The sequence below is a fragment of the Solanum dulcamara genome, chromosome 11 (assembly GCF_947179165.1).
Source record: "Solanum dulcamara chromosome 11, daSolDulc1.2, whole genome shotgun sequence".
Classification (NCBI taxonomy): domain Eukaryota; kingdom Viridiplantae; phylum Streptophyta; class Magnoliopsida; order Solanales; family Solanaceae; genus Solanum; species Solanum dulcamara.
The window spans coordinates 28,893,710-28,965,798 of NC_077247.1; the positions used below are offsets into that span (position 1 = coordinate 28,893,710).

Sequence of the window (72,089 nt, forward strand, 5' to 3'; positions counted from 1 at the left end):
TTCTGTCCAAAGATGGAAGACGACATTGAGGCATATGTGAAGACTTGCCATATCTACCAAGTGGCCAAAATGGAGCATAAGAAGGAGGCAGAGTTGTTGCAACCTTTGCCTATTCCTGAATGTCCATGGTTGTCAATAAGCATGGATTTCATTTCTAGTTTTCCTAAGGTTGAGGGTAAAACATCTATAATGGAGGTAGTATACATCTTGTCAAAGTTATACCTAATTTGTATTCTTCGGAAGTTGTTACTGATCTATTCTATAGAAATGTGGTTAAGTTCTTTTGTGTTCTAGCTGATATTGTGAGTGAAAGATATACTAGGTTCATAGGCAGGTTTTGGACAGCAATGTTAAATATAATAGGGATCAACTTGAAGTTCTCTACTTCAAATCACCCACAAATGGATGGGCAAACAAAAAGGATAAACCACTTGTTGGAGGAACACTTAAGGCATTATGTGACGGAGAGGCAAAGCAATTGGGTGGAATTACTTGATACAATATAGTTTTGTTACAATCTACACAAGTCATAGGCAACCAAAATGAGTCTATTTGAGATTGTGTTGGGCAGGCGTCCTATGACTCCACTAGATGTTGCTAAAACAAATAGCCAAAGAAAGTGTCCAGCAGCATACTAGGTTTCTAGAGACAGACATGAGATGATATTCGAGGCACAAAATAGTTTGCGCAAGACTCAGCGGAGCATGAAGAAATATTCTCACCAACATCATCGCTCACTAGAGTTCAACGTGTGTGACCAAGTGTTGTTGAAACTTACTCCCTAAATTTGAAAATAGATGATGAGTAAGACACGACATAAGGGCTTGATTCCAAAATATGATGGTCCATTTGAAGTAGTGCACCATGTGTGTGAAATCACTTATAAATTGAAGCTTCCAGAAAAGTTAAAGATCCATCACAGTTTCCATGTGAGTTTCTTGAAACCTTATTTTGCAGAAGAAGATAATCCAGGTAGGAACAGAGGCTCCTTCTTCTATACCAATGGAGTTTGATATAGATATAGAAAAGGTGCTTGATCATCGGGTCATTGGAAGGAGCAACAAAAATACTAAGACTGAATTCTTAGTATACTAGAAGGGCAAAGAAAGAGAAAATGTTGTTTGGGAGAAGTAAATGACTTATGGCAGTTTGATGACCGAATCGATGACTACCTTAAAACAGTCTTGATTAGGGCATCGATTTCAAGAGGTAGGGGTGGTTTTTTAGATCCTCAGTCTAGCTAAGCAATGTGGCATGGTAATGACAAGGAATTCTAGATTGGACTTGGAATAGGCATGATAAAACAAGTTAGTTGTGGCGATTAAGTGTTGGTGGGCAGCAATAACCAAGGATGCTAGATTGTTGGCTAGGCAGACTTGGGCACAATGGCAAGGAAAAGCAGTATGGCATCGACAAGACAAGGAAAGGCAGTGTGTTGTCTTGGCAAGGCTAGGCAAGTGTGTTGACTTGACAAAGCAAGGTTGTGAGACTTAACAATGAAAACTCAGAGCTGGATTCAAGTGACACTTGAAGCTTTCAAGAATCAGGATATAAAAACTAACTACAAAAGCAGTCAAGAAATATTCTAAGTGTGGGCTTATGGCAAATTTGGCTTAGGCATGAGAAGACATGTGCGAGGTACATGGCTGATGTACTTTGAATTCAAATTTGCAAAGTTGTTAGAAAATATGATTGTTGTAATGTTAGTTTATTTCATATAAGAATTTTTTTAGGCATGTGCTAGGGAGATGGTTGGTTGTAACTACGTTGTGCAGGGTTTTTAAAAGAGGAAAGAAATTCGGCGAAGGCATTAGAGAGTGTTCTGAACCTTAGTCTAATTCGTGAAGCCTTTTTTTGTTGAATTTTGATATTAATAAAGGTTGGAAAGATTTTTCGTATGTTCTGTGTGTTTGTTTATTAAGTACACTGCCTAAGAATTGAAAACAGTCTAAGTACTTAGGCAAATTCATGTGTGGTTGTGATATATATATACCATCACATTTGATTATAAAAAGAATTAGCAAAAAAATATTTTATAATATTTGCACCAAACACCTCCAAGTTATAAGTGTTTGTTGGTAAGTTGTTAATTCACTATTTGCTTATTTGAATAGAAAAACAAATCCACGAATTTAAGTTATATTATTAATAGAAATGGTAGATTCCTAGTTTTTAATGTATGAGTTTTAAACCATAATTATTTTTTCTTCCAAGATTTTATATAGATTATTTTACATATTAAATATGTTATTTTAACATAAATATAAGATTTGAATCAAAGCTAATGATTATTGTGAAACACGTGGTTATAGTAATGGTTGTGCTTCTCATCCCTACTGCTTTAAACTTTTGACAATACTAATCTTTATTTATATTTATATCTATATATATTAAACATTGATAAATAAATCTCCAAAAATACGTTCTTAATTGTTTTAGTGTAACTCGAAACTTTGTTTTAATAATATTGAAATATATTTTAAAAACTTTATACAACATGGGTGGGGGTATACACATGTAGTGCAAGTGCTAAAAAACCAGTTACCTTAAAAGCATAAACTCCCTAATGGGTATTGGGGAATGGGATAACCTTGCAAACAAAATCAATTTCTGGGCTGACCTTGTCAAGGCCGCCATAGCGGAATTGATCTACTACAGTGGTTCTGCTATGGCAAAAATTTTCCCGCTATAGAGGCAATCACTATAGCGATATGGTAGCTGCTATAGTGAGGAGGGTGAGACAAAATCCCTTCCCTGTTTCGCCTTACATTATTGGAAGGTTTAAAATTGCTAATTCAATATTTAGACCAATGCGAAAATAGTAAATATAAATTAAAAACAACTATAGCATGCATATACGGCGAACAAAAGTCTGTACTCCTCACCAACCAGCGAGTACTGTAACCACCTCATGTCCATTCCCTTCAGTTTATCCTTATATGCATCAGTGGGAACATTTGGTACTCCTAGGACCACATTCACAATACGGGCATTCATGGGGACCTCCACCCCTCGGATACAATATGGTGGGTTGGGTGAATCCCTAAAACCAGTGGAGAGTATGGCATAAAACTAACTTACCCATCCATAACGTGAAGGGGGGAACCTCCACTAGTGAGCCCCAATAAAACTCTTGGAGTCGGTTGTAGATTACACTAGCTTTTTCTGCTACCCATTCATGTTGAAATCCCTATACAAATAGAAATCCTACCTGCGGAAGTCACAGAACCTCTCCTGACTAGCATCATTGAGAAATCATTCATAGGGGTATTTGTTTCATATGTCAGTCATTTAACACGCGAGTAGAGGAATTATAACTATTGTAATTACATAGGAAGAACATTCAGAGAAAAATCTAGCCTCGGGCCGGGCTGGGAGGCTGCTGTCTGTAGCCTTTAGCAGGTTCCACTCTGCTATAATGGGGCCTTCATAGCGGTAACCTTCCCACTACAATGGCCTCAGTTATAGCAGCCTTCATCATCCCCAACCTCCAAGGTGTGCATCAAAAATGTTTGGGTATAATATCTCAGATGGTCAATTAACTGAGGGTTCAACCATCAGAAAGTCACTCAACTTTCTTCTATAACCTTAAACACTCTCAACTAAAGTTTGCAACTCTTCCACAATGTATCATCATTCAACAAAAAAATGTAAATTTAGGTACAAAGGTACTCAGTTTTAAATTATGACCTGCAAACTCAAGCACAAATAATTATTTCGGCTTAGAGAGTCCTCAAAATAACTTCAGTATGTCTACTATATGATCCAAGCCATTTTGTAGAAAATGTTATCATAAGAAAGTCTATTTTTTGGTGTTTCGTTACAATAAAAAATTATCCATCAAAATATTATTATTGAGGTATGTTTTAATACATAGATGATGATAGTTCAGGTAGAAAAAAGGGAAAAATCAATAGTTTTAGGGTGTGAAACTCACAAAAAATAATAGTTAGGATGTGTTTTTGATCATTAATTATTTACACAATCATATACTTCAAACTCAACATACACGTGTGATGCATGTGAGGAGAAACTAGTATAGTATAAATACGTGAACTCAAATTAGGAAACAAAATTCAGTTATATGCACTTTTATCAAATTGAATTATATTCATCATCTAGCTCTTGGATTTGCAATATTATACTAGGGAAGATATTTATTTCACAAAAATATTAAAAGGAGAATCTTGATAGTAGTTGTTGTTTTTGTTGTTGTTGTTGTTGTTGTTGTTGTTGTTGTTGTTTTATTGTGATAATAATAATAATAATATTAATAAAAATAAAAAAATAAAAAAAACTAATATTGCTCATAAACCCTACCCCAAAAAGAGCTTGCAGATCTCACACCAATTTCGAGTATTCCAGCACCAAGCTGCCTTGATTGTCCAAAAGTACCAAGAACTGAACCTAAAGCATGCTTCCCTGTCCAATCTAAGTCGATTGGCCAAACCCACTCATTGTCGGAGCCTGACTCATTGAAGAAGGCTGAAGCTAGGCACCAATTTTTATAGGTGGTGATGGTTGGGGTAGTTGTGTCGATTGAAAACTAAATGATGCTGGTCGAAATAACTCACTGCCGGAAGTTGTACTTGTAAATAAGGAGTTTGCTGTAGAAAAAGCTTTATTCAGTGACATTTCTCCAAATGGATCAAGTTTTGTAGGAACTGAAGTAGTGGCAGTTCCAATACAAAACCCAGCCAGGTTACCCAGTGCATTCTCCGTCATCTAATTATTCTCAGGAGCTTCTTCTTCCATCTCATCCTCATGGGTGACAACATCTGAACAACCACTCTTCACTGATGGTAGAATGGCAGAATCAGAATATGGTTGTACATGTATAGACTTCAAGCCAACATTTGAGACTTGACTTGATTCCCTACAAGGATTGATGTCATGATACAAATCTGGGTGTAATGGCACTTATCCTTTTCCACAGGACAAGTCAGCCTAAAACTCAATAGTAGAGAAAAATAATGCGGAAATAGTTTAAATAGATAGATAAATATACAAAAGTAGAAGTCTTAGTCAATTAAAATACCCTCAAAGGACTGGTTGTCATATATACAAGCCTCTAATATAACAGGAAGGAAAATAAATACAAGTCTCAATATCTTTGTCTCTCGAATAGCATACAGTATAAATAAAGGAAACAAGGAGATTGCCGGCATCGAACAACTACCTCTCTAGTCTCCTCACACTGGCCTTGGATGAAGGAATAGGAACAAAGTCACTATCCGGGATCAGAATCTACACAAGTGTAATAGCAAGGAGTGAGTACCAAACAACATGGTACTTAGCAAGCCAACTAAGAAATCCAAGTAAATCTAACAGATACGAGAACTCCTTTCCTCCCAATCGAACCTCCTCAACTACAACCTACACAAAACTCATCCCAATTTACTCTACACGGTTCATATAGCACATAGGTCAACAATAGCTCAACAGTGTTACTGAATAAGTCATATTAGTTCCAAATATATCAAATCACAAAAATACAAGAGGCATATACACAACTTCACGATGACAAATATGATGCAATACAATGCAATGTGGTGTCATGTATAATGATGCATGTTTGTCCTAATGAAACACATCATTTGTATAATAGACCGAAACCCATACGGGCAGGGGCGGATCCACCTTATGCCGAGGGGGTTCATCCGAACCCCCTTCGGCGAAAAATTATACTAATTATATATGGTTAAAATAATTTTTTATGTATATAAAGTAGATGTCGAACCCCCTTCGACTAGTTCGTATGTCTAGTTATTTAAATTTTGAACCCCCTTATTTAAAATCCTGGGTCCGCCACTGCATACGGGTTACACAAGGACCATGTATCCACCACGGATGTGTTGCCCGATCCCTTCTCTGTCATAGGTAATTCTGCCATGGAATATGGAGTTCATAATAGCCCACAATCATCATTTTAAAAATGGAGTTCATAATAGCCCACAATCATCATTTTAAGAAATTTGAAGTTCTTGAAGAAGATTCCCAAAATTTGGGATCCAAAACCCTTAATTCGAAGTCAAAATCATGATATAATAGATGGGTAATGTAGATATTAGATTAAGAACACTTACCCAATTAAATATCCTCGAAAAATCACTTCTCAAATCGTCTAAACGAGTTCTCAAAGTCTGAAATTGGAGAAATGGACCAAAGCCCCGTCTAAACCCTCTCAGATGTCGTAAAAGCAACACAGGGATCGCTTTTGCAACCCTCTCAGGAATAGTTAGGACTACTGTTAGATTCGAACTGGGAGCTTCCACTAGTTAAGCTTAAAACAAAATGAATGACAAAACCACCACTTGATTATCTAGCCATGAAAATGATAAATACCAAGTATAGTTCTGATGATACCAATTTAAAAGACGCTTAAGTCTAACCTCTTAATTGCACATTCCCAACTACATACTCCACAGTCCACACCAACCTGCATAATGTATTTTTTCACTCTAAATAATACACCCATACTATGCCCCAATTTTTTCTAAAACATAATCACGTAATCATAATTCTTATAATAAATATCTATAATGATTAATAGAAATAGCTGGAGCATGTTTAAGAAAGAATTTTCTATTAAATTATAAAATGTAAAGAAAAATTAATTGAGCTAATTCTTGACTCCTTGAGAGTTGAAGACCGTAATTGAATCAATTGCTAGTCTCTGTGTATTTACACTAAAGTAAATAATTTAACAATAAGTTATATTTGTTAAACATGTCTTTGGCTTCTTTTGATTTTTTTATTTGTTGTTTTTTTTGAAAAAAAAAATAGGTCATGGAATCGATATATTATTTTTGATCGGATAAATTATAAGATAAAAAAATCTAACCGATATAAGTTATAAGGAAAAAAATCTAATGGGGGTAGTTTGTTGTTTCACCCAATAAGAAAATGACAAGTAATAAAAAATATTTTTAAAATAAAATAAAGATGAAGTTGTTAGTTTTGTTTCTGAACTTGGCGAGAAGTATTAGTTTCGTCCCCGAATTATTAATTTATATGGATATTATGATTGAACTTATATATTTTTTTCTTCTATATAAATTTTTTATAGATTAACATTTTTAAAATAGAATTTATTCTTTGTTTTGAAATATGTAAATTAAACTGTACTAAATTAAAAGAAAAAATGATAAATTAGATACACGCTTAAATATCTTTCATCATCTTCTTTTGAAATTACAATAATAGCAAGTAATTTTAGTTTTCTCTAGTAAAGAAAACATTTTTTTAAAATAAAATAAAGGTGCTAGATTTAAAGAAAAAGTGCTTTTAAATAGCTGTTAAAGTAATTTTTTATATCAGTATTCCTCCCATCCATATTATATATGATGTTTTTAGCATAGACATACCCCTTGAATAATTACTCATCCCCAAATAGTAAGAAGCATTTTTATTAAATTATCCTTGATTAAATAGCACCAATTTAACATTATTACTTAGTTATGTAAAACCACTTATTTAAATATAAAAAACTAGTATCTATTTTAGATAAAATATAAAAACTAAAAACAATCATATATAATATGAAATTATGAATCAAAGGGAGTAATAAGGTAGCAAGATTAGTCGATGAACTCAGAAATAAAGTTAAATTTCATCGGTAATTAAGCTTGGGTATCATTTGTTTACCCTTAATGAAGGTTTGAATCTGAATGGTTCACACATTAGACTATTAAGTTCATTTGTTTTTATTAAAATTTAAGCACTTGTGTGTTTTACGAAATATCGGCTTTAGAAACTTTGTGATTGTAGCAATGCCGGAACAATTATGTCTAATTCTTACTGATCATTCAAATCAAACGGTTGCAGTTAACATTCATCATTTGGGGATTTATATATTTAGACAATCCTTCTACTACTGAAGTTAATATGACCATGGGGCTATGCTTTAGCAACTGGATCTTTATGCACAGCAGTGTTAACCTGTTTGGAAAGGTAAGCTTCATAGATTTCTACAACTAGTCTGGGATCCTTGTCCACGAGTTCTTTGTATTCTTCTCGCTTGCTCAGCTTGTCCATGTTTTCCATGATCAATGACAGCGCTGCATCAAGCAACTTCTTTGCATTGTGCTGGTGAGCAAATCCATAGTTAAGAAGTGAGTTCTCCCAGTTTAATTTGGAAATTAGAAACTTCTCACAATATGTCTTCAGATGATTCACTTGGTATTTTTCTGCCAAAACCAGAAGGTCACAAGCCATAAGCTCATCCAGGCAGGCATCAGCAGTGTATAAATAGGTCACAAAGGCACGAAGTGCATCATATGACACGTCACTGATTTTAATTGTGCCGCTGAGGCTTTCTTCCATCTCATTTTCAAGCATAGCTCTGAAAACCGGGGAACGACTGGCCTGCATGGGAATAGCAAAATTTTCTAAAAACTAGAAGTGCAAAAACTATTTCAGACAGATTGGCACTAAACCACTTTAGTGAAAAATAACAATTAAAACAGTAAAGGAATCACATATAAAAGATGTAAAGAAAGAGGAGAGTAATTCCTATGTTTTTCAAATGCTCAGATCATATCTAAGCAGAAAATATAAAGACATAACAATAACAAAAACAGAAAAAATAAAGTAACAATAAGGAAAACTTAGATTTCACGTGGAAGAGAACATAACAAATTGATCATGAAATACAACAACAACAACACCAACAACAACCCAGTGAAATCCCACAACGTGGGGTCTGGGGAGGGTAGAGTGTACGCAGACCTTACTCCTACCAAGGTAGGACGACTGTTTCCTGGAAACCCTCGGCTCAATAAAAGCATAAAAAAATGTCAGATAAGGTTAAGAAATTAAAAGCGATATGGGAAAAACAAAAAACAAATAATGAAAGCTTAGTTATGCTACTGTTCCAGAGCTCCATCATGATGATTGAGTGGAAGATAAAGACTCCAAAGATACCAACATGATCATGCAAAATGTGTCCCCAACAAGTAACATGTGAATAAGCTTTTGGCAATTTGCAAAATTGTTCAATGTGGCATATCTTATAGCTATCATGATATAGATTGAACATATTGCACCAACAGTGTAAAACATTGTGTGTTCTTCTATTTATAGAAGTACAAGTCACAAGCACTTTGCTTCCCCTCTTTCTTAGGGTCAGTTTAACATCACATTCTTTGGTATGCTACAGTGAATCATGCTTGTACACTACAAAATATTTCCATTGTGAGAATAGAAAAGATAAACTGGTAAAGATAAATCTGATGTTTAATATTGCTTACAAAAGCTCCATGTTGAATAACTACCGAGTAACCATGTAGTATGCAGTAGCTTATAAGTTACAAAATAAAGTAATGTTAAAAGAACCAAAGGAGTGAACATGCATCCCACAGGCCACAACTGTCAAGAATGAACCTTACCCACTTTGGAAGTAACCTATATTCTACCCATATTTTACCCACTTTTAAGTAGGCTAAATATGGGTCTAGCCCATATTTACCCATCATACGATACCACTCACACAAACCCATTCAAATATGGGTGGGTAGGGGAAAATGGTTCTTAATTGCCAGCACTAGTCAAAAGTAACCAGCATGAGTCTAGACGGCATTTTATGGCATGATTCACATTGTAGATCATCTATTAAAATATTTCAGAAAGAATATCTAATATGGAGTGAGTTTGAAAATTGAAATGCTGTATAGCTGGAGTGTACTGACGTTTGTGTAGGTAGATACCAAGGCACTAAGGCATGCACCTTGTCTTTCTCGTACTATGACAGTAAGAGGATAGCACTAGAAAATAAACATAGTTGAGGAAGTGATACTAATAGTTAAGAAAATATCATGAATAATTTGTTAGAGATTAGGAATAGATTAAAACAGTGTTGTTCTATCTAAATCAGAAATTTAAAATGGCTCTTGAACTTGATTGAGCCCAAACATTCTGATTGATTGTAGCTTTGTCAATTCAGTTGTCTGAATACTATTGTTTGTTTTTATAGTTATTTTTTTATTGCATCGGCATCTTTACTTGCTATGTCCCACACTTTTAGTTGAGCTTAATTCCCCAGCAGATCTTAGCAGCTTTCTATGTTTTTGCCTTAGACAACTCTGATGGAGAGCAAAGAAACTTACCCATCAACTGCAGCTTTTCATATGCTCTGGCCTTTAACAAGTAAAGCTATAAGTCATAATATGAATTTCTTCACAGACGTACTTGCTCAACTTACAACAACCAATGCACTAGCAATCTTGCAGATTTTGAGCAACTTGAAAACAAAACGCCTAACAGAAAATAACTCCAGATAACTTTAGCCTCCCATCCACTAATAATAGTTATAAATAGTGGGCAACCAAGCCCACAATTTACATTCTAATACATAGAGCCAAGTTGCACTCCAGGTCTAACTTAAACTACCAGCAGTCCTGCACTTTGTTCCTTTCAAAAGCACTTGATCTATGCAATGCCATACCCGAACAACTTGTACAACACTTTCCCCTGATTTTGTTCACAAGGGGCCACAATATGGGGGAAAATCGCCTTTAATAATCCAAAATGAGATTACTATTATAAAGGTTTTAATAGTTGTAAAATACACAGTATGGCTCAGATTTTCCTTTAGTTGTTGACATTCATGATTCCATCAAATCATTTCCTAAGAAAGGAGTAGTTATACTATAGTTTCCTCTCCTATTGATCTCAAAATATCAATCAACTACTCCTTACAAAAACAACATAACCAGTACAAGTGGGTCTGGGGAGTGTAGAGTGTACCACCGCCTCTTGTTCCGAGATGTTGTTTCGGAAAGACCCTCGGCTCAAAGCAATCAATTACTCCTAAATTCAAAAATTAAACAGACTAGTTTTGCATTGATCATTGACCAACCAAACTAACTTCTTTATCCCCCATCTGGAATTAATCTCAATTAATTAAAACTAATTGGACTCAACTACACGGTGAATCTAGCAGAATCCTAAAAAATTGTGGAATCAAAGTAGGTACCAATTATAAATTGATCAAATAATAGGTACTGACTGACCAGGAGAGCGCGATTTGCAGGAACGGGAACAGGGTGAGGGGTGGACTTGCCGGATTCATCATGGGAAGCGACCAAAACGATGTCGGAGAAGAAGGGTACAGTTCGTTGTTGTTGTTGGTGGTGGTGGTGGGATGGCCCCCAGAAACGGAGAAAGTTGACTTTGGCTTTAAGATCTTCGATCTCACGCTTGAGCTCTTCCTCAGTCTCGCTAGCTTCTTCGTAACACTCCCGGCAAGTTCCGGCGTCACGGGAGCTGTAATCCTCCTTGCATGAAACGCACTTCATTTGAGCTTCCGATGATATTTCTTCTTCATCGTCTACACCGAAGTCCACTGACGGCGTCGATGATCGCCGCCGGTGATGCCCCCGTCTCATCTTCTTTTTCCTTTTATTTTTGAGATTTTTACTCACTAGTCTTTTTGCTGCTGCACCACTTTTTAAAGTTTACAGGACAAATGTGTGTGTTTAATTTTGTATAAAGTTAAAAGATTATAGTAGTTGGTTGAAGTTAAGTTTATATATTATGTTATTTAAAAATTATTCTATTTTAAGATTTTCAACAGGATCAATTCGGTTATAGTTATTTAATTTATATTGGATAAATTTTATTTATATATAAAAAAATTCAGAAAAGTAACTTATTTTTCATTTATTGAAAAAATAGCTCAAACGAGTCGTGGGCTCAACAGAGTTCAATCCAAGGTTATTAATCCATTGTTGCTTTCTAAAATAATTCAGCGTTAATTCTTCTTTTAAAAAAATTATTTATTTTGTTTTTTTTCTGCATTTTAAATTTAAAAAAAATCCTTCTTTTTTCAAAACTTTTTTATATATCAATATATGTATAAATAATGTAAAAACAAATATATATGATGTACAAATAATTATGTAATGTATCAATATTTTATAATTATTTATGTACTGTATACATAATATATCGGTATTATATAAATAGAGTAAAAATATGTATCGATATTATATAAATAGTGTATAAACATGTATATATGATGTATAAATAGTTATGTAGTGTATATATGTAATATATCGATATTATATAAATAGGTATATAATGTATCGATATTGTATAAATGATGCATAATCGTGTATCGATATTATATAAACAATTATGTAATGTATCTACATAAATACTTATTTGTCTATCATGCATTTTCACCTTAATAAATAGAAGAATAAATAAAAAATAATAAAATAATATAAATATTTATTTTTTTCACAAAACAAGTAAAACAATAAGAAAAGGACAAACTTTAAAAGGGGCGACAAAAAAATGTAAACAACAAAAAAAATGTTTTTTTAATAGCAAAAAAAATAGAAATAAAAATTTTTTTAAAAAAATTTCATGCATATTGATATTTATTTGACTATCATGCATTTTCACTTTAATAAATATAAAATAAATAAAAAATAATAAAACGACATAAATATTCATCTTTCCATCAAAGAAGTGAAATAATTAGAAAAGGAAAAAAGATTTTAAAAGGGCAAAAAAAAATGTAAACAACAAAAGAGTTTTTCTTTTAAATAGCACAAAAAAACAAAAATAAAAGATTAAAATAAATTAAATAAATGGTCATGCATATTAATATTTATTTGACTAGCATGGATTTCCACCTTAATAAATTTAAAAAATAAAATAAAATAAATGACATAAATATTCATTTTTCCACAAAAGAAGTGAAATAATTAGAAAATGAAAAAAGTTTTTTAAAAAGAGCAACAAAAAATGTAAATAACAAATTATTAATTTTTTTTTTGTATTTTAAGCCCAAAATCTAAGCTCATCTCAGGCTTTTCAAAGAAAAAAAGGATTAATTACATCAAAGATTACCATTTTGTCTGAATTGGGTCATTTTGAATAATTTTATAAAATTATAAATAAATGTTATGGATTGTCAACTGGTGTAATTTTTCCATTTATATTTGTAGGAAACTTGGGCCCACCCATAAGGGGTGTTTAAAGGCTCATTAAGGTAATTAGTTAGCCCTAATAATTTCAATTTAAACACACATACAATGTGTTATTAAAAACAGAGAAAGATTCAACAGATAAAAATAATACAACAATCCTACTCTTTATTTTCTCCTCAATCAATTAGGGTTTAGACTGTGGTATAGGGGTTGCTCCAATATATTATGACAACCACCATCGACCAGTAAAATTCATCATCGGTTCATACTACTCTTCCGCTTTCGCTATGAAAAGAACAAGTAAGTTCTCTCTTATGAATTACGTATGTTGCTAATTAGACTTAGATTGATGATGATGGGTAATCTTACAATATGTTTACAAGTTTCACCATTTTACAGATTAATATTAAAACAAAATGGTGAGATTTATTGAAATTGTAGACTTTAAAAATAGAGATTTCATTAATTCTCAAGCGTCTTTGTACAATCAATTACAGAGGTATTTATGCACAAAACAAATTAAAACCCTAACTAAGAAATATACGATTAAGGAAACAAAATATAATCTCTATAATGTTGGAAACTAAACCAGATAAGCATCTACCTCATTGGATATCACATGGAACAAGCTTAAGGTATCATCTGTCAACTTATCCTTGAGGAAGTGTTGATCAATTTCAATGTGTTTTGTTCAGTCATATTGTACTGAATTATAGGTTATACTAATGGCAGCCTTGTTATCACAGTACAACGATAATTTATCATCTTCAGATAATTTTAGTCCTCCTAGTAGCTTTCGTAGCCACATAAGTTCACTAACACCTTGAGACATAGCTCTATACGTTGATTCAACACTTGATCTAGCAACTACACTTTGCTTCTTGCTTCTCCAAGTGACTATGCTAGCCTTTCTCCCCAAATTCCCAAATATTCTTGGTAAGTTATTTTTGGGTGAAGTGTTGGTGAAGTTTCATCATGCGTTTGGCGATAAATTTTCTCAAGATTATTTGGCTGTTCAAAAAATATTATTTTATACCGGTAAGTTCTAAAAATTATTTAAAATACCCATAAGTTTGTGTTATCATTTTATAATGATCATGTTTCGTTAAAAAAATATTATAATATAATTGATAACAATCAACATTAACAAAATAACAATATGGGCAAGAGCAATACATTAATCGAATTAAAAATAATATGGACATTCTTTATAGACATAGTAGAAAAGAATAGTCTGGTTATTTATTAATAGATAGACATGTTATTTAATGGTATTGGTTTTCCAAGTTAATGGAGTAAGTTGGTAGATAAATATTAGTTGAAATTAATAAATGATGATTTTTTTATAAAATATAAAAGTTTGGATAATTTTTAAATTTTTAAAATTTCCCAAAGATTAGAACTTGGAAACTTGAGATGTTTGTCAAATAATGACAAATTATATGATCAAATACTAGTTTTCAAGTTTTTTCCAAAATTTATTTGGGGCCAAACAACACCTAAGTTCCCTCCCACAAGTGTGCAATAACCGATTGTAGACATCATATCATCTAGAGATCCAACCCAATCAACATTTATAAAAGCTTCTATATGGAGGTGACCATGTTTCTGAAAAGAAGACCTTTTCTAGGAGCAGATTTCAAATATCGCAGAATGTAAAAAAAAAAAGCTTGCATGTGAGAATCACGAGGATCATGCATGAACCAGCTTACCATGCTAACTGCATATGCTATGTTAGGTCTAGTGTGTAAAAGATAAATGAAACTTCCAACCAATCTTTGGTATTTTTGTCAATTAATCGACTCTCATATTCCGATTTATAACTTGTGGTTGTTCTCAATTGGCGATCCTGCTGGTTTATAACCCAGCATACAATTTTCTTCTAGAATATATTTCGCTAAATATTTCTTTTCCTAATCTAGCCACTTCAACTCCCAAAAATACTGCAAATTCCTTATATCCTTGATATCAAACTCCTAAGCCAAGAGCTTCATTAGTCGAGCCGTCTCTTTTTTTTCATCACCTGTCACCATTATGTTATCAACATAAACTATTAGAAGAGTGGTCTTACCTTTGTGATGTCTTATAAAGTTAGTATGATTAGCATTGCTTTGTTGATAACCAAAAGAAAAATAGCTTTGTTGAATTTATCGAACCATGCTCTGGGAGACTGTTTTAGTCTGCATAAAGTTTTACTTAATCTACACACCTTTTCTTAAATTTTTTTAATCAAATCCAGGAGGAATCTATCTATACACTTATTCTTTCAAGTCATTATGTAAGAATGCCTATTTTACATCAAACTATTGTCATTCGCAATCAAGATTGACTGCACAAAATAACATGATTTTGATTGTGTTCATATTTGCAAGGAGCAAATATCTCTTAGTAGTCTACTTCATATGTTTAAGTGAATCCCTCAGCTACAAATCTGTCTTGACCCATTTAATTGAATCGTTGACTTTATGTTTTGAAGTGAATACACTTTCAACCAATCAATTTCATGTCCGGTGGAGGAACGACTAATTACCAAGTCTTATTTTTTGCTAGAGCCTTCCATTCTTCAAGCATATCTTCTTTCTACTTAGGATCTTTCAAAGCTTTCCTCCAATCCTTTAGAATAGACACAAAAAAAATGGACAAGACAAAAGCTCTGTAGTAGGGGGACAAGGAACCATATGGCACAAAGTTAGAAATAGAATGTTTGGTACAAGATCTGACCTATTTTCTTTGAGCAATAGGTATATTTTAATCAGAGTAGTAGGTATATCTAAATCACTAGTTGAAATTGTGGTCCAAATAGTTGCAAACTAGAAATCTGACTCATAATGAAAGCTGGCAAGAAACTAATGGCAAAACACAAGACCATTTTTTGGACCCTAGATCCTTTTGATAGTATGGAACTTATGTTACATAAATTATCGAAGATAGACTAGATACCAAAAGTTTTGGAGAATGCAAAAACACTCGCACAATTTATTTATAGTCATGCTAGTATCCTGAAGCTTCTAAGAGATGCTTGTCCTGATGAACTTGTAATGTCTTCAAGGATAAGGTCAATTATGCCCTTTTTGCTCTAGGAAACATTCTATCACCAAAAAGCTTAATTAGGATGTTCCAATCTTTTAATTTGCATACCTAAATCTTGGATTCTATGGGTGAGGGTAAAAGAATGTCAAAAATGGTTAAACATCAATCCTTTTGGATTGAGTCTTTAGTGGCTAGTTGGATTATGGGTCAAACTGCTTTTCTGTCCAAAAGTCTTGCTTCTATTCCAAACAACCATCAAAGACTCAGTCCAATAGGATTGATCTTTAACCATTTTTGACATTCTTGTATCCTCACTCATAGAAGCCAAGATTGAGGTACGCCAATTAGAAGACTAAAATTGCCTAATTAAGTATTTTTTTTCTATGATACAATGTTTTCTAGAGTCAAAAAGGGCACAAATGACCTTATCTTTGAAGACTTTACATGCTCATCAGGACAAACATCTCTTAGAAGCTTCAGGATAGTAGCATGTCTGTAAATAAATTGTATGAGTGTTTTTGCCTTCTCCAAAACTTCTGGTATTTTGGTCTATATTTGTTAATTTCTGTAACATAAGTCCCATGCAATGAGAAACATCTACAGTCCAAAAAATTTGTCTTGTGTTTTTCCAATATTTTCTTGGCTGCTTTCATCATGTAGTTAGATGTCGAGTATGCAACTATTTAGACCACACTTTCAACTGGTGATTTAGATACACCCTTTTTCTTTGAGCAATAGATATATCTAAATCAGACAATGCTTTATTTCTCAGTCAATATCTCATCAAATTAGGTTAATCCAAAAGTCTAATAGTCTACCCAGAACAAAAGATCCAAACACCTTTGGAGGAACAATATAAACATTATTTCCTCGTAAAATCTCTAAAGGACTCCTAAAGTTGAGTGCTTTGAGAGGCATTCTACTGATAAAATAAGTAGCTGGTAGAATTGCATCTCCTAGGAAGGTTTTGGGTGATTCATAGTGAACATTAGAGATCTAGAAATTTCTAACAAATTTATATGTTTCCTTTCATCCACTCCAGTGTGTGCACTAGTGTAAGGACAACTTGTGTGGGTGGATGATCTTGCTAGACTCTAGATAAATATCAAATCGACTATCCATATATTCTGTGTCATTGTCAATTCTCAAATTTTTTATCTTAGTATCAAACGGAGTGCAAATCATCTTATGAAAAGATTGAAAGTAAGAAAATAAATTATTTTTTGCTTTTATCAAATACACTCAAGTCATCTAATTACAACAATCAATAAATGTGACAAACCATCGACTACCAGACAAAGAAACAGTTTGAGTAGGCCCCAAAATATCAGAATGGACAGTCATGAAATGAACCTTGCTTTTATTATTACTTGATGGGTATGAGTTTCTAGTCTGTTTCGTATACTCACAAGTGTCACAAAACAAAGAATTACCCTTAGTCCTTGAAAATAAAATTAGGATATATTTTTTCTATACTGAGATTGATTGAAACTGTCGACTTTAAGAAGAGAGATTTCATTTATTTTCAAGTGTCTCTATATAGCCAATTATAGAGGTATTTACACACAAAAGAGAAAACTAACTATGAAATATACAATTAAGAAAACAAAATAAAATCTCTATAATGTTGGAAACAAAATCAGATAAAAATCTACCTAATTAGGATTAGAGATCTGATCATATCAGCATTCATATTAAAATTTGATCAGAATCTGATTATATCTGAACAGAATCAGATTTCTCAATTGGAACCAACTAGTATTCAAAACAATATCATATGCAAATCATGTGCTAGAATAAAAAAACAATCTTTGCAACAAACAAGTGATTTAGAACAAGATATTCCGAGAGCATGCTCATCATTCAAGAAATTGAATCTTGATCTTCTATAGGATTCCTACAACATCTTTCATATTTTTCTTCTTGTTGGAAATTCAGCACAACAATCTAATGCCACTTGCATGATTGAGGCACAATATCGTGCTCCTTTTGTAAGAGATTATCCATTGGTGTTATCAAGTTCGCATCTAAACATCTATTCCTACATCTAGGATTGAATAACTTACCCATTGCTTCAAGCTAAGTTTTCCCTCAAACTCATTAGGCTTTCTCCTAGTAAACGTTTCTAGCAACATGATCCCATAACTATAGACATCACATATTGTTGATACCAATCAATCTTGTCGATACATTATAATCAAGCAATTAATTTAAAGATGTAACACAATTTCTTGGTGAAAAAAAGGGTAAATCAATGGTCAAAGAAAAATCAAAGGGACATACTGTTAGCACCCCTTTAGTCTACCAACGACAGTTGTTTGTAGTAGATTATTTAACTTTTAAGTTATTTTTTCCCTATTTCTGTGTAGTAGTTGTTGAAATAAAGAGGTTATTTCTCCACTTTCTCATTCAGTTGTAGTAGGAAATTATTACCTTGTTTTCAGATGGGTGGTTAATCCACCAGTCTTGTATTTAGTGTTATTTAAAATCAGTGAAATGATAAGCAGAAAATTATTAAGTTTGAGTACTTCAAACTTCTAATAGACAAGGTGTGGAGAATAACGTATTATATTATTCCAAGAGGTAAGCAATATAAATACAAGTACATAAGATTCTAACTAAGGAAAGAAATAAAAGAGATTCTTATAAATTTGATGTATGTATATATATATATATATATATATATATATATATATATATATATATATATATATATATATATATATTTGTGTGTGTGTGGTATGTACATTCCTAGGAAATGGTCTAGGTTCATTCTATAACACTCCCCCTCAAGATGGAGCATATATATTGATCATGCCTAGCTTGTTACAAAGATAATCAACTCGAGTGTCATTTAAGGCTTTTGTGAATAAATCAGCTAGTTGCTTTGCGGTCTTCACATACCCAGTAGAAATCAATTCTCCTGAATCTTTTCATAAATAAAATAAAAGTCAACTTCAACAGGTTTGGTTCTTTCATGATACACTGGATTTGAGGCAATATGGAATCCAGCTTGATTATCACACCATAGTTTTGATAGAGTAGAATGCTTCAATCCAATTTCATTTATAAGATGATGTATTCACATAATCTCAGATGTAGATTGTGACATAGCCCTGTACTCATATTTTGCACTGGATTGAGATACAATACTTTTGCTTCTTACTCATCTATGATACTAGGTTCCTTCCAACAAAAACACAATAGTCTATAGTAGATCTCCTATTAATTTTGGATCCAGTCCAATCAACATCTGCAAAATACTCAACATGAATATGACCGTGGTTATTATACAATAGGAAAGTTTAGGAGCTCCTTTCAAGTAACATATGATCTATTTCAAAGCTTCCCAATGTTTGACCGTAGGTGCGGACATGAACTGGCTAACAACACTTACTGCAAATGCAATATCTAGATGAGTCATGATAAGGTAGTTTAACTTCCCAACCAATCTTCTATATCTCTCTGGATCATCAAAAGGATCACCATTATCTTTCATAAGACTCACATTTGAAACCATTGGAGTACTGCAAGGTTTGACTGCCAACTTTCTAGTATGTGTAAGCAAGTCAAGAATATACTTTCTTTGAGATACAAAAATTCCCTTCTTGTTTCTATTTACTTCTCCCAAAAAATATTTCAACTGACCCAAGTCTTTTGTATGAAATCTAGTATGCAAAAAAGAATCAAGGAAAAAGATCTCCCGATAATCACTTCTTATGATGACAATATCATCAACATATAAAACAAGGAGAATAATATCAACTATTGATTGTCGAAAAAAGACTGAATGATCACATTTACTCATTTTCAGCCTAAAATCCTTAACTATCTCACTGAACTTACCAAATCAAGACCGTGGACTCTACTTGAAGCCATATAAGGATTTCTTCAAATGACAAACTTTCCCATACTCCTCTTGAGAAATAAACCCGGGTGGTTGCTCGATATACACTTCCTCCTGAAGATCACCTAAAGGAATGCATTTTTGATATCCAACTGATGTAAATGCCAATTCTCAGAAGCAGCTAGAAAAATGAACGAGCGGACAAAAGTAAGTTTGGCAACTGAAGAAAAAATGTCTGAATAATCCACATCATAAATTTGAGCATACTCTTTATCCACAAGTCTGGCCTTAAGTCTTGTCACTGAAACATCTGGGTTTACTTTAACTGTGAACACCCATTTATATTCCACTGGGTTTTTTTTGTTGGGTAAATTCACCAAATCTCATGTATGATTTTCCTCTAAGGCATGTATTTCCACAAGAATTGCATTAGATCATCCATGATGATTCAAAGCCTCTTTCACTGTTTTGGGTATAGAGATAGAGTCTAGGGAAATAATTAAAGATCTAGATGTAGAGGATTAGCAATCATAGGAAACAAAATTTGCAATAGAATATATAGATTTGCAAGTCCTTGTACCTTTGTGAAAAGTAATAGAGAGGTCAAGATTTTCTAGAGGATCAGGTGGAGCAAGATCTGATGACGAAGGAACTGGTGCAGGACATGTATCATTAATCTCTTCCCTCCTTGAGTAAACTTGAACAATTGGCGATCTGGCTATCATTGATAGAGCAAGTAATGAAGGCACAATACATGATTGGTTCTCAATAGAAGGATCGGAAGATGGATGAACAATATTATTTGATGGTACTATTGAAGCACGAGTAATCTGATAGACTAACCATTCATCTTTCTCCCCCTGATTTTAGAAATGGGATATGCATAGAAGAATTGTGTAGTCTCTGAAAACACCATATCATTGTACACCAAGTATTTTCCAAGTTTAGTAGAATAACATCGATAACCTTTCTGGAGATGAGAATAACCCAGAAAAACACACTTTATTGCTTTGAGATCCAATTTGGTAACAGATGGCCGAACGTCTCGAACATAACATGTGCTTTCAAACATCTTATGTTCCACTGGAAAAAGCAACTTGTTTGGAAAAAGAACACTATAGAGAACATTACCAACAAGCACAGTAAATGTCATGCAATTGATCAGAAAACAAGCCGTAAAAATCACATCTACTCAAAACTATTTAGGAATTTCATTTGGAAAGAAAGTGCTAGAGCTATCTTAAGTAGATGCCTATTCTTCCTTTGATCAATTTTATTTTGAGAAGGTATATCAACACATAAAGATTGGTGAAAAATATTATATTGTCTCATGTATGACTTAAACAATTCTGACATGTATTCTTTAGCATTGTCACTTCTTAAAATACGTACTGAAGCATTGAACTAAGTTTTGATTTCAGCATAGAAGGCACAAAAATGAGTGAACACTTCAGAACGACTCTTCATAAAATAAATTCAAGTCATTCGAGAGAAATCATCCACAAAAGTGATAAAATACTTAGCTTGTGTCCAGATTCAAAAACGACTGGACATGGTCCCCAAACATCAAAGTGAACTAACTTAAAAACTGATCCAACCCTCTTATTAACCCTTAAACCTATTAAGCTACGATGATATTTTACAAATCGACATGACTCACATTCCAATGAAGAAATGTTCTGAAACTGAAGACAAAGTTTCTTCAACATAGGTAAAGAAGGATGTCCTAATCGACAATGTGCTTTGAATAGAGACCTGACACTGAAATAGGCAACAAATAGAGGTTCGTATTCATAAAGGATGTAAAGATAATCACATATATGTTCTTTTTCAATAACTTGATTTGTTGTAAGATCACGAAACATACAATGATCGAAAAAGAATGAGATATAATAATTGAGGTCTTTAGTATATTTACTGACATACATCAAATTAAAGGCCAATTTCGGTAAACTTAATATAGATGAAAAAGTGATGAAAGAGGTTGATTTAACAGTCCCAGATCCAACAATGTTACAAGTGAACCATCAGATACCTTATCATGAGAGGGTATTTTGTATGACTGAAAGCTAGAAAATACATTAAGATTGTTGGTCATATGAAAGTCGCACCCGAATCAATAACCCACTTATTTGAAGAGGAGACAAGACATGTTTTACTTGACTCAGCAAGGGTAGTAACTGAAATAGATTCATTTACTGGTTTCTGATACAACAAGAACTTATTAAACTCCTCCATTGAAACCAAAATTGTTTGACTAGATGATTGACCAGATGCAATGAAAAGATTAGTTGTTTGAGTCATTTTCCAACTAAATGATAACAATATGTTTAAGCAAATGAAGTTGGGCCACCAGTAAGTCAATAACTAACAGATTAATCCTAGACCAAAAGACAATCACTTTGCTTAACTATGAAATTTGAAAGCACACTAATCTACCCACTTGATAAATTTAATGTGCAAACAACATTGAAGAGTTGAAAAGGAGAACAAATCTGATATAAAGGGCAGTCCGGTACACTAAAATTCCCTCTATACCCAACTCTTAACAAATAATCAGAGACGAAACAGAAGCTTCCCCAACAATGTTATCAAGTAGAAAAATAACAGAGAAAATCAACTAACCAAAAATAAAAAACCTGGGTCGAGTATGGAACTATCAAAGCTCTCATAAATCGACATTATTTGAATCAGATTTACCAGGTCCTGATTAGAAAATGTCGAGACGATGCTGAAAATGAAATCAGATTCAATTTCTAGCAATGAAATGCGCCCAGACGCTCCACCTCAACAGATCGCTGGAAAATCTATTAATTCCTCCGGTGAATATTTCGGGTTCTTACTTAACGAATCAACAGCATGAGTCGTAGAAAAAATATTTGATTTCATATTGCAGCACCTCGTTACTAGATCCACATCAGCGGACTATAACAACTTGTTATTAGAGACCTAAGTTATGGGAGATCTAATCTAGCAATAATTAGCACAATTGTTGACTTTGTTTCAAGAAGAGCGTGCAACCAATTTAGCAAGACAGAAAGCCATAAATGGTTGATTGGATGCAGTAATAAAGGATTTAGCAAATTCAAAGGCAAATGTTAAAGCAACGGAAAATGGCATTCACTATCAAGGTTGGAAAGGTAAAGCAGTGATTGAGGTTCGGGATCAGAAACGGGGTGGGAATTCCATGATTCCTAAATATATAAGGTTGGATTTTTTACGATTTCGTGGCCACAAAGACCCTGCTAGGTGTCACATTTCTTTCGACACCAACAAATACTAGAAGAAGAAAAAATTGAACTTGCTTTTTTTCATTGGGAAGGAATTGCACAACTTTGGTTTCTTCAACTAGAGAAAGATATGCCTCAATGCACTTGGAAGAGTTCAAATGTCAATGCAATCTTCGTTTTGGAACACCAATTAGAATTCAAAAGTTGGGAGATATGGCTAAGTTATGCCAAATTGGATCTGTGGAAGATTACCAAGAAATGTTTCAATAATTGATTTCACGAGCTGGTACTCTTACACAAGTGCAAAAATTTGAACTTTACATCAGTGGTCATGTTGATTATATAGCAATTGAGGTAGAGTTGCATAATCCTCCAAATTTGGCTATGGCAATGAGTATTTCCCAACTTAATGAACGCAAGGAACAACCCCTTTGTTCACAATTGTTAGATGCCTATAAATCAAAGACAACAGATTTCTCACCTCAACAGCCCACCTAATTTGTGAAGAAATAAATCTAAAATGGATGAAAAACGACTTAAGGGACTTTATTTCAACTATGACGAACTATTCACTCAGGGCCATTAATGGAAGAATTATTCTGGATTGATTTCATTGATGATGAAGACGAATTTGTTGAAAAAGAGAGAAATATTAGTACTTTCCACACTTAGCACTTGAGGAGAAGCGCGATTTGAAGGAGGAAAGTAATGTTAGCACCCCTTTAGTTTACCAATGGTTTACATAAAGAAGATTTAAGGAAATTAAAAGTAGATTACTTCACCTTATAAGTTATTTATTTTTCTATTTCTATGTAGCAGTTATTTGCAATATACTATTACAACTTTTAAGTTATTTTTTTTTTTCAAAATATGTGTAGCAGTTGTTGTAGTAAGAAGGTTGTTCCTCCACTTTCTCATTCAGTTGTATTAGGAAGTTATTTTCTTGTTTTCAGATGGGTGGCCTGCGTTTTATTTAGTGTTATTTGAAATCAGATTACAGGTTCTCTCTTAACGAACCAGCACCATATGTCATAAAAAAAATATTTGATTTCATATTTGCCTCGTTACTAGATCCATATCAAGGGACTATAACACATACCTGGTGAAATATAACCCAATGTTGCTAAGAATTTAGTGTATAAATCACTCTCATCTTCACCAAGTAGTTTTGAAGTACCAAAGTCTCTTAGGTGGGCAACCCTATCCTCATCCAACAAGACATTACTAGGCTTCAGATCACAATGTATTATGGGAGAGGAGCACCCATGATGGAGATATTCCAACGCATCTGCCACATCTATCATTATACTTAGTCTCTGCATTATGTCTAAGAAGTAGTTGTGAGAATACAAACACTTTTTAAAACCCCCACTAGCCATATACTCGAGCATTAATGCCTTAAATCAAGGTTGGAACAACTAGTGATGACTTTTACGAGCAAAACTTCACATTTTGTATCAAAAATCTTAAAAGCCACTTTCCGTTCTAGATTATACACTTTAACTGCAATGGGAGTCCCACATATGAGAATGACTTTGTAGAAAGAGCCAAAACTTCCAAAACCAATCAAATTACTCTCACTAGGCGAATCATTTCTTGGAGCGGTTCATAGTATGGAATTCTTTCTCTTGTTGCGATAGAGAATGAATAATCTTGTTGTAGGGCACTTTCACCTCTTATGTACCTTATACATACAAACACAAGGGTAATAGGAACAAATACAAGTGCAAATACGAGCAAAAGAAAAAGAAATAACATTTGTTTCGTATTTGATCTATGATTTAATGAAGTGGGGCATGATGGGATGCTAAATCTTGAAGAACCACACAATGCTTCATTATTGATGAAAAACTGACTCGACAGGTTCTTGAAAGAACCCCTCGCGGGTATTTTACCATACAATTTATTGACACAAACATTGAAATACTTGTGGTATTGCAGTTTCTCCAAAGACATGGAAATAGACTCCAATATATTATTATGAGAAAGGTCTAGAAATTCCAAACCTACCATGCTACTCATTGAGTAAGGTATAGATCTTTGCAACTTGTTGTGTCTCAAAGAAAGGTGCCCAAAATTTGCAATCCTCCAATTTCTCTAGGAATTCTATTTGAGAATTAATTCATTGATAGAGCCATCTGTGTCGCAACCTTCAAATTTCCAATTTATGGAGGTAAATAACCAACTATGTTGTTTGACGATAAGTCAAGAACCAAGAACCACTAAATCTTTAAGATTCACTAAGCTTGTTGGTAGATTGAAACTCAACTTATTGGAACTCATATATATCTATCTAAGGGAAGTGATATTCCCTAAACAATCAGGAGATCATGGAAGTTGATTTTGATTCAAGTAAATATCACCCAAATGCCGCAATTTACAAAATTATCTCCACTAAATCCTGTAAGTTTGTTGTCACTCAAGTTGAAGCGTTGAAGGTTTCACTAGTTGACAATTGTTCTGGGAATCGATCCGTTTCCAGAAAGATCAAGGTCTAATAAGCTGCTTAAGTTCCCAACTTCATTTGCAATTCAGCCTTTGATGTTGCAATTATGTGTGTAAAACAATGTAAGAGATGTGGAAAGGTTCCCTATCGATACTGGAAGCATGCCGTTTAAAAATGAATCACTGGTTTAATTGTTTCTCTCCAAGACTAGGGCTTGTAGACGAGTCAAATATCCAAGAGATTTGGAAATCAGTTATCTGAAAGCTCTAGGATAGTAAGTTCGGAACAATTGGAGATGGAATGAGTAATAGTCCCAACAAGATTGGTTAAGCTATTAAGATAAAGGGTCAATCTCACGTGGTAAGGGTCCACTGAGTTTGTTCCTCCATAGTGAAACATGTTGCAACGAGGATATATTGAGCCGTTACTCTGGTTTCTCTCAACGTCTAATTTTATTAAATTAACAAGATTTTCGATTTCTTGTGGAATTCTCCCTGCATTTAATGTGTAATTAAAAAAAATCTGAACATAATACATGAACATGTCATTTTAACTTGGTCTCAGCTATATTTGTGCCTTCCAATTTTCGATGTGCACAAGTAAAAACTTAAATTTGTATAAAATTGAACAAGTAGACCCACATGTATCCTACGTGGCATAATACACACAGGATGCCACATAGGACGCAAATTGGCGACGTAGGATGACACAGAAGACTTATATATTTACTTGTTCAACTTTATACAAGTTTAAGTGCATATTTGTGCACAACCAAAGTTTGGGGGGCATGTATTCAAGCGAAAGTCAAGTTGAAGGACATATTTATCTATTGTGTCAAAAATCTAAGGTAATTAAATAAATTGAAAAGACTCAAATATGTCATTAAACTTTTAGAAAAGACTCATTCATACTATCCGTTAAAACTTTGGTTCATCTATGCTATTTTCGTTTGAGAAAAGGCTCATTCATGTCATTATGTTTAACTGAAAACTCATACAATTTTGCAAAACCATTTTGTCAATGTGTCGAACGATGATTCAGCCACATCATTAATTTTATTTTTTTCAAAAATAAAATCAGCCAATTTCTAAAAATCCATTTGATTTTTTTTTTATAATTTTTTTTTTAATCCCACCTGAAATACACATAACCTTTTGCCATAATACATAAATATACCCTTTAACTTGGTTTCAACGGACATCTATGCCATCAAATTTTGGATGTACTCAAATAAGCAATTAAACTTGTATAAAATTTGACAAGTAAATGCTCACGTCCTACGTGAAATAATTCATGTAAGACATAAAATTGTCATGTAGGACGTCACATAGGACGAATGTGTCTATTTGTTCAATTTTATACAAGTTTACATGTCTACTTGTACACACTCAAAGTTAGAGGGCATAGATGTCAGTTGAGGCAAAGTAAGGCGTATTATACCTAAATATTTTCGGGTGGGTTTATAATTTAAGTTTTTTTAAAAATAAAATAAAATGGGGAGTTAGAAATTTGACTGATTTTTTAAAATAAAAATAATGACGTGGCTGAATCATCATTCGCCATGTAGACAAAATAGTGTTTCAAAAGCGGATGGGTTTTCATTAATCCATAATGACATAGATAAATCTTTTCTCAAACGAAAAATGACATATATAAACCAAACTTTTAATGAATGATATAGATAAACTTTTTCTGAAAGTTTGATGATATATTTCAACATTTTCCCTATATTTTATTTACACTTTCTCAATGACATTCCTACCTAAGGATTCCAAATATATTAAAATATACGCAGAAAATGAACACGCATGCGATCTAATGTAATTTTTGAAATTCCTTTAACATTATATCAACAATTTTTCTTGTGTTAATGAGATTCAATAATTTATATTTAATTTGAGAAAAAAAATCGCTTGTCCATATTACATGGTGTTTTAAACTGTTACATGTAGTCCAAACAAAATGTAGGATTTTTTACATAAGATTTTTATAAATTTATCTTATTTAGGCAAGTGAGTTTTTAGATTACCAAGAAAACATATTAAAATAGGTCCTTTAACTACCTAATTAGACATACTTCACTACTATATATATTATTTTTATTTATACCTTTAAAATAGTACGTATCTTACCACTAATTAAGTAATATATTGAAAAAGATACACTTAGATACATGTATATTTTACTTTTTATGGATTAATGAACTTTTTAAAGGGTGTGCTCAAGCTAAAAACACCATATAATATGGACCCCAAAAAAGAGTAATCAAAACATCAATAATAACATTAAATATTGATAAAATTCAAAGATGACAATGTTGGATCAGGAGGAAGATGAAACAACATCGATGGCACAACCCAAGGGCCAAGCTGCTCCAACAATATAATTCTTGTATTTAACATCATGCACCACTGTGATATCTTGTTTGGGATGCAGGCCTGTCAGTTTTAGGTAAAAGAAGAAAAGGTTAAATTTTATGCAACTTAAGAATATCAATTTCAGGAATATGTAATAATTATGGACTAACTCACGCCCAAAAATTAGCTATTATAAAATAGAAAACCCAAATTTATTTAAGTCCCATGCCAACTTCATTAAACTGACGTGAAACACGCATGATCATAATAATGGCCCCCGCTTGAGTACCACTACCTTATAGGTCATGATTGGGCCCAGTTGATCACAACTGACACTCCTTTCAAGACTAAGCCACCACAGGCGGAACAATTGACTTTGATATGTAACAATTTTGGGCCTAATTCTCACCTCAAAAGTTAGCTAGTTACCAAATACACTAGCTCCTCATTGTGGGACACAAAAGATTATAACAGAACATCAATTCAAAATTAATTAAGAATTAACTTACCAAATCCATCAACTAGCAAAGTGTACTCATATACCAAGTCCATGCAGATAAAAGGTATGTTTCTCTCATCAATGTTAGGAAATACTGATTTTATGTCTCTCACTTTGGTCTTGCAAGCAAGCTTTGCTGCATTTAGGTATTGTATTGGTTTGGCTCTTCCAGAGGGCTTTTTAGGGTCAATTATACTAACCTATACAAATGCACAAAAACACAATTTTAATGTCTGATTGTGGCATATTTTTTGGAAAAACAAAATATGTACCAAACAAATTAGACAAGTAAAAGGTTTGTACCATAGATGCATAATCATAGAAGAAAGAAGAAGCATAGAGATTCTTGAATCCAACTCCACCTCCACCATTCCAAATCCCACCAAATGTACACTTGTTGTGCTTGCAAGGTGCCTTAATTTTGAGTGCTTTTTTAGCTAATGTCCTACATTTCTTCATGCTTGAACCTTGTTTTGGTGATGATGATTTGTAAGCCACTCCATTGTAAGTGTAATAACCTTTAAGCAAATCATAATTTATTAAAGTAGCTAGCTAGTATAACATTAATAACATAACTACTTACAACATCAGTTCATTATAAACAAAAATACTTTGAAGAGCAAATTGGAAAAATCAAGATTAGAGAGCACTAATCTTACCATTATAACCTCCCAAAATACATGGACTACTTGATGAGTTTCCAGAAGCCTTGAAAATCTCAGTTCTAGCTGCTAACTGACCATAGTTTAAATAGCTGTTACGCATTAATGATTAATTTGTCAGCACAAAACAAATCACATATACTAACACAAACAATATAATATCAGTAAAAGAGTAGTAGTAAAATGTCAATTTAATTACTAGAGTTACCTATGAACATATATGTTGTAATTAGTTCCCAAAAGAGATTTATCAAGGACATAAGGCTCTCCATTTGGTACTTTGGGAGCCTTTAAAGCACTTTCTTTTGAGATGGCATATGTCATTTGCACTGATCCACCACCTAGATCAATTGTAGCTATTGTTCTTTCATATTCTTTACCCAAATTTCCTAATAGGTAGTTCAAGGCTACCTGCATTCCACGTAAATAAATAAAATTAAATAATCAAGTCATTTTAGTCACCTATATGATATCCCAATTGAATATTCTATATATTGGTTTGTTAACCTAGGTGAGTTTTTTTTTAACTATTAGAAATTAAGGTTTTTTTTCTTCTACGCGAACCAATAGAAAATCTGTGCTATAGTTAATAATTTTTCCATTCATTTTTCATCGAGCTAGTTCACTGAGAAAATGTTTGGTAGAAATTTAATTCTCAAAAAAACACTAAGAAATTTTCTATTTTTTCCATATAAAACATTTACTATTTTTTTCACACTAATTCAATCAAAATATATGTGAGAATAACCACCAAACAATTAATTTTTTAATAGTGTGTTACTTACACTGCGAGGATCATGGAAGAAGAAGGAAAGGGAATAATAAAAAATTGAATTTAAATCTACTTAGTAGGAAATTCTCAATATTATTAGATAAAGGCATACCTGGATTTGAAGACGACGAACATCATTATCTTATAACATAAATGCCAATAACTTTTTTAATAACAACTAATTAAGGGATAATTATATTATGTCGGACTGGTTATTGATAGCGTGAGCCATGAGAAAAACACAAACATATAGATTAAATATAATTTCTGTACTAATAATAATAATAATAATAATAATAATAATAATAATAATAATAATAATAATTATTATTATTATTATTATTATTATTATTATTATTATTATTATTATTATTATTATTATTGAAGTTTAATAAATTTGAAGTGCCTTACCCAAAAATATGAACCTTCTTGTGTACCATCGAGGACTGAAACCCATTCCGCCTTGTAATTAAGAGTAGTTTCATTCTTGAATAAATCCCTCACCTTAACAAGACATACAAAAAATGAAAAATCTTAATCAGAATAATAATGAAGGACAATATAATGTTTAAAATTTATTTTCTAAAATATATAATTAATTAAAAAATAAAGTAAAAGAAGAAAAAAAAGGTGAGAAGCTAATGTGTACCGCTTGCAATATTTTTACAGCAGCATCACCTTTTAATAACCTCAAACCAGCAGTTGCCTGTATTTAAATTCAGACATTACTATTTCATGTAATTAATTATGGAAATTAAAATGATTAAAAGAAGAAAAGAAAAGAGACAAGTTACCTTATTTAAGAAAAAAAATATAATGAAATAAAATGCTTCTAAATTGGAAAAAATAAATAAATAAGGATTTAATTAGTTACCCCAAGTTTAAGGGGTGTTTGAGGCTGTAAATCTTTTGGAACCACAGCTTCAGCTTTGTCCAAAAGAGGTTTTAGAGAAAGTGATCCATCTTTAATATCATTTGCATATGAACTTAGACCTGGATTTATCTGTCCAAAACAATTAATTAATTAATTATAAGAATGGCAAATATCAAACATAAATATGCTACAAGCTAAGGATTAAACTAAATTCTATATGAATGTAATACTACTATATAATATATTATCCATACTGGCATACAATAGGGTATCAATCACATAAAAACATTGAAGACTAGCTTTGAATTGCTTTCTTTGTTATCTTTAAAGCTTGTGTCTTACGAAAAATTGAAAATTTGAGATTTTAATATTGTAATTTTTGAAATTTAAAGTTCATGTGTTTGGACATGTATCTTACTTGAAGAAAATTTGAATTTTTGTAAGTGAAAACCTCAAAATCCAAAAAGATATAGAACTTAAAATTTTTCAAAGATAATTTCAAAATCTGATAAAAAATCTATGACCAAATCGATATTTAAACATAAATTTTCAAAATTCGATACAAAAATTTATGATCAAGACTAGCTTAAAGTTTTGAATTAAATATTAAAATTCTTTCAAACTTTAAGTACTCTGTCTCTAAAGCTTTAAATAGATAATTGATCAATAGTCTTTTGGCTGAAACATATAAATAAATTTATAAGAGACAGATGGTCCCTTCAGCCACTAACAGATACGATAGCTTTAACAAGTGCAAACGAAAATTAGTATATTATATACTATAGTATATATAATATAGATACCTTTTTTTTAATGGGCCAATTATGCATAATGTGGAGGCATCATTAGGTCTTTGATGATTTCTTTTTTAAATTTAAACTATCAACCTCATCTCCACTTTTAACAAGTGAAAACAAAGAAAGATAAAAATATATAGTGTGAAAACAACAGTGCTAATAGGAGATCTAAGATACTTGATTACTATTAAGCTCAATCTATTATTTAGTGATAATAGATTATTAATGTCGCAAAGATATTTTGCGAGTTATGCTACTGCATCGAGAATAGTAAAAGTTTTTAGTGTTAGTTATATATAATGTTAATTATAAATATATATTTATATTTGTTATTGTCATTGAATAATATATATATAATAATAAAGCTAGATATAAAAATGGTGACGTGACACTCTCTAAAGGCTTGAATCTTATTTATTTTTTTGTGATTTTTTTGGCCTTTTCTCCTCCTTTCTTTCAATTATTTTGTTTTATTCATCTCCTTAATTTATACCTCTTAAATTACATAAATTCTACTCTTAATTAATATTAGTAATGTCCATAACTCCTAACCTTTCATATTCATAACCCCTAACAAATTTAATATACAAATTTATGACACCTTAAAATCACACTTATAAAAGCCTATTTGAGACTTATATGATTATTTTATTTTCATTTCTTCTTACTCTTTATCTTTTGTATTTTTGGTTGATCAATATTTTATTTTTCAACTAAAATATTATTGTGCTCAATTGTTTTATCTTTCTGATGTTATGTGTGTTTGGAACCACATTTTGATGAATCATAGAATACTACGGTTAGAATCTCACAATTTCATTCTCAGAATCACAACTCTGCTCAGGTGCTCACGATTTCTCATTCTCTGCTACTGTGTGTGTGGAAGAAGAAAGAAATTGACGCCATTAGCTGAAGGAAAAATCTGTCGTTGGATATTGTTGGGCCCTTGCACTCAAGATCTCTCAAGATCTTTATAGATCTAGATCTAAATATCAATTTCCGGCGAAATCCCATTTTTTTCGGTGAAACTCCAGTTTTTCCGGCAATTGTTTTTTTCAGGTGTACAAATCTGTATTCCCGGTGACGAACATCCGTTGCAACTCAACTCCTTGCGCCGACGTGAACAGTATTCCGACGTGAGCAGTATTTTTCGACGGCAACCAAGTTCATTTCTACCGGAGTTGGTACCCCCAGTTTTTATATCTTTATATATCTATCCTTTGTTCATATACTTGTAGTTATATATTTTGTCGACTCTAGACCCCCGAATAATTTATTAGTTCATACGCATTTTCGTGGCTTTGGATAGTGATGGTAAACTAGGGTCATGTTCTTGCTCATGGATGGGGACGAGGGTAAGGAGAGGTAAGTGGGTTAAATGAGCGTCTAGACTGAGAATAGGTTCTTGGAATATTGGGACGTTAACGGGTAAATCCATAAAACTGGTTAAGATTCTAAAGAAGAGGAAGATTAATATAGCCTGTGTCCAGGAGACAAAATGGGTAGGCTCCAAAGCTAAGGAGGTAGACGGGTATAAGCTTTGGTTTTCTGGTAAATCGAAGTATAGGAATGGGGTAGGCATTTTAATAGATAGTGATTTAAGGGATCAGGTGGTGGAGGTTAGGAGAGTCAATGATAGGATGATGTCGATTAAAATGGTCATTCAAGGGACCACGTTGAACATTATTAGTGCTTATGCGCTGCAGGTGGGCTTACGCGAGGAGGATAAGAGGCGCTTTTGGGAGGATTTGGACGAGTTAGTAGGAGGCATACCACCTACTGAGAAGCTTTTTGTGGGAGGGGATTTCAATGGGCACATCGGGTCTATTTCAGGAGGGTATGATAATGTGCATGGGGGCTTTGGCTCCGGGGACAGAAATGGAGGAGGAATATCACTATTGGATTTCGTAAGAGCTTTCGAGTTGGTGATCCAACTCGAGTTTTCCAAAGAAGGAGGACCACTTGGTAACCTTCCGTAGTTCAATGGCTAAAACTCAGATAGATTTTTTACTCCTTAGGAAGGATGATAAAGGTTTGTGCAAAGACTGTAAAGTCATCCCGACCGACGACCTTACAACCCGACATAAGATCTTAGTGATGGATTTAGGGATCAAGATGACGAGGACGAGGAGGGTCGGGGAAGAGCAACCTAGGATCAGATGGGGGAGTTTGACAATGGTTAGTGCCCTAGAGATGGGAGAGAAATTGAAGGATATGAGGCCTGGGATAGTAGTGGGGATGCGAACAGTATGTGGGATAGGACAGTTAGTTGTATTAGGGTTGTAGCAAGGGAAGTGTTAGGAGTCTCGACAAGTAGTCGTAGTCAACATCGAGGGGACTGGTGGTGGAATGGAGAAGTACAAGGGAAAGTGGAAGCAAAGAAGGTGGCGTATGCTAAGTTGATGGAGAGCAAGGATGAGGTGGAGAAGTGGATGAATGGGGAACTGTATAAGATAGCGAGGAAGGAAGCGAAGTCGGCGGTTGCAATGGCAAAAACGGCAACTTTTGAACGCCTTTATGCTGAACTAGAAGAGAAAGGCGGGGACAGGAAATTATTCAGGCTAGCCAGGGCCTGGGAGAGAAGGGCACGCGATGTGGACCAAGTGAAGTGCATTAAAGACGAGCATGGAAAAGTATTGGTAGAGGAGACCCTTATCAAACAAAGATGGCAGTCATACTTCCATAAACTTTTGAATGACAAAGGGGACAGAGAAATTGTGTTGAGAGATTTGGAACATACATGAAGTAGTCACGATATTGGGGGTTGTAGGAGTATTACGGTCAATGAGGTTAAAGGTGCCGTTGGTAGGATGCGCTGGGGAAGAGTGACCGAACCTGATAAGATCCCTGGAGAATTTTGGAAGAGTGCGGGCTCGGTAGGTTTGGAATGGCTGACTAGGTTATTTAATGTCATCTTTACGACGACAACGAGGCCCATAGAATGGAGGTCGAGCATCATGATCCCTTTATACAAAAACAAGGGAGATAGCCAGAGTTGCGACAACTATAGAGGTATCAAGCTTCTAAGCCATACTATGAAAGTGTGGGAAAGAGTGGTGGAGATGAGGGTGAGGAGAGGCGTGTCTATTTTAGAGAACCAGTTCGGATTTATGCTGGGACGCTCAACTACGGAAGCCATCCACCTCATGAGAAGACTAATAGAGCAATATAGGGAGAGGAAGAGAGACTTGAATATGGTATTCATCGACTTAGAAAAAGCTTACGATAAAGTCCCACGAGAGATACTATAGAGATGTTTGGAGGCTAAAGGTGTACCTGTAGCGTACATAAGGGTGATCAAGGACATGTACGAGGGTGCCAAAACCAGGGTAAGGACAGAAGGAGGGGACTCAAAACACTTTCTAGTTGTGATGGGGTTGCATCAAGGATCAGCTCTTAGTCTGTTTCTATTTGCCTTGGTGATGGATGTATTAATGCGACAAATTCAAGGTGAGGTGCCATGGTGTATGCTTTTTGCGGACGACATAGTCCTCATTGATGAGACTCTTAGCGGAGTTAACGTTAAGCTGGAAGATTGGAGACGCACCTTGGAGTCTAAAGGGTTTAAGCTGAGTAGGACCAAGATAGAGTACCTAGAGTGCCAGTTCAGTGAGACTCCTCAGGAGGTTGGCGCGGAAGTTAGGCTCGAGGACCAAGCCATCCAAAAGAGAAGTAGTTTTAAGTACCTTGGTTCTATCATACAACATAGCGGGGAGATCGACAAGGATGTCACACATCGTATTGGGGCAGGATGGATGAAATGGAGGCTCGCCTCCAGTATGTTATGTGACAAGAACGTGTCACCACAACTTAAGGGAAAGTTCTATAAAGTGGTGGTTAGATCAGCTATGTTATATGGGGCAGAGTGTTGGCCAGTTAAGGTCTCCCATATGCAAAATATGAAAGTTGCCGAAATGAGAATGTTGAGATGGATGTGTGGGCATACCAGGAGCAACAGGATTAGAAATGAGGCTATTCGAGATAAGGTAGGAGTGGCCTCGGTGGAAGACAAGATGCGTGAAACGTGATTGAGATGGTTTGGGCATGTGAAGAAGAGCGTCTCAGATGCACCAGTGCAGAGATGTGAGAGGTTGGCCATAGATGGTTTCAGAAGAGGTAGGGGTAGGCCGAAGAAATACTGGGGAGAGGTGATCAGACAGGACATGACGCATTTACGACTTATCGAGGACATGACCTTAGATAGGAGGGTGTGGAGGACACACATTAGGGTAGAAGGCTAGTACATAGTGACTTTATTCCCTCTTATCCATAGGCGTATTAATGCACTATGATTTCTTGTACTCTGATTTATGTTATTTATGTTATGTATGATATGTTATCTTATGTTATTTATGGTATTTATGTTATTATCTAACAATATCTACTGTTTTTTTTGGTTCTTTGATTATACTATTGTTTGGACCGCTTTCGTTATGTACTTACCTACTTTTAATATTCTTGTCTGACTTTTCTCTATGCTTCTATTGAGCTGAGGGTCTTTCGGAAACAACCGTCCTACATTGGTAGGAGTCAGGTCTGCGTACATTTTATCCTCCCCAGACCCCACGATGTGGAATTTCACTGGATTGTTGTTGTTGTTGTTGTATTTTTGGTTGATCAATTTTTTTGTCTTTTTTATCTGATTTTGTAGGAGAGAAATCAATTATAATTAGATTGTTAGACATTTTTGTATAATTTAATTTTATGAGGTAAAATGATTTAATATGCTTGATATAATTATTATTTTTTCTGTTGCAATTACATTTAACATTATTATTTTGAATTCTTGATGATATGAATCATAATCTTTTATTTTCTGCAGGACAGAGATCAATAATAAAGATTGTTAGACATTTTTGTATAGTTTAATTTTATGAGGTAAAATGATTTGATATGTCTAATATAATTATTATTTTTTCTGTTGCAATTACATTTAACATTATTATTTTGAATTCTTGGTGATATGAATCATAATCTTTTTTTTTTAGAAAAAATGACTTAATTTTCTCTTTGCTTCTCTTTGTAGTTTGTAGAGATTTATTTTTTCTTGCTTCTCTTTGTTGTTTTTAGAGAATTTATTTATTTTTGCTCTTTGCTTCTCTTTGTAGTTCTTGGAGAACTCATTAATTAACTTCATTTTTATGTTTTTTTTATTGTAAGGTTAACTTATTGTATTTGCAGATCAGAATATTTTTGAAAATAGAAGCATAAAAAGAAGTCAACATATACATGCATGCTACTCAAGAAAGTATGTATATATAATTTTGTAGTTATGTGGATCAACTTTTAATAATTATAATGATAGAACAAAAGAATGTAAAGTTAATTTGTAATTTTCAAAATGCAGTTTAATTAATAGAAAGTTGTTTATTGATATGTAACTTTGTAGTCTTCATGTTTTTAATTTTTTTTAATTATTGCTAGAAATTCTCATGTTTTTGAGATTTTCAGAGATCATTATTATGATGTGTTGGGTCTGAACTCGAAATGCAAAAGTATCCGATTAGGACAAAAATAATTTAATAAAATTGTTTGTCTCTCTCAATCTACTTTCTTTACCGACATAAAAATTATCTATATAAAAGAAAAGTGATGTGCAACCTTTCTTTGGCCAAGAATGCTATTAACCTTTTTTCTCATTTTGACAATTTTTTTTATTTATTTATTTTTTATTGTTGTAAAAAATGAATGTGTCAATTACTACTCCTTCACTTATTCATATTCTTTAGTATAAAAAAATAATTTTATTTTATTTTTCTTACTTTCATGAGGTGTAAATGGGATAAAAAAGAGTCATATTTTTTCCTTTTACCATAATAAATGTGGATATATGATTAATGTGTATTAAATTTATTATTATTGAAAGAAAAAAATTTTCTTTTATTTTTCCCACATTAAAGAAGGAGTTATCTTTTGGAGAGTTATTACTTCAATTTGTTTATAATAATTACCCCAGTAATTTGTAATAATAAGAATAATTGGATTAATGTTATCAACATTGCATGAAGGTATCTTTTTTAAAAAAATATTTCTTTCTCACTTTCTAATAGTCTCGATACGATTGGAGTAGGTAAGTATCCACCAAGTCACCAAATGATATCATGACTTATCTTTTACATCTCATTTTACATTATGTATCTAATTTTTTAAATTTTCTATTGTAAAAGGTATAACCTCAATGGTAATGTTTCACTATTACAACTTAATTCTCTCTCCTTGCAATGCTCTCTATAATAAAAATGAGAGTTTAAATATAAAGGTTTTAATATAAATTAATCTTAAGCGACATAAATATGCATAAGATGAGTGTTGGTACGAGCATCAAATATAAAAATTTGAATTTCGTTCGAATATAATTCAAGTATTTTTTCTCACTACGATTTACTACAAATATATCTTTATTTATTTATTTATTTATTTTTATTATAGAGTCATTTATACAAAAAAACAAAAGTCAGGTAATTTATGATCGAGTAGATTTAATATTGTTGGCTGGACCAATAATATTGATATAAGAATCATTGAATTTAGTATGAAACTATGATAATTAGATAGTCAATTAACTGAAGCTTTTTATATCAACTTTTATGCTTTTATCTTATTTAGCAACAATTAACACGATAATATTTTTTCCAATTTTTCTGAATAGGCAATATCATAATCGTAACTTAATTAGTATTTTTCTTTTTTGATTATATTATTTATTAGAATTTTTATTAAGTGATGACATTAATTATTTAAAAATACACATGAAACTATAATAATTAGATTGTTAATTAACTCAAGCTTTTTATGTCAACTCTTATGTTTTCATCTTATTTAACAATAATTTTAACTTTAAATTGCAACAGGAGAAATATTTTCTTCTATTTTTCTGAATAGGTAATATCATAATCGTAATTTAATTTGTATTTTTTTAATTTTATTATATTGTTTATTAAGTAACATTAGTTATTTAAAAATATATTTAATATTTTTTTATAACCATAGGAATTGCGGATAAGTACATTAGTTACCACTAAATCTTTTACTAGAGTAGTTCATTTTTTAATTTCCATTCAGTGTGACACCATGTTATTTTTATTTCTATTTAGTGTGATACCTTTTCTGGTTTGCATTTGTAACTCTTTCGTTAATTTCCATTAGATAACGATTAATTTTTTTTTAATAAAATAGAAAATATTTTTGTTTTAATATTTTTTGAATTGAAGTAGGATACTCATTTCTAATTAAAAAAAATCATCATTAGAAAAAGAATTTGTTTAAAAAGGAAAGAAATGATATATTTATTTGAAAAAGGACATTTTTGACTCATTAAGTAACAATCATTAAGTAATAACAAGAGTATTTTTGGATAAAAAACAAGATCATTTTTGGACCTTAGTCATTTGTAATTTTTTTTTTGAGACTTTTCAAAATAAAATATAACAGTTTACACACATAATCCCAACAAATTGTTTTTACCCAATTTGCATATATAATTTTTCAGCAAAGGTTATTTTTATTGAACCCTCGTCCTAAATCAAGCTACATCTTTGCTATGACATTCATTTCAAGTTTAATTAGCTTTCACACTATTAGGTTACGAAAAGAATAATTACAAGTAAGGGGAAAACGACGTACCGCGAGAAAGTATTCAATGTCATTGCCAATGGGAAGTAGATCCAATTTAGTGTCAAAACGAAAGACATGAACTCTACTGCCTGTGCTTCCAGCATCAAATATGACTGCATAGTGTTCTGATTCATGGCTCACAAGTAGCCTTCTTACATGAGATGAAGCACAACAGTATTGACACAACACTAACAAGATTATCAAGTGAAGAGGAAATATGTTTTGCCTCTTCATTCTCTTTTTCTTCACTTTACTTTACTTCTATCTTAAAGCAAATACAAGTTATCTTTATATAACTAAAGATATTAAATGTCTAATCGCCAGTAAAGCACATTGTTTATTAATTAATTAATTTATTTTGTTTATATCACGCACGTTATTTAATATTTTATTTTGTGTTGCCCTGTAATTAGTAGGGTAGGTGAAGCATCAAACATCCATGCGTTTTCCCGATTTTCTGAGTAATTTATGTGCTTACAACATTTTATGAAGTTTATAGTCAGTATACGTAGAAATTATTCCTCGATACAAAAACTTATGCAATTAGAATATTACTGCACTCACTACTCTGACTGTTTGGATTCAATATTTTTAATTCAAATTCAAAAATAAATAAATCCGCCAAGTTTAAATTAACTTATTGAATACTAAAAATCGCCTAAGATTGCTAAGGGAAGCTTGTGAAAAAAATGCTCTCAAAACCCTAGACGAAACCTTGATTTCTCACCACCAATGACCAATATTACAAGAAACAATACGAGCTCTACAAGCCATACAATCGATTCTTTCATCACCAACAAGCTAGCTGGTACCATTCTCATTGCTGTCCCAATTTCAATATAATATACCACAAATACAGACCCTGCACTTGTCAATTGACCAGAGCTCAGGGACATCCTATGTAGGTTGTCTAAAACCTAGTTTCTCTACCACTCTGTCTCTGAGGTTAAACAACTGATCATCCAACAAAATCTACAATATGCACGCAGTTTTTGGGTAAGTTTTCTTATGGAGAATCAGATACACATGAACTTAATTCGTAAGGTTTTGCCCCATTAATGTGACATTAAAGGAGAGTGTAGCGTTCAATTGATTGATAACATGCATTCTTTAATAAAATTAACTTTCACTATTAAAAACGGCCAAAAGCAACGGACGATGGTGTCATTTTTCTAATAAAAAATAAAGCAAAATCAACGCAGTCACTTCCGTCGCTTTTGTCTTCATGAACAACGGAAGACATCCTTTTTTTTAAAAAAAAATATCTTTTTTTCATAAACAACATTGTTCGTCGCTTAGTTCTTCAATCTGAAGAACAAAGTGACTGACGATGTCACAATTTTTTATTTTTTTAAAAAGTGATGCCGTCCGTCGTTTTTCTAGAAAAGATTTTAATGAAAATCCACCTTTATTTGGTTTTTTTTCTTTATCCGTGAATTTCTTTGAAAAAATTAGGGTTTTATCGATTAGACTCAGTTTTTTTATGAAATATTTATATTTAGGATCCTTATGTTATGAGTAAATAGATTTTGGCATAAACATGTTGATTTATCCCTTATTTTCATCTTATTAACCGCATCTAAGCTTGAAAATTTGGAGATTTTTTTGTTAAAGTTTGATAAATTGAGAATTTCAAGGTCTATTTTAACTTCGGTATTCGATGAAATTAATATTTGAACTTCCCTAAGCATGGGTAAGATGTTTTTCAAGAAATATTTTACCTTTGAATCAGGGTTTTGGACCTGGATATTGGGGGTTTTCTCATGAACTTTGATCTTGTGTTTGGGCTTTTCGGGGATGATTTCTAACTCAATTTTTGATGTGATTTCGCGTGTGAGTTCCTAAATCTTTGAGTAACATGTTTTCCAATAAAAATTTCAGATTTATCCTTAGCCTTTGGATTTGACTTTTAATTTGGGGTTATATGGATCCAATTTTCTAAAAATGGCAATATGGGTACCATTGTCATGTTTTCTTATGAGGATCTTATACTTGAATAGATTGTGTGGATTTGGATGCTCGGCATACGGGAAAGTCTCAAGTCTCGATTTAATTTCTTCATTTTAAGGCAAGTGGACCAATTTGACTCCTTTACAAAGTGCTTTAGACTATATGTATTAAGTCTTTGTGATTGAGAATAATGGAAAATAATGGGGGTGTGCATCTGGATAAAGTCACGAGTATCTACCAGAACACTAAAGTCAAGCATATTGGGTTAATTGTACTTATTGAGTCACTATTGTATATGATGTCATGTATGGCTTTGGATGGCTATTATGATTTCTTGTTGGTGTTATGCTCATGAGTGGCACAGTTGATCATTGAATAAAAATTATCATCCTCTCATTATGCATATGATCTTGCTTACTTGTTATGTTGTTGAAACTCTGAGATGAGATGACACTATGGGATATGGATGAAACTATGTGAAAAAGAAAGGTAAAAAAATATAATTTTGAGGGACGTTCCCCTTCACCAGAGATGATATGATATGATTTCTAGGGGCGTACCCCACACCGGGGATGATACGATATCAATGAATGTGTCCAGCGTAGGAGATGATATACTAGTATGACTTTAGGCACGTGTCCCAAGCCAAAGTAGATACATGGACTGATATATTCCCCATGAATCTTGATTGGCTATTGAGCAGCAAGTGTGTATAAATAGGACATACATGCATTATCCTATATGATATTTGCTCTATTATAATTGGTGATTGATTCTTCTTTTAGGTGTTACTTAATTACCCCATTTTCCATTATTAATATTGTTAGAAACCAAATGGTCATGTTGTGTATATGTTGAGTTACTTCTATTTGTGTGATATCCTTAACTACTATTGTATCTGCTAGGATGGTTTGGATGTTGATTTTCTGTGCAGGTTGTAGTATTTGGAGGTTTGGATGTTGTGTCAAGGCTTAGGGTGTTTGTCATCACTTTGTTTAAGGTAAGCTACGGATACTTACTGAGTATCTGTTGTTGTTTGTGTACTCACTCCCTTGTTTTTCTACACTTGTGTAGGATACAGACTCGGTTCATCCTGATCACCTTCCCGCATTAGTGTTCGAGGCTTGCATTAAGAAGTACGTGATGTAGCTTCTATCTTCTTCAACAAACATCACATACCCTACGTTACTTACCCTTCATTTATGTCTTTATTAATTCTAGAAATAGAGACATTCAAACTTGTATTTTCTTTGAATATGTATTATTATCTAGTGGCTTGTACACGTGGTACTAGTTTTTGGAAAAGGCTTTATATATTTATATTATGGAATATGCGTAGTGTGTTTCACAGTTCTTTACTATTTTTTTCCGCATTTACCCTTGTTGAAGGTTGTTTAGACTTACCTGTCTAGGTGGGATAAGAAAAATGTTATCACACCTAATTTCCGAATCGTAACATGAAAGTTGCTTCTTAGGACAAGGTTCATTCAAATCTCAAGTTTGATCCCATGCCATAAGTCGAGAGTCAAGGAAATGGTTCATGTTTGGGGCTTGGCTCGAGAGTCAAGTTATGGGCCAATATCAAAATTGGATCTCTAGTCAGGGTAAGGATTCAATCTCAAGTTAGAGTCAGGGGTCTCGATTAGTCTATAGTCAGGGTCAAGTCGGATCTCAAGTTAATGTTCGGGAGTCAGGAATTTTTCTTGGTCGATGTTGGGACCTAACTTGAGACCCTAACTTAGGATGGGACTCTTGACCCAAAAATGGAACTCAATTTTCTACCTCGACTCCCAACCTAGACCTCAACCTCAACCCCCAACTCAACTTTTGACCCTAATCTTAAATCAAGATCTTACTCTCGAACCCACCACAGATACGCTACCTGACTTCCAATATTGATCTTGACCCAGGATTTCAATTTAAACCTAAACCCTGACCTTGGCCTGAGATTCAAATCCTGACATTGACCTTGACCCCAACCAATGACCTGACTTTTGATTCCATCCTCGACCTAGGACCCAACTTGTTATGCCCTATACTTTTGTACTTCAAAAAGCTTTCTTAAACTTCTTAAAAGTTGCCACATGACCAAGATTATCTATAATGTTATCAAATAACTCTAAGAAAGGAGGATGTGATGTGCCATAAGTGTGAAGGTTGGAAATAGGGTTATAAGGATTTGAAAGAAGTTGGAGGATAAATAACAAGTCGTGGAACTCGACTTACTTGCGTAAGATACCAACTTGGATGTCTTACATACTTGAGTTGCTTGAGTACACGTCGAGTTTAAGTAGCAAGAAATACATAGGCTCTTAAAATGAGATGAGGTTATGAACCCACGGAAGAGAAAAAGGGAGGCATAGCACCTACTTGAAGCAAGTAGGTGATGCACCTACTTGGACCAAGTAGGTGACTCTCTTGCTTGGGGTGGACTCCACACTGCCATGTGGCAGCATATGAGTGGCCGCATGGATGAGGTGGCACCCTAGGGGGATACCATGTGTAACCTCCTAAGGAGGTGTATATATGTATGTTATGTTGAAGTATATCTCACTTTCAGCTTCCTTAGCCAAAAAAAAGAGAGAAAAATGTGAGAGAAGAAGAAGACAGCCACAACTTAGAGGAAAAGAAGGTAAGCCCTCTGATTTCATTCAGTTATTTAATTATTTAAAATATCCTACGGTTATATAACGGTGTTTAATAGCATAAATTGGATTTTTGGGGCAGCAAGATAGGGAAACGAACAGCCCATCAGTTTTCAGCATGTTAAGGAGCTTTCAAGGGAAATTTTCAGCAAGGTAAGGTTTGATTCTCTCCTCCCACATTTGGGAAAATGTTTAAGCATGTTATGTGTGTATAAGTATGGGTTGGAAACATGAAAATATGCATGTTACGGCTGAAGAACATTGCAGGTCATGTAGGGGTTGTTTTGACGAGATTCTAGCGGGTTAAAGTTTGACTAGTATCGTTGTTATTGTGGTGTTGTATTGGGCGTTGTTTTGTAGTGTATGCAGGGATGGAACATGACAAAAAAATGACTTTATATGCTGTTGGTTTCAGCCATATGATACCCCAGCTTGTGTGGTTAAAGGTTTTACAAAATAGAGATTAAAAATCCTATTTTGGTATCGTGGTTTTAAGCAAGTTGTTTGGAGTTTGTGTTGTGTAATGTTGAAGTGGTTTACTTGTATATATGATGCTGATTGTTGTTTTTGATTGGATGCTAAGGTTTGGGGGTTAAATTGAAAGTTCGGATAAGGCAAGTTATAGAGGAGACGCTGCCCAATTTCTGTTAACTCCTTAACTAACTAATAAACTAGTCGGGACTAGTTGAGAAAGGAGAATAAGGAATTGATTCCTATGGGTGCTTAGTTGTGGATTTAGAAGTTGGAAGGTCGAAGTTTACTAACATTAGTATTACTTTCGTGTTAAATAGGTTAAAGGAGTACCGAAGCGAGCTTGAATACGATTAATCCATAACAGGTATGTAAGGCTATTCCTTGTTTTCTTTGGCATGTCTTAGATGTAAGTTACAATTGATATGATATGAAATGTGAGGATAATTCCACTCATAAAACTCCAAGTATGATTTATAAGTCTTTTCCACTTCTTGATGTTAGAACTCCTGTAATAGCTGAGTTGTTGTCTTTAAGTCTTCTATGTGATGAAAAGTAGTACATGTAAAGCCTATCTCTTCTTTCCTTTGGAATGTATTAAATGTAAGTGAATTGATATATGATATGAGTTTGGAGGGAGTTCCATTCATAAGTTTCAGACATAGCTCATGACTTGTGTTTGCTCTTGAATGCTAGAAGTCCTAAAGTAGTTGAACTACTATCCTCAAGCCTTCTATATGTTGAGTAGTGACTGAGTACGTAAGCTCCTATTTCTAAAGACTCTGTGATGATAAATGTCTCTAATTGCATAAGCTGTGTAGCATTATCTTGATGCAAGTCTATGATTTCTGAGACTCCGTTTGATATGGCCCCTAATGGCATTTAGAGGACACTTGATATAATGATCATTTGGATCCTCAAATGATAGTTCATGACGATTGTTATACCGAGTCTCAGATGATTAGTTAAATATGTATGGTTACTCACTACTCTACTCGTGCATACTGTTAATACATCTTTCACCGAGTCCCATAAAGGGTCGGGTACGACTAAGTCCCTTGAAGGTCCGGGTATGATCGAGTCCCATAAAGGGACGGGTATGATATATGATGATATGAGCATTCATTGAGTCCCATAAAGGGCCGGGTACAACCGAATCCCATAAAGGGTCGGGTACGATATATGATGGTATAATTATTATGATAGTATGATTGTTTACCAAGTCCCTCACTAGATGGCCGGGTACGACACATATATGCATATGATGACCTAATGAAACATTTGTGACACCGAGTCCCATGATGGGCCGGATACAATATATGTGTACGCTATATGTACACTACTCTCTTCTCCGAGTCCCTCACTAAAGGGCCGGATATAGTATATAGGCATGCATATGAAAATATGATGATATATTTGTAACATATGAGATGATGCTGTATAAGATGGTATGACACCGTATACGATAATATGATAACACCGAGTCCCACAGTGGGTCGGATACGGTATGGGAGGATGATATACATGCTCTCATTTTATAAGAAGCAGGTGCAGTGATTTATTAATTGTTATACTTATTTCCTGCACCCCTAATTCTGTTGTAATCTCACTTATACTATGTTATGCTTTATATATTCAGTACATATATCATACTGACTCTCTTTGTTTGGAGGGGGGGCTGCGTTTCATGTCTGCAGGTACATATGTTTATTTTGGGGGATCCACCAGCATAGGATTTCCACTCAGCTATGTTGGAAGTGCTCCACTGTTCTGGAGTCTAACTTTTAACACTGGTCATTTGATATATATGTTTGTTTATTCAGGGATACGGCGGGGGCCCTGTCCTGTCATATGATACAATTAATACTTTTAGAGGTCTGTAGACACATGTATGTGGGTTGTTGATGAGTTTATTTCAGCTATGCCTGTATGTCGTGTTATGGCAACCTTGTCGGCTTGCATGCCTTTTCATGTTATGATATAGGTGAAAGAGGCTACATGTATATGAAAAGTTTTTGATTCATTGGAGTTTTTGTGTATAGTATCACATCACATACAGTTCAACTTGACTATAGCTGACAGATACGTATACATGGGTCTAGGTCGGACCCCAGTCGTGGCCCATGGGGTTGGGTCGTGACAGAAGTCTCGACCTTAACCCCGACCTTAAATTGAGACTCAACCTTATTATCAACCCCAGCTTCCAATGTCGACCCTAAATTGACTCTAGATATCGAACCCGACCTAGGACCCGATTTCAGATTCTAAACCTGATCTTGAGACTCAATTTCTTACCCCAACCTCGATCTATGACTAAACTACCTAACTCCTACCCTAGCTCATGATCTAACTCCGAACCCAACCCCAACTTAGAGCTTGACCAGACCGTGTTACTCTCACTTGGGGTCCATGTTAGTGTAAAAGGGTAGAGATTTGAATCCGATGTCATAGTATTTGCTTGAATTATATTTAAATGCTCTTGGGACAATATTTTCTTTTGGAAAGAAGTAGAAAAGGAATATTGCTATTGTGGGAAAAAAAATGAAAAAACCAGGATTTATCAAAGGGATCATGCTAAAAAAAGAAGAAGACAAGATCAAGGAGAGGGAGCTAAACAAGAACTTGTAAGATAGCGAGTGACAGATCTAAAATTGCTATAGTAAATTAGAATGAAAGTACCTCTCAAACTTATCTACGTTCAATTTTTTTTTTAAAAAATCAAGTCATCAACGAAAAGGCTTACTAACCAAACACCAAAAAATAAGTAATAAAAACCACTTGTTTTTCAGGTCACGGAAAATATTTTTTTTGATACCAAACTCACCCGAAGAGAGAGATGAGTAATGAGTGTATCAGTTATTCCCCATTAAATGCTTAATATTAAGGGATCCTTATTCCCTGGCTAATATTTGCTTTTTAAGGTAAAATCTTGCTATGTATTGTAATAAAAACAAACTACCCAAACGAATAGTAATTAAGTCGTAGAAGTAGTTTACCTTTGTAAAACTTCTTATAAAAATATCTTTTTAAAAATATTTTGATAAAGATTTCTTATACGTCAATTTGAACTATATATCTATCCAACTTTTAATGGGTTGAATGAGGTAGGTCAATAATCAGCTCGAACTTCGATGAGTTAGTCGTAGAGGCAAATCTACCCTTAGGGTAGGAGGGTCAGGGGTACTCATTAACCTCAAAAAAATCTATTTATATATCTTAAATAATTTACATGTCTCTATATCAGTATATTGGCACTCCTAGCAACAAAACTAAAGAGGCTCCACCGGTTGATTGGGGTTCATGAGTGGACATTTAGTGGGTTCACCTAAGTTTGATTTCCTTTTTAGCATGTTTCAAATTTTTAGTAGTGACGATCCAAACCTTTTTTTTAAAATTGTTTTTCTTTAGTTTTTAAAAAATCTCAATCCAAACTTTGTAGGAAGTAATTGACATATTTATGTTTTTGAAGAAAAAACATTAACATATTTATATTAAAGATCGTAATGCCCCGACACTTTCAATTCTTGAATATAACTTTGATTAGGCGAATTATATTTTTATAGGCTAATTTTACTATCTAAATACGTAAAAGTGAGAGTGGGTAGGTCACTTTCTTCTTCTCAATTATTAATAATATTTAGAAAAGAAAGAAAGAAGCCCATACGTGCCTTTTTATTTTATGTCATTTTTTGCAGTCTAATTCAAATATTCCTTGGGACACCATCAAGGACTATTGAGATACGGAAGATAATTGACAGCATGAAACACGTTAATAACGCTAAAGTAAAACCAATAATACCTTATCATGCCAATAATTCGATATTAAAAAAATCTTCTGCTTGCTTTGGATTCTAGAATTATATTCTATGAAAAAAATAAAGATATTTTACTTAAATTTTATAGTAAAAAAGCTCAATTATAATTTTATCCTAATTTTTTTGATAATTATTCGAATTTTCTCTTTTTTCCAGATTTCTGATACATACGAATGAAGCTGATACATCGCGATTTGATACATACGTCCTTTTCATGATACATCACTAGTTGATACAAACCAAGCATTGTAATATCAATAAAACTTATGAATCAACTTATAAAACCTAATATATCATGAACACGATAAAAAAAGGAGTAAAATTTATGTTTTATTGATACATTTTGTGTTTGGTTTGTATCAACTAGTGATGTATCATGAAAATGACTTATGTATCAAATTGCCATGTATCAGCATCATTCGTATGTATCAGAAGATGAATTTTTAAAATTTTTACAAATGGTAGAGAATAATTAAAAATATAAAAATATAAGATGTGTAATTTGATATTTTTTTTAAAAAATAAAGTAGTAATAGTATATTATATTTTATTTATGTCGCTTTTCATCATTTCATGTCTTCCTCCATGCAAGCATACTGCATATATATATATATATATATATATATATATATATATATATATATATATATATATATATATATATATTATCCTATTCGTGGCCCATAAGGGGCACTAAACATTTTATAATAATTGAAAATATTCCTTGGCCTAGCTTAAATATTTTATTAGCTGGACAACAAGTAATAATTTTATTAGCTGTAGGACAATTAATTTTCGTCTTTCTGATTCAACGAGAGATCACATGAAAAAACGAATGTTTCTCCCACGTAATTAATGACGTACATTAAAAAATAAGTTAATAAGTAAGAAAAACGTTCAAAATGATCCTTAATGTACAGGGTGTTGCTTTATTTTAGTCCTTTATATCTCATTTGATTGAAATGATTCTTAATATATCTAACAAAACGTTTCATTTTGGTTCATTATCCTAAGCCAATAAACCAAAAGATTTGTCAATTTTTTTTAAGTTTAACTGAGCCTACATAACTAACAAAATCCACCATTAATCCATTATTATCTTCTTTGTTAATTTTAAAGAAAAAGTTCCGTGAAATCTTATCATTTTCATTACTTTTTCTAACAAAATAAAAGTTCCGTGAAATCTAATCATTTTCATTACTTTTTCTAACAAAATTCACTATTTTCTTTTTCATGTACTATTATTTTCATCTCCAAAACCATCAAGGACGTATCAATCTCTAAGAAAATTGATAAAATCAGAGTCCATATATAGGGAGAAGAGACATCATAAAGAGGTTCCTTAGACTAGTCACTGTGCTCCATTACTTTTGATTTATCATGTGCCTTTTGTTGCTATTAATATTGTCTCGGGCATGATAGAAGGAAAGAAATCTAAAGAGTAGAGCATGCACATGGTCAAATCGTGACACGATCTGAATTTGGGTGTGATGACATTCGTCTTAATCCACCGTGACCAATCAGTCTAAAATCGAACGAGAAGTAAATGTGGAGGTAATAAGATGATACAAGACATAACTTAAGCAAAGCGGATAAATATACTAAAAATTCTCCAAGATTGATTGTCACGTCTACAAGCCGTTAAAGTAACTTATACATAAGATACGAAAATAAAGATAGTCTCAAATGTCTTTGTCTCAAAAATAACACTAAAACATAGAAAGAGTAAGAGGTGTCTGCTAGAAGGATACAACAACTACCTCAACAACTCCAGATGAGAGCCTCGGATATGGTAGGAATCACACAGGTCCGGGCTCACAACCTACACAAGTGTGGAAGTAAGGATTGATTACCAAACAACACGGGGCTCAGCAAACAGACTACTAACACTAACCAAACCTAAATGAAGCACAAGTACTCATGTCATCCCAACAAAACTTTCTCAACTACAACCTACATAGAAATCAATCTAACCCAACAGTTCATATATCATATAACACTCAATCGATAATAACTCAACAACATCTCAGTCAAATCATATCAAGATCAAGTGCATCAATACATAAACACCAAGGGGTAAACACAGTTCATATATGACAAAAAATATGCAATGCAATGCAATGAAATACTACGTATAATGATGCATGTCTGTCCTAATGATACACATCCACTGACTAGCAGGCTGGAACCCATGGGGGACTCACATGGCCCATGTATCCATCAGAACCATTTTTCTTCGGTATAGCCCGAACCATTTCCTTCGGCATAATCATCAATCCAATCTTGTCACAATGTATCAAAACCAATACAAATAGACAATGTTCACACAAATATGAGAATAGGTTGTATACCATAATAACATGCAAACTGTATCAAGATAATCACATCATAATCTCACTAATGTATCCAGATCATCATCACATCAATATAAGTTATCAATTTGCCATTTTATTACCCTTTTTCATTATTATTAAGATCGAACAACGTGAACAAGTAATTTGAATTGATTCTCATTACTCTCCAACACACATAACAAGAAGCACAAGATTGTACAATCTTTAACGAAGATTTGGAAGTTCACTTGCCTCAACTCAATCATAACTATCCTAAAACTTGGGTCTTCCCCTTCCATCGAGTGTCGGAGTCGATAAAATCTATTCAAATATGAATTTTCAATAAGAGTACAAGTACAAAGACACTCAAATCATCAATTTTGGAAGTCAGGCTGAAATCGATCCAAAAACTCAATTTCGAAAATGAAGGGGTAAATCTTGAAATTTTTATATAAAAATGGTCTTCAAAGTATTTGGAATCTATTAGTGAAATCCATTTTAAAAATAGAGTTGAATTCAACTCAAAATCGTCATTTTAAGAAAAAATTGGGTTCTTGAAAAACCAACAAAATTTAGAGTCCAAAATTATGAATTAAAGGCCAAAATCAAGATATAATTAATGAATAATAAAAATTATGGGTCAAAGTAATTTATCCAATAGTTTTCCCTCAAATATTCCTCATGAAATTGCCTCTACCGAGCTTCCACACATCAAAAATAGTGTAAATGGATCTATTCTCGATTTTGGGAATTAACTTACTATTCCCAATTTTAGGAACTAACTTACTATTTTAGAACTTTACTCTCCGTGATTGCGACCTGAGGCCCGTGAATGCGGAGGTCAGCAGGACCTATATCATTGCGATTGTGAATCGAACCTCGCGAATGCGAAGGTCGGGCCCTGACCCTCCCCGAATGCAATAATGATCCTTGCGAACTTGAAGGCCTAGCCTGTTGTCCTTCGCGAATGCGACAAGGTTCCCACGAATGCGAAGGAGGGGGATCAGTGACATATATCAGCAAAACACAAATATACAACTATCACCAAATGAACCTTCGAGATTCGCTCGAAATTCCATACACACAAGCCACATATACTACCTCACTAAATTCGACATTCCGGACTCAATGAAACCGTTAGAATTTGAATCTGAGATCTCCTTGATCTGAAATCCAATTAGTCGCAACTAAACTAACTTTAGACTCAAAAATACCAAATTAAGTTTGGAACGTCTGAAAATTCAACCAACACTTCTCCTATGCCTAAAATCATCCCCCAAAATCTAATAGAATCGTTAAAAATCCATTTCGACTATCTAATCTCCAAATATTGACCAAAGTCAACACTAAGTTTAAATTTCCTCAAACCTCCAACTTAAGACCGCAATTCCACGATACGACTTCCAAACTGAAACCGATAACTCTCCTAGATCAAATTTCGCATTCCGGTGCTGATGACACTAACATAATTTTATTTGGAAACTTGTAGCTTAGGTTTGTTCCAAAAACCACTTTTAAACAATTTAAGCCTTTTGAAATCTCAAAACTTCCAAAAATCTTAAATTTTCAAAGAACTTCCAAAACCAACTTAAAAAATTGATCAAATATGATTGGATAAAACTATCAGGAGGGGTAAAATGGTCATTTTATAAAAATTTCCAAGAATGACCTTAAAGATTATTACATTATCCACCACTAAAAATTATGTTCATCCTCAAATATAAAGCAAGGCTTAGCGCCTAAGTCTCAAAAGGTTGGGGGTATCGAGCACGTATGTCAGACTTTGCCTCCCTACTAGCCTCCCCAATTGAACAATGCCTCTATTGAACCTTTACTGAATCTATCTCCTTGGCCCTAAGCTTGTTGACCTACCTATCCAAAATAGCTATAGTCTCCTTTTCAAATGTCAAATATGGACCCAACTCAATGGAATCAAGGGAAATCACAGGGGACTCATCCAGAACATACTTCCGGAGCATGAAGACATGATACATGATGTACAACCAATAAACTAGGTGGAAAGGCCAATCTATTAGAAAAATCTCCAACTCATCCCAAAATCTCAAATAGGCCAATAAATTGAGGGCTGATCTTGCCCTTCTTCTTCAGCTGTGTCATGCCCGTCATGGGCGACACTCGGAGCCAAACATGATCACCTTTCATAAACTCCAAGGGTTAAACTCTTCAATCTGTATAATTGTTTTTGTCAACCCTAGGCTGTCACCAGTCTACGCTAAATCATACGAACTTTCTCCATAGAATCTCTAAGCAAGTCCATACCTAAAGAGTCCATCTCATCTTAATCAAACAAATCAATCAAAGATATACACTATCTACCATACAACGCCTCGAATGATGCCATCCAAATACTGGAGTGATAACTGTTGTTGTAGGCAAATTCCGCTAAGGGAAAATGTTGTTCCCATCTAGCACCAAAATCAATAAGTACCCAAACCATGTTGTAATGCCATCCAAAGTGAGAATTGAACAATGAAACCTGATTAAAAATGATGGATATAGGTACACCATAAAGCCGAATGATCTGATGGATGTAAAGCTAGGCTAACTTCTCCGCCGTATACTTCACTCAAACCGGGATGAAATGGGCAGACTTGGTCAGCCTATCAACGACCATCCAAATGTAATATAACCACCCACAGTAGTAGCTAGAACTACAACAAAGTCTATAGTGATCCGCTCCAACTTCCAAGTAGGAATGGGCATCCTCTAAGACACACCTCTAGGCCGCTGGTGCTCACACTTGACCTGTTGACAGGTCAAACATCTAGACACAAACTCTGCGATATCCTTTTTCATCCCACACCACATTAATGCTGGCTCAAATTATGATACATTTTTATCGTGTCCGAATGAATAGAATATCGACAATAGTAAGCCTCCTCCAGAATCTGCGTGATAAAGTTACCACCTTGGGCACACAAATCATACCTTCGGACCTCAAAACACTATTCGAATCAAGTACAACCTCCTTGGCTTAACTTGTCAACATCTTGTATTGAATGAGACATAGTTTCTCATCATCAAACTATCGCTCTTGGATCTGCTCAACTAGGGAAGAATGAGCCTCAATTAAATCAATCAAACCACTACTCTCCTCATAAACCAGCAATCGTACAAGACTGTTGTCTAATCTCTGAACATTTCTAGCCAAGGGCCTCCTATTAACATATTATGGCAGGACTCCCTATACTAAGAGTCTTACTACCCAAGGCATCGACCACCATATTGGCCTTCCCTGGATGATACAATATAGCCATGTTATAGTTCTTCAGAAACTCAAGTCATCTACACTACCTCAAGTTTAGATCTCCCTGACTGAAAATGTACTAAAGACTCTGATGATCGGTGAATACCTCATAATGCATACCATACAAGTAATGACACCATAGGTTCAACAAAAACACCATCGCCGCCAGCTCTAAATCATGAGTAGGGTAGTTCTTCTCATGAGCCTTTGTCTGTCTAAAAGCATAGGCAACTATCTTCCCTTTTAGCATCAACACCTCACCTAAACCAACTCCGAAAGCATCACAATATATGGTAAAATCCACTCCCTCCTCAAGTAGATTCAAAATAGGCACCAAAGTCAATAAGGTCTTGAGGTTTTGTAAGCTCATCTCACACTCATTGGTTCACTGAAAATCCACAACCTTCTGAGTCAATCTAGTCAAAAGATCTTCAATAATGGAGAAACCCTGCACAAATCATCTATAGTAACTTGTAAATCCTACAAATCTCTGAATCTCGATGGAGAAGTAGGCCTCATCCAACTCTTAACTACCTCAATATTGGCCGGATCCACTCTAATACCTTTCTTGGACACCACATGTCCTAGAAATGCCACATAATCAAGACAAAACTCATACTTAGAGAAATTTGCATACAACTTATGATCTCTCAATTTTTAAAGCACTAACCTCAAATGGCAAACATGATCCTCCTCAATCTTGGAAAATACCAAGATATTATCAATGAATACAATCAACGGAGAGTGCAAATACGGATGAAACACCCCATTTATGAACTCCATAAATACTACTGGGGCGTTAGTCAATCTGAAGGACATAACCAAGAACTCATAATGATCATAACGAGTTTGAAAAGCCATCTTAGGGGTATACGATGCCCTGATCTTCAAGTGATGATAACCAGACCTCAAACTGATCTTAGATAACAATGTTACTCTCTGAAGCTGATCAAACAAATTATCTATATAGGGAAAAGGATACTTTTTCTTGACATTCACCTTGTTCAACTGTATATAATGAATACACATCCTCCTGTACCCATTTTTCTTCTTCACAAATAGGACCAGTGCATCCAAAGGTGACATACTAGGGAGAATGAACCCTTTACTCAACAAGTCTTTCAATTATTGCTTCAACACCTTCAAATCAGTGGGAGCCAGGAAATATAGAGGAATAAAAATGGGTTTAGTGCCCGACTACAAATCACTAGCAAAGTCAATGTCCCTATTTGGAGAAACACCAGGAAGGTCAGTTGGAAATACATCTGCAAACTCCTAAACGACGAGAATGGACTCCATAGAAGATGACTCAACACTAGTATCCCAAATGAAAGCCAAATAAAACATACATACTCTAAAAATCAACCTTTGAGCATGGATGTAAGATATAACCTTACTAGGGTAAGAACTACTAGTACCCTTCTACTCGATCCTCGAAACACCAAGCATTTCTAAGGTAACAGTCTTAGTATAATAATCAAGAATCGCATAATAGGAAGAAAGCTCATCCATACCCAGGATAATATTAAAATCTACCATCCCCAAAATAATCATGTCTACCCAAGTGTCATACCCAACCAAAGAAATAAGATAGGATTGATACACTCGATCCACCATTAAGGGCTCACCCATGGGTGTAGAAAAATGCACAGGCATAAGTATATAATTATATGTCAAATTAAATCCCGATGAAAAATAGGTAGACACATAGGAGAATGTAGACCTTGGATTAAATAGCAAAGACGCAGATCAATGACAAACTGGGTTGATACATTGTACCTCTTTTTTTCCTATCCAACACCAATAATGCCTCATCAAAGATCCCCTTACGAGATAGGATAAAGTCCCACAAGAGTCAGAAGGTAATCGATGATAAGGAAAGGTAAGCGCATTCAAGAACAGCTCCTGTAGGACTCCCAAAATAAAGAGTATCCTCACTTACAGAGGATTTGATAGCACTTTGCTTTTGCAGCTCCTTCTTTAAGATCGTCTTCAATAGCAATGCTTATTCCAACAACACCAGCAAGAGAAGATACTCACCTAAGAGTAGATTTGCCGATATCTTTCCACGTTCAAGCAGCTAATCAGTAAATGACTTAAGGCTCCGATACCATCTCTTCCTTCTCTTCCTTCTTTGTTGGAGTGGCTAGAACCCACTCAATCTCTAACTAGCTCATTTCTCAATGAGAGGAAAGGTAGGATAGGATATTGCATCCAATTTAAAGTAATTGCTTGGCCGTATTTCCTATATATACGTCTGCTTGCCCCTGCCTTGAGTTCCATTTCTTCTTCGCGCTTGCCTTAGCCTTATCTTATTATCGCGCTTAGGTAATGCCTACCTCCTTTCACCTACTTTGACTAATCTAGGAATTAATGTCATACCACCGGAGATCCAACATTACTATAGACTAAACCGTAGCCTTTTCTTGCCCTGCCCGACTTTTAAAAAGGCATATGAAAGAGAGGGCGAGCGGAAAGGTTTTACATAATTCCTGGATAAGCGTCCGATCGATGGAAAGAAAGAAATAGTATAGGGCTTATGCTTACCTACCTTTATGATATCCTACTCATACTTCACCTACTCTGGTTCTTACTTAAAGCAAAATCTGTTGACTGATAGGTGTGCGCGCCTGTCTTTCCTTCGTGAGCAGTGGACTGACTTTAGACTGAAGCTACAGCTTTTTGTCAAGCAGGGGATTCTTCCATTTACAATTACCAAATTCCACTTTTATGGGAGTTTATGCCCTTTCTCGACCCTATCAAACTCTTCCCGAGCCTCCATATCTCCTCAATGAAGTCATTAAAGTTAGGCAACTCGTATTCGCTAACTAACTTAAGGAACTTAGGCACGTCACCCCACTGTGAATCTATCTTTATTTATCGCATTTTGATGCTCTTGATGGGAGAATGAAACCATTAGTGGAAAGATCTATTATTTGATCTGCTGGGGGGCAAAGAAACCAATATAGTATCATTAATCCCCTTGGACTGCCTTTCGAATGAACCAGTTATGAAATATATAGGGCTGGCTCTTGGGTCTAATAACCGGATCGATTACAAGTCATCTCCTAGCTTTCTTTCCTTATTTTGTTGCACTCATTCACTCCGAAATTCCATACCTTAAAGTAAAGGGCAGGAAAGCGGGAAAAAGGAGGAAAGTTGCTTTCTCGAAGGGGAAGGAAGAGGGGCTTTTCTTTGCTAGAGTTTTCATCGAGAGATGCGGCCGTTGTTGTCTTTATGCCTTTTTGCCTATCTTACTCTTTCTCAAGGGACAAATGTCGACAATGCTATCATTAACATCTGATCTTTTTTATCTTCTCAAGAGAAGCCCAAGAATTTCGGCTCGAAACTTGACTCCTGCTTTTGTGAAGAAGTCCATACTTAACTTCTTTTCATGTACGAGTTCGTCATTATCTTATATGCTTTCCTACAACCTACTTAAGCCTAGAGGAGAATGCTTGTTTTCAGCTTCTATTCTCTATTCCTATATCCGAGTCTATCTTTCAGAGAGAACCTACCCCTTCCATGGCCCACCTTCAAAAAAACTTATACTAATTAGAATTAAGTAAATATGTCAATCTTGATCTCGCCTAACTCAGTGTACTCTTGAGCCTTTCACAAAGGGAATTCATGTAGGCAGTTCATGGATAGTATAAACATTAGGCTCCGGTTTGCCCTGCCTTTGTCTAATTCCAAAGATTTTAAAGTAGATTTCAAACTTTGTTATCGGCCAGAAAAATAGAGATGGACGACCAAGAAACTATTTCCGCTAAATTGTTCTCTATTGCAATGTTTTTTGGCAGGTCGCTTTCTTTTGATAAGAGAGGTTTCACCCTTTCCGGATCTTCTCCTCCATGCTTTAGTTGATGAGTATGATTTGGTAATCTACCATTAGTGTTAAAGGGAGAACTGCGAGGAGCCAACCCTAGTACAAGATGAATTCAGAATAGAAGTTGACTGACCTGGCTCTTGAATCGTTTCTCATTACTCTCCAACACACATAACAAGAAGCACAAGATTGTACAATCTTTAACGAAGATTTGGAAGTTTACTTGCCTCAACTCAATCATAACTATCCTAAAACTTGGGTCTTCCCCTTCCATCGAGTGTCGGAGTCGATAAAATCTATTCAAATATGAATTTTCAATAAGAGTACAAGTACAAAGACACTCAAATCATCAATTTTGGAAGTCAGGCTGAAATCGATCCAAAAACTCAATTTCGAAAATGAAGGGGTAAATCTTGAAATTTTTATATAAAAATGGTCTTCAAAGTATTTGGAATCTATTAGTGAAATCCATTTTAAAAATAGAGTTGAATTCAACTCAAAATCGTCATTTTAAGAAAAAATTGGGTTCTTAAAAAACCAACAAAATTTAGAGTCCAAAATTATGAATTAAAGGCCAAAATCAAGATATAATTAATGAGTAATAAAAATTATGGGTCAAAGTAATTTATCCAATAGTTTTCCCTCAAATATTCCTCATGAAATTGCCTCTACCGAGCTTCCACACACCAAAAATAGTGTAAATGGATCTATTCTCGATTTTGGGAATTAACTTACTATTCCCAATTTTAGGAATTAACTTACTATTTTAGAACTTTACTCTCCGTGATTGCGACCTGAGGCCCGTGAATGCGGAGGTCAGCAGGACCTATATCATTGCGATTGTGAATCGAACCTCGCGAATGCGAAGGTCGGGCCCTGACCCTTCCCGAACGCAATAATGATCCTTGCGAACTTGAAGGCCTAGCCTGTTGTCCTTCGCGAATGCGACAAGGTTCCCGCGAATGCGAAGGAGGGGGATCAGTGACATATATCAGCAAAACACACATATACAAATATCACCAAATGAACCTTCGAGATTCGCTCGAAATTCCATACACACAAGCCACATATACTACCTCACTAAATTCGACATTCCGGACTCAATGAAACCGTTAGAATTTGAATCTGAGATCTCCTTGATCTGAAATCCAATTAGTCGCAACTAAACTAACTTTAGAATCAAAAATACCAAATCAAGTTTGGAACATCTGAAAATTCAACCAACACTTCTCCTATGCCTAAAATCATCCCCCAAAATCTAATAGAATCGTTAAAAATCCATTTCGACTATCTAATCTCCAAATATTGACCAAAGTCAACACTAAGTTTAAATTTCCTCAAACCTCCAACTTAAGACCGCAATTCCACGATACGACTTCCAAACTGAAACCGATAACTCTCCTAGATCAAATTTCGCATTCCGGTGCTGATGACACTGACATAATTTTATTTCGAAACTTGTAGCTTAGGTTTGTTCCAAAAACCACTTTTAAACAATTTAAGCCTTTTGAAATCTCAAAACTTCCAAAAATCTTAAATTTTCAAAGAACTTCCAAAACCAACTTAAAAAATTGATCAAATATGACTGGATAAAACTATCAGGAGGGGTAAAATGGTCATTTTATAAAAATTTCCAAGAATGACCTTAAAGATTATTACATTATCCACCACTAAAAATTATGTTCATCCTGAAATATAAAGCAAGGCTTAGCACCTAAGTCTCAAAAGGTTGGGGGTATCGAGCACGTATGTCAGACTTTGCCTCCCTACTAGCCTCTCCAATTGAACAATGCCTCTATTGAACCTTTACTGAATCTATCTCCTTGGCCCTAAGCTTGTTGACCTACCTATCCAAAATAGCTATAGTCTCCTTTTCAAATGTCAAATATGGACCCAACTCAATGGAATCAAGGGAAATCACAGGGGACTCATCCAGAACATACTTCCGGAGCATGAAGACATGATACATGATGTACAACCAATAAACTAGGTGGAAAGGCCAATCTATTAGAAAAATCTCCCACTCATCCCAAAATCTCAAATAGGCCAATAAATTGAGGGCTGATCTTGCCCTTCTTCTTCAGCTGTGTCATGCCCGTCATGGGCGACACTCGGAGCCAAACATGATCACCTTTCATAAACTCCAAGGGTTAAACTCTTCAATCTGTATAATTGTTTTTGTCAACCCTAGGCTGTCACCAGTCTACGCTAAATCATACGAACTTTCTCCATAGAATCTCTAAGCAAGTCCATACCTAAAGAGTCCATCTCATCTTAATCAAACAAATCAATCAAAGATATACACTATCTACCATACAATGCCTCGAATGATGCCATCCAAATACTGGAGTGATAACTGTTGTTGTAGGCAAATTCCGCTAAGGGAAAATGTTGTTCCCATCTAGCACCAAAATCAATAAGTACCCAAACCATGTTGTAATGCCATCCAAAAGTGAGAATTGAACAATGAAACCTGATTAAAAATGATGGATATAGGTACACCATAAAGCCGAATGATCTGATGGATGTAAAGCTAGGCTAATTTCTCCGCCGTATACTTCACTCAAACCGGGATGAAATGGGCAGACTTGGTCAGCCTATCAACGACCATCCAAATGTAATATAACCACCCACAGTAGTAGCTAGAACTACAACAAAGTCTATAGTGATCCGCTCCAACTTCCAAGTAGGAATGGGCATCCTCTAAGACACACCTCTAGGCCGCTGGTGCTCACACTTGACCTGTTGACAGGTCAAACATCTAGACACAAACTCTGTGATATCCTTTTTCAGCCCACACCACATTAATGCTGGCTCAAATTATGATACATTGTTATCGTGTCCGAATGAATAGAATATCGACAATAGTAAGCCTCCTCCAGAATCTACGTGATAAAGTTACCACCTTAGGCACACAAATCATACCTTCGGACCTCAAAACACTATTCGAATCAAGTACAACCTCCTTGGCTTCACTTGTCAACATCTTGTATTGAATGAGACATAGTTCCCATCATCAAACTATCGCTCTTGGATCTGCTCAACTGGGGAAGAATGAGCCTCAATTAAATCAATCAAACCACTACTCTCCTCATAAACCTGCAATCGTACAAGACTGTTGGCTAATCTCTGAACATTTCTAGCCAAGGGCCTCCTATTAACATATTATGGCAGGACTCCCTATACTAAGAGTCTTACTACCCAAGGCATCGACCACCATATTGGCCTTCCCTGGATGATACAATATAGCCATGTTATAGTTCTTCAGAAACTCAAGTCATCTATACTACCTCAAGTTTAGATCTCCCTGACTGAAAATGTACTAAAGACTCTGATGATCGGTGAATACCTCATAATGCATACCATACAAGTAATGACACTATAGCTTAAACAAAAACACCATCGCCGCCAGCTCTAAATCATGAGTAGGGTAGTTCTTCTCATGAGCCTTTGTCTGTCTAAAAGCATAGGCAACTATCTTCCCTTTTAGCATCAACACCTCACCTAAACCAACTCCGAAAGCATCACAATATATGGTAAAATCCACTCCCTCCTCAAGTAGATTCAAAATAGGCACCAAAGTCAATAAGGTCTTGAGGTTTTGTAAGCTCATCTCACACTCATTGGTTCACTGAAAATCCACAACCTTCGGAGTCAATCTAGTCAAAAGATCTTCAATAATGGAGAAACCCTGCACAAATCATCTGTAGTAACTTGTAAATCCTACAAATCTCTGAATCTCGATGGAAAAGTAGGCATCATCCAACTCTTAACTACCTCAATCTTGGCCGGATCCACTCTAATACCTTTCTTGGACACCACATGTCCTAGAAATGCCACATAATCAAGACAAAACTCATACTTAGAGAAATTTGCATACAACTTATGCTCTCTCAATTTTTAAAGCACTAACCTCAAATGGCAAACATGATCCTCCTAAATTTTGGAATATACCAAGATATTATCAATGAATACAATCAAAGGAGAGTGCAAATACGGATGAAACACCCCATTTATGAACTCCATAAATACTACTGGGGCGTTAGTCAATCTGAAGGACATAACCAAGAACTCATAATGATCATAACGAGTTTGAAAAGCCATCTTAGGGGTATACGATGCCCTGATCTTCAAGTGATGATAACCAGACCTCAAACTGATCTTAGATAATAATGTTACTCCCTGAAGCTGATCAAACAAATTATATATATAGGGAAAAGGATACTTTTTCTTGACATTCACCTTGTTCAACTGTATATAATGAATACACATCCTCCTGTACCCATTTTTCTTCTTCACAAATAGGACCAGTGCATCCTAAGGTGACACACTAGGGAGAATGAACCTTTTACTCAATAAGTCTTTCAATTATTCCTTCAACACCTTCAAATCAGTGGGAGCCAGGAAATATAGAGGAATAAAAATGGGTTTAGTGCCCGACTACAAATCACTAGCAAAGTCAATGTCCCTATTTGGAGAAACACCATGAAGGTCAGTTGGAAATACATCTGCAAACTCCTAAACGACGAGAATGGACTCCATAGAAGGTGACTCAACACTAGTATCCCAAATGAAAGCCAAATAAAACATACATACTCTAAAAATCAACCTTTGAGCATGGATGTAAGATATAACCTTACTAGGGTAAGAACTACTAGTACCCTTCCACTCGATCCTCGAAACACCAGGCATTTCTAAGGTAACAGTCTTAGTATAATAATCAAGAATCGCATAATAGGAAGAAAGCTCATCCATACCCAGGATAATATTAAAATCTACCATCCCCAAAATAATCATGTCTACCCAAGTGTCATACCCAACCAAAGAAATAAGATAGGATTGATACACTCGATCCACCATTAAGGGCTCACCCATGGGTGTAGAAAAATGCACAGGCATAAGTATATAATTATATGTCAAATTAAATCCCGATGAAAAATAGGTAGACACATAGGAGAATGTAGACCTTGGATTAAATAGCAAAGACGCAGATCAATGACAAACTGGGTTGATACATTGTACCTCTTTTTTTCCTATCCAACACCAATAATGCCTCATCAAAGATCCCCTTACGAGATAGGATAAAGTCCCACAAGAGTCAAAAGGTAATCGATGATAAGGAAAGGTAAGCGCATTCAAGAACAGCTCCTGTAGGACTCCCAAAATAAAGAGTATCCTCACTTACAGAGGATTTGATAGCACTTTGCTTTTGCAGCTCCTTCTTTAAGACCGTCTTCAATAGCAATGCTTATTCCAGCAACACCAGCAAGAGAAGATACTCACCTAAGAGTAGATTTGCCGATATCTTTCCACGTTCAAGCAGCTAATCAGTAAATGACTTAAGGCTCTGATACCATCTCTTCCTTCTCTTCCTTCTTTGTTGGAGTGGCTAGAACCCACTCAATCTCTAACTAGCTCATTTCTCAATGAGAGGAAAGGTAGGATAGGATATTGCATCCAATTTAAAGTAATTGCTTGGCCGTATTTCCTATATATACGTCTGCTTGCCCCTGCCTTGAGTTCCATTTCTTCTTCGCGCTTGCCTTAGCCTTATCTTATTATCGCGCTTAGGTAATGCCTACCTCCTTTCACCTACTTTGACTAATCTAGGAATTAATGTCATACCACCGGAGATCCAACATTACTATAGACTAAACCGTAGCCTTTTCTTGCCCTGCCCGACTTTTAAAAAGGCATATGAAAGAGAGGGCGAGCGAAAAGGTTTTATATAATTCCTGGATAAGCGTCCGATCGATGGAAAGAAAGAAATAGTATAGGGCTTATGCTTACCTACCTTTATGATATCCTACTCATACTTCACCTACTCTGGTTCTTACTTAAAGAAAAATCTGTTGACTGATAGGTGTGCGCGCCTGTCTTTCCTTCGTGAGCAGTGGACTGACTTTAGACTGAAGCTACAGCTTTTTGTCAAGCGGGGGATTCTTCCATTTACAATTACCAAATTCCACTTTTATGGGAGTTTATGCCCTTTCTCGACCCTATCAAACTCTTCCCGAGCCTCCATATCTCCTCAATGAAGTCATTAAAGTTAGGCAACTCGTATTCGCTAACTAACTTAAGGAACTTAGGCACGTCACCCCACTGTGAATCTATCTTTATTTATCGCATTTTGATGTTCTTGATGGGAGAATGAAACCATTAGTGGAAAGATCTATTATTTGATCTGCTGGGGGGCAAAGAAACCAATATAGTATCATTAATCCCCTTGGACTGCCTTTCGAATGAACCAGTTATGAAATATATAGGGCTGGCTCTTGGGTCTAATAACCGGATCGATTACAAGTCATCTCCTAGCTTTCTTTCCTTATTTTGTTGCACTCATTCACTCCGAAATTCTATACCTTAAAGTAAAGGGCAGGAAAGCGGGAAAAAGGAGGAAAGTTGCTTTCTCGAAGGGGAAGGAAGAGGGGCTTTTCTTTGCTAGAGTTTTCATCGAGAGATGCGGCCGTTGTTGTCTTTATGCCTTTTTGCCTATCTTACTCTTTCTCAAGGGACAAATGTCGACAATGCTATCATTAACATCTGATCTTTTTTATCTTCTCAAGAGAAGCCCAAGAATTTCGGCTCGAAACTTGACTCCTGCTTTTGTGAAGAAGTCCATACTTAACTTCTTTTCATGTACGAGTTCGTCATTATCTCATATGCTTTCCTACAACCTACTTAAGCCCAGAGGAGAATGCTTGTTTTCAGCTTCTATTCTCTATTCCTATATCCTTTATCTTTCAGGGAGAACCTACCCCTTCCATGGCCCACCTTCAAAAAAACTTATACTAATTAGAATTAAGTAAATATGTCAATCTTGATCTCGCCTAACTCAGTGTACTCTTGAGCCTTTCACAAAGGGAATTCATGTAGGCAGTTCATGGATAGTATAAACATTAGGCTCCGGTTTGCCCTGCCTTTGTCTAATTCCAAAGATTTTAAAGTAGATTTCAAACTTTGTTATCGGCCAGAAAAATAGAGATGGACAACCAAGAAACTATTTCCGCTAAATTGTTCTCTATTGCAATGTTTTTTGGCAGGTCGCTTTCTTTTGATAAGAGAGGTTTCACCCTTTCCGGATCTTCTCCTCCATGCTTTAGTTGATGTGTATGATTTGGTAATCTACCATTAGTGTTAAAGGGAGAACTGCGAGGAGCCAACCCTAGTACAAGATGAATTCATAATAGAAGTTGACTGACCTGGCTCTTTAATCGATGATCTACTGCTCCCTTTTAATAGCAGATGCCCATTCTTTGATTCGAAAGCCCTAGCCATCCCCAGGTATTCAGTGTCTGGTTCGATAGGACCAGGAAGAGTTAGGAACCCCCAGCGACCAAGCACTCCCGCCCCTAAAATTAGAGACCAAAGAACCGCCAGGTTAATGATGCGAGCCAAGTCGGGTCTTGGTAGTGAGTGGAAACTGACTTTCTATCTAGTTAGTAGGAATTTCTTTCTTGCTAAGGGATTAGTCCAAGTTAAACTGAGAAGTAAGAGTTTGTATTTGAAGTTAGGGGGGTTGAATAGAGAAATTCTCTTCCCACGTAGCGCTAAGAAGCAAGTTCCGATAGCCTATGATGAAATAGCATAAAACAAAAAAGGGCTATACAAATAATAATGCTAGTAGTTTGTGAGGCTAATTTTGAGCTAGATATTAGATTGATGTGCACTGTAGCACTATATGACCTTGAAGGTTAAGTTAGTGTACCATGAACTCCATCCCATATATTTTGGATGTTGTGGCATCAGTTATCTAGCTACATTTTATTACCGGTTAACACCATTTTAGAAAACTTTGATTCTGGTTACTACTTGTTAAATTCAGTTAGGTTCTTTGTCAAATACTACCTGATTTGAATCCATATTATTTGGGGGTCTAACTTTAGTTGTTATTTCCTTCGATCTAAGATAGACCCTATCAAAAACTAGTTCCAAAAGCATCATCCATTCATCTCAAACTAGACTGAGCTTTGTTCTGATGATGATAAACCGTCATCAATTTGTATAGTATATATACCCCAAGCCCTTTTTTGTACCATTTTTTTCTTTCTAAAAGAGGGTTCTGAATTGGGGTCTCTTTACAACCCCTAAAGGAGTTAGAAAGCGCTGCTTCTAGCCTTTCAGCTTCTTCAAAGAGATGACGGATACCGAGCGGTTACCACTTGTAGGCTCCTTCACTAACTAGGCTAGGCCATGACTTTAACGAGTGCACGAGCAGAGGCGGAGACAGAGTTTCCCCCTCTTTTGATCATACCTATCTAGATTCTCTCGATTTAATAGAACTTACTTCGATGTAAGATTGAGTTGAAGTCTTAGGGTAAAAAGCTCCGTACGCCATTCAGATATCAGTAGTTTCTGTCCTAAGGCAAGCTCCTGCATCTCTAGGGATAAAGACATATTTTTTTTCTGCCTTCTCCTTTCGCTCAAGTGCTTCCCTCTTAGTGTTGATTGAAGGAGTTATTTCATCCCTTCGAGCCTCTTACAGTGACAGAGGCATGCCTAAGTGTTGCAAGCCCATCCAATTCAATTACACAAAATGATAAACCTATGTCGATTAAGAATCGAAAGTCTTCATTCGTTAGACAAGGCCCACGTGATGTGCATCTCTGATGTTCTGCTCATGGAATAGAAAGAGTTTGTTGCATCAACAAAATGTATTAATAAAAAAGTCTTACTTAAGCTCATCAATGTGATTGGTTGGATAGGGGGCTTAGATGGTACCAGGCTCTAAAAGAGTTTTCTTCGAGCGAGCAGTTTTTCTATCTTTTGGGTTGCATGCCCAAGGAAATGCTTTTTGTAGATTGAGATGGATTGATCTTCTCTATCATGCCTCCTCTCTATATTAGTTGATGATGAGGTATTGCTTAATATGAGTTTTCTCCTACCCCAGATAACTTCGAGGTTCCTATCGATTACAGAGGTTTCTACCACTGAACTTGCTTATGCTCCTCTTTGATCAAATGTTATTTCTATAAATAAGATTTAGGAAAATGTTGAATTGGCTTCAATCGAGATTGCCTCAGCTTCTTAGGCACATGACGAACCAGTCTAATATCTTTTCAATCGAAATCCCAATCAAAGACAAGTTCTATCAAGGCCAAGATCTGAAAAAGAGGATTTACTTTTCGAAATTCAAAGTGAGATGATTCCTCCTTCAGAAGATAAAGTTGAATGATCAAAATCTTCTGTAGGTTCAGTCAAAGTGATCAAAGCGAAGTCATTAATTCAACCATTTGAATGGTCTCCCCTAAGATTGACCTCTTTTCCAAATAAACCAAACCTCGATTCCATTTTCATCAAAAAGATAAGGCCATCTCTCTAGGTTGCACAACCCTTTTAGATTGTTCTATTCGTGCTTGAAAAACTACCCCATCGGCCCACTCCTTTTAATGGATATTCTCAGCCATCCTCTGAGGGTTAACACCCTATAGATCAGATCGTGAACTCTTTCATACCCTTAGTTTCACTTGGTTGGGGTAGAGTTTCAGCCTGCCTTCCACATAATATAAAAAACCCTTAGTGCTGCCTAACCTGTTGACATCCTGGTGAAAAGAGTCATTATTTGTGTTACATCTTCGAATTCGAGAGACGGATTTCCTCTTATCTCTCAAATTATAAGCATTAAAGAGATTGAGATAAAGTAAGAAAACTATTTCTTACGCCTCCATTCACCCTTTGATAATATAATAAAAGGCAAGGCAAAAGCAAGAGTGAAACTATGAGCTAAAAGTAGGAGTGCCTCTCTTATAAAAGAATATGATACCATCCCCCACTTTTGGCGCACTTGTTTGATGAGCTAAGACCAAGCATCATATAAGTCAAAAGCTAGCCTGAGACCTAAAAAAACAAGGTTGAAATCCATCTCTCTTTTTTCTTTATTTGATTAGTAGGGCTAATGAACGACCCTTTGATCTATGTCATTCCAAATTCAGCCAGGTCTGATTAGAAGTTCAAAAATGAGTGGAGCAAGGAGATTAAGAGGGAAAAGAAGAGGGCGAGCATTAATTGAAGTAGGGGCGGAGCTCCTCTCCAACCAGTCAAGTGGCTTTCACTTTTCATAGAGAGTTAGAAAGAATCAGTTCTCATAGTGAGGCTTAGGCCGATGGGGTAGGTCGCGACCCCCTAATTCTCAACCCCGACCTATACAAGTGGTTTTTTAACCCATATTTAGAAAAGTTTTGTTAGGTTCTTAGTAGCAATTGACGACCTTTTCTTCTTTTAATTCACATAGCTTTTCGTCTCCTTGACGGCTGGAAGTTCTTCAAAAATATGAAAAGATAGAGGACTTTGTACCATCCATTCCTGTGTGGTTGGATTCTTTTACATCCCAAGAACTTGGAGCACATCTTTTATTCTTTCCACTGCTTGAAGTGATTGTTATGACCAACAAGAAATGACAAATCCCAACTACGGATTATAAGAGCAAAAGCTGCTAATGGTATTCCATCTAGCATAAGCATCTGGATAATCTGGAATGCGACGTGGCATACCCGAAAGCCCTAAGAAATGCATAGGAAAGAAGGTCATATTAACCTCGAAAAAGGTGATCCAAAAATGGATTTGACCTAAAATTTCAGGGTATGTCCGACCAAAAATTTTACTTACCCAATAGTGAAATCCTGCAAATAAAGCAAAAATGGCTCTTATAGAAAATACATAATGGAAATGTGCAACCACATAATAAGTATCATGTAGAGCAATGTCTAGCTCAGAATTAGCCAGAACTATTCTAGTGAGTCCTTCTATGGTGAATAAAAAGATGAACCATACAGCAAATAACATGGGTGTTTTGTATTGTATCGAACCCTTTCACATGGTAGTGATCCAACTATAGATTTTGATTCCAGTGGGGACAGCTATGATCATGGTAGATACGGTGAAGTAGTCACGGGTATCAACATCTAAGCCCTAGTAAATATATAATGAGACCAAACAAGAAATCCAAGAACACCTATACTGATCATGGCATAAACCATACCTAGATATCCAAAAATTGGTTTTTCCAAAAAAGTCGAAATAATATGACTTATGATATCGGATTCAGGCAGAATGGGAATATACACCTCTAGATGACCGAAGAACCAAAAGAGATGCTGGTATAATATGGGGTCTCCCCCTCCAATGGGATCAGAAAAGCTTGTATTAAAGTTTCAATCGATTAATAACATGGTAATTGCCCCTGCCAATACCGGAAGTGATAATAAAAGTGGGAATGTTGTCACTAAAATTGACCACACAAATAAAGGTGATCTATACATAGTCATTCCAGATCCACACATATTGAAGATAGTTGTTATAAAATTAATAGAACCTAAAATGGATGAAACAACAGATAGATGAAGACTAGAAATTGCTAAATCAACTGCTCCTCCAAAATGGCTGGTAATACCACTTAAGGGAAGATAGACCGCCCACCTAGTGTCGCTACCCACTTCTACTAAGGTTGATCTTAATAAGAGTATGAGACTTGGAGGCAACAACCAGAATAAAATATTATTTAATCGTGGAAATGTCATGTCAAGCGCACCTATCAGAATCAGAACAGACCAATTACCAGATCCATCTATCATCGCCGGTATAACCACAAAACAGATCATTAAAAAATGTGAGCCATTATTAAAACATTATAAATTTGATGATTCCTAACAAGAATTTAATTGTCGGGTCATTCTAATTCCATCCAAATTAGTACTGAGAAACCTGCACCCATCACTCCAGCAATGGCACCAAAGATGAAATAAAGAGTCCTTAAATCCTTGTAGTTAGTGGAGAATAGCCATTGGACTGAATTTATCATAAAATTGAGATTATTTCATTTCTTTCCTTATCAGAGAGGGCCCCACATGACTTATTTATTAAAAAAGAAGAATTGGGGGGGAGGAAGAATGGAAGGCCTGAACTTTATTGAAAGTATAGAATGTTTTCCCTAAGCCTGTCTGTGCTGAATACGCTTTTTCCATGTAGAATAGAGATTCTCTCTAAGATTGATAGAATATACATTTTCTTTCTCTTATTAAAGGTTTTCCAAAGAGGACTAAGAGATAGATGTTGTGCTTACAAGTAAGCTTCAGCCAAAACTGGGATTTTATTCCACTTTTTTGTTCGTAGGGCTTTAGTTTTTAACTAGAAGCTTGGTTTGAAAATAGGTACCAAATTATCTTGATAAGGTGGGGATGGTTCTTCCTAGAAAGAAGAGCAACTAAGAAGAGAGGGGTATAAAAGTTCCACTTTTTTTTTCTAAAAGACAAAGAGGATTCGCTGCCCGCACCCTCCATAATGGAAGCAATCAGGTTCCCCCTTGTGATTCGCTGGATGGCTCGCATGGTGATGGCATAGGAAGCCCCTTCCTCGTAGGTCAAGCTTTCTTTTCAGCCCTCTCACTTCATTCGAGTGAAATTACAGATTGGTTTTAGGTCCAAGCGGTGAATCAAAAATCTTCCTTACGCTTACTTAAGATCGGTAAAGGAAGCATTGGCCTCTCACTTTGTACACTCGTTAGAATGAAGCCAAATGCTCTTGGATGGGTAGTTGAATAAGGGGATAAATCTTTTTTTCTCAATGGGCTTCCCTCCAACTAGCACGATTGAAATAGACGGCTAATAAGGCATGAAGTGACTCGACCTTTGATAACTGCATCAGAAGACTTAGCCTTGTGTCACATCCCATGTTATTCTAGCCTAGATAGGGTCTAGAAACCATGAGGAAAAATTGATGAAATGGACAGAATAGTGGACCACGAGGGACATCTATGATTCGTAGGCTATTCTACGAGTTGTAAGGATGACTCGTAGGTCCCTCTAATACTTAGTAAAATTTTTGGATTCTGAGAAGCCTTTTTATGATCGACCTTATAATTTGTAAGGGTTTTTATGAGTCATAGAAGGGACTCGTAGAACCCCTTGACTCTAAGCCAGTTTCATAAAAGGAAGTCACACTGGTGAGTAGAGTTGACGAGTCCTCAAATAGACCATAAGTCGTAGATATAACTCATAAAAGAGATTCAAAAACTCAGTATTCTCATATTTTTAATGACTTGCATGACCAGTGGTTTCTAAGACTCGTCGAATTATTTACGACTCGTTGACCTGAGTCATAGACTCTTTCCCTCTTTCCATCCCAGTCCTATGAGTGGACTCCTAATAATCGTCAAAGACCCTATGACTCATAGGGACGACTTGTAGGAGACCAGAGACGGTTTTAGTGAGGGGTATTCTTATCTTTTCTCACTTTTCCTAACTAAAACCTTGATGTTTTGGAACTATTTTCAATCCCTTATCAGTATCCTAAATACCTAGACTCTTATTAACACCTAGACTAGTTGAGAGAGAGGATTGGAGAAGAGGAAAAAGAATACGATTCAAGTTCTTCAAGTGAGGTCTTTAGATTCTCGATTGTTCTTCGAGTCTAGGTATGTAAGGCTGAACTAAAACATAGACTTTGTTCTTCTATGTACCCATGATTGTGATAGATTGATTGTGAATGGATTGAGTCCCCATGATGGTATTTCTTGAGAATTTCTTTCTTAAAATTTAACATGTTTTTATTGATTATTGAGAAACTGATGCTTTTCGAACTAGTTTCTTGAAAAAATGATTTGAACTACTTGTTTCATAAATCTTAATAGCATATTAATGGATATTGAATATATATTCTTAAGGATTGAGTCTAGAGCCTTGAATCGGTGAATGCATGATTGTAATTGAGATGTGAACATGATGATAATATTGATGAACTTGATATTCCTTCATATTTTCATAATTGAACCCAAGTGAATGGTATCAACTGAATATTATCATAAATGATTGTCCAAACTTCTCTTGAATAAATTATTGAGAAACTGATTGGTTGAAAGGATTGATATGATAGAACTGATGAACTGATAAGTGTCCAATTAAGACTTATTAATTTGGTCTAATTTTAAATGATTGTCTTATGAGCTTTGAGTCTTGGGAGGTCTATCGATCATCGAATTTGGTAAGAGCAAGTAATAACTTAAATCCAATAACCACGTCACTAAATGTAGGAGAGGATTAAACCATTAACTCAAATAATTCCTAATTTATTATCCTGACGTGATAGGATTCAATTGGTTTTGGATCAATGATTGGTTGATTCGTTCTTACCCCTGCAAGGTATTGAACGGATGTGGCAACAACCTCAACTTGTTTTACTATCACTAGCTCAGAAGTTATAGTTATCAGATAAGAGAAACTCCCATATATGTCTTGATAGTTGTCTGATTGGATTGGATTGTATATGATTGATCTCTGTCTAAATCTTATTCTTGTTTACTTAGGACATCTTGATTGAGTTATTTACCTTTCCAATTTGAGATCTCTGAACTGATTTGATTCTACCTTGATATATGTTTTATTCTGCTATAATACATGCTCGTATATTCCATCTATTGACATCCATTTGGGCCTGCATCATTTTATGATGTAGAGATAGGTACTAGAGACCATTAACATGCATATTGTTGATGATTTATTCATATTCAGCTGATTGGTGAGTCGTCCCTACTTCAAGAGGATACCGCATTTATCTTTTTAGATTTTGAGTTTAGTTTTCTTTATTTGATTTAAGGTTGGCATGAACCTGCCATTGACACCAATTAGAAAGCTGTTAGAGACTTCATAGACTAGAATGTTGATGTCTATTGATTGGTATTGTCTTTGACTAGTTTCATTCATACTAGTTTTGTTGATT

The 72,089-nt window shown here is 34.8% G+C and overlaps 2 protein-coding genes across 3 annotated transcripts; both read right to left on the reverse strand.

Annotated features, from left to right (window-relative positions):
• Positions 1 to 7,784: 7,784 nt before the first annotated feature.
• On the reverse strand, positions 7,785 to 11,486 carry LOC129874044 (BTB/POZ domain-containing protein At4g08455-like). Its single transcript, XM_055949268.1, has 2 exons — positions 11,013 to 11,486; positions 7,785 to 8,367 (listed from the first exon to the last, which is right to left on the reverse strand). Exons 1-2 carry the CDS (start codon positions 11,385 to 11,387, stop codon positions 7,900 to 7,902), a joined length of 843 nt encoding a protein of 280 aa, XP_055805243.1. The 5' UTR covers positions 11,388 to 11,486; the 3' UTR covers positions 7,785 to 7,899.
• A 16,273-nt stretch (positions 11,487 to 27,759) lies between these two features.
• On the reverse strand, positions 27,760 to 39,312 carry LOC129873492 (apyrase-like). 2 transcript variants are annotated; one of them, XM_055948599.1, is made up of 9 exons: positions 39,079 to 39,312; positions 30,659 to 30,787; positions 30,434 to 30,490; positions 30,196 to 30,288; positions 29,221 to 29,423; positions 29,010 to 29,104; positions 28,654 to 28,868; positions 28,361 to 28,550; positions 27,760 to 27,932 (listed from the first exon to the last, which is right to left on the reverse strand). In XM_055948599.1, exons 1-9 carry the CDS (start codon positions 39,301 to 39,303, stop codon positions 27,817 to 27,819), a joined length of 1,323 nt encoding a protein of 440 aa, XP_055804574.1. In that variant the 5' UTR covers positions 39,304 to 39,312; the 3' UTR covers positions 27,760 to 27,816. The 2 variants fall into 2 exon arrangements, with proteins under 2 accessions (XP_055804574.1, XP_055804575.1); XM_055948600.1 differs by lacking the exon at positions 28,361 to 28,550.
• Positions 39,313 to 72,089: the final 32,777 nt, after the last annotated feature.

Bases quoted from the DNA above. Each gene is read 5' to 3' on its own strand.
- LOC129874044 (XM_055949268.1), bottom strand. From the start codon at position 11,387: ATGAGACGGGGGCATCACCGGCGGCGATCATCGACGCCGTCAGTGGAC. The intron at 8,368-11,012 runs GTCAGTCAGTAC...ATTCCCATGCAG, and splicing joins CTGCAAATCGCGCTCTCCTG to GCCAGTCGTTCCCCGGTTTT.
- LOC129873492 (XM_055948599.1), bottom strand. From the start codon at position 39,303: ATGAAGAGGCAAAACATATTTCCTCTTCACTTGATAATCTTGTTAGTG. The intron at 29,105-29,220 runs GTAACTCTAGTA...AATGCGTAACAG, and splicing joins TACAACATATATGTTCATAG to CTATTTAAACTATGGTCAGT. The intron at 27,933-28,360 runs GTAAGTTAATTC...TAAAACTGACAG, and splicing joins TTTGCTAGTTGATGGATTTG to GCCTGCATCCCAAACAAGAT.